Below are 55,448 nucleotides of genomic sequence, written 5' to 3' on the forward strand. Positions count from 1 at the left end.
GTTCCTCGACCTTCATGGGTCCCCTATATTAAGCGGCTGCAACCAAGCAAGTAATCTCTATTATATGGGGCCAGGGGGAGGGCATTGAAGGAAGCTCTCAGCCTTTATCTCTTTCATGGGGTAGGAGTTGCAAAGGAAGATATTAACAGTAGTCAGTCTTGTCTTTTTCTTTTAATTCTCTCTACTGCAGCAGATATGTATAGTGTGTGTGTGTGTGAGTGTGTGTGTGTGTGTGTGTGTGTGTGTGTGTTTAATATATTTCACATGATTATAATACAAGGCTTGAGAGATGACGTGGAAAGCATTCTCTTGCAAAGTCCTACTCGGAAGACAGGCCACTATCCAGCCAATAATCAAAGAAAGAAAGAAAAAAAAGCCATAGAAAGCCAAAGGGGAAAATCATAGAACCCACAAAATATTAAAACTTCCTGGCCAATTGGCCAAGGTCCATGAGCTAGGAGTTCCTGGACAGTCTGGCACTGATTATAAGATGGGACAAAGAGCATCTGGCCTGCTTTGTACAGAGGGCACTGAGGGGATCTTGTGATGTAGTTGAGCGTGGGAAGTGTGGGAAAACCCAGGCTGTCCTGCTCACTGGCACTGCTTCCCCAGAGCTGGGAGTCCACTCTGTTACCACTGATTACAGTTGATTCTTTTTCTCCACCCAGCCGTCTGTCCCCCAGCAGTTCACCCAGTACTTTAGGGCTACATCAGAGAGGCACACAGTTCCACTGTTTCCGGTCTCAGAGCACGGGGACATTCTGCAGGGTATGGCTCAGGCTTCGCATGATGTGGCTGGCTCCTTCCAGTCCCAGAGCCTGGAAATGGGCAAGGGGGACCTAGGACACAAGGCTCTGGACCCGGTGTTCAGGCCCACTACTTGCCATCCGCAGTTTACCTGTCTGGTCCATCAGGCTCCAGGATACAGGGGTCCCCTCCTGCCCCAGCAGGCAGAAGGTGGGGGACGGCCCAGAATCATCACTCAACGGATCTCTGGCTCCTCTCATTGCCACCAAAATGCCAGGATTTATTCACCAAACAAGTGTGAGTATATCCAGGGAGGAGAGTTGAAACATCTCTTGGTTTTCCTGGGAACAAGGGGAAAGAACAGCCCATAATATCACACATACTGTGAAATGTTATATTTGTCCCCCCCCCCCCCCGATTGTCCTAAGAGGCAAATAGGAACATGTCCTCAGGGTCTGTGCTCTGCAGCCAGAGTGGCTGGGTTCATAATCTGACTGCTTGTGTGGTTTTGGGCAGATGACTCCTTCTCTCTCCTCCTCTGCTTCCTCATCTTATAGACAGGCATACCTCCTTTACAGGATCACTGGGAAGCTGAAAGCCAATGGATGTGGGTGCTTAGAACCAGTCATGGCAGGTTAGTAAGCATCCCACAGAAATTAGCTGCAGTAAGCCTCAAGCTAGACAGGACAGACATTCTTATCCTCATTTCACACAGAAGGAAAAATGTTTTATAAACAATTAGAGAAGTGCCCCCAATGCACACACTAGCAAGCCGTCCAACCAGAGCTGTGTCTGTTGGTGTCAGAGGCTCCTTGGCCACTGTGGAGAGCTCAAGTCCAGGGAGAGGCAGTGAGGGGCAGTGCGGGCAGAGGCCCCCTTACAGGACACTGAAGTCTGAAGTCTGCTGGAGAAGGGCTTCGGGAAGTTTCTGGAAGGAGCCCACAGTGTGGAAACAGGAGATGTAGACGTGAGCCTCAGTTATGCCCTTAACCACCTGCATGAGCTAGATAAGCTGTTCCATCAACTGGACCTGTCTTCCATCAGGGAAATGGTTATAATGTCTCCTGTCCTGTCTGTCTTTCAGTGTAGACAAATGGATCCAGGGAGACTCTAGAGGTAGAGGTGCTTCCTAGGTTGTCATGGGCTACAGCATGGGTAAAGCTCTTCCATGCGTACTAACACACAGAGCCATGGGAGTGGGCGTCTCCAGATCAAATCTCCACATCAGTTCCTAATTCTGTTCAGTGGTAGACTGGACATCAGTGGGGGGAATATATAATTTGTTTAAATTCTCTTTATTGGAGGGGTGCCTGGGTGGCTCAGTGGGTTAAAGCCTCTGCCTTCGGCTCAGGTCATGATCCCAGGGTCCTGGGATCGAGCCCCACATCAGGCTCTCTGCTTGGCGGTGAGCCTGCTTCCCTTCCCCTCTCTCTGCCTGCCTCTCTGCCTACTTGTGATCTCTGTCTGTCAAATAAATAAATAAAATCTTAAAAAAATAAAAATAATAAATTCTCTTTATTGGAAATCTTTTGTTCTGTGATGTGAATTCATTAAACATGTACTCGGTAACCACTTGCTGTGTACCTGGCACTATTCCAGCTGTTGAGGATCTATCAGTGAATAAGACAGAGAAGGTGTCTGCTCTTGTGGGGCTTGTAATACTGTTTGGGGTTAGGGAGTGTAGATTCAAACATCAAATAAGTAAGTTAATTACAGTAGCTAATTTCAAATAATTATAAGTCATATGAGGAAAGTAACACTGCCCTGTGTGGAAAATAACTGGGGGGTGACGTTAGGTCGGGGGGGTTAGCCAGGACTCTCTGGTGAGGTGGGATTTGAGCAGTCCTGAACAACAAAAGAAGTCATGCGTGCAAAGATGAGGTGGGGTCAGGGGGAAAATGTACCCCTGGCCAGAGGGGAGAGCTGATTCCAAGGGCCCAAGCTTGTGATGATCAGGTAGCAGGAAGGAGGCTGGTGGTGTTGGGGGCATTAAGCAAGACAGGAGGTGAGGTCTGAAGAGGCAGGTGGATGCTGGCTCTTACAGGGCTGTTAAGGAGTTTAGCGTGATTGTAAGGTGAGGGGTAAGTACTAGAGTCTTTTAAGCAGGGGAGGTACATGGCTTAATTGACATTAAAAAAAAAAGACTTTATTTATTTGAGAGAGAATGAGTGAGAGAGAACATGAGAGAGGAGAAGGTCAGAGGGAGAAGCAGACTCTGATGCGGGACGAGATCCTGGAAGTCCGGGATCAGGACCTGAGCCAAAGGCAGTCACTCAACCAACTGAGCCATGCAGGTGCCCTTAATTGACATTTTTAAAAAGAAGATTACTCTGGCTCCTTTGCAGAAAATGGTATGGAGGTCAGAACTAAAGCCAGAAGAGGATTTTGGGAGGTATAAGTGGATTGAAAGTTATGTCCACTCAAAAGGACAGATTATCTCCTAGAGGTTTGAAGGGAACATGGGGGTGGCTGATCTTTTGGCTTCAGCCTTCTGGCCTCCAGAATTGTGAAGGAATAAATCTCTCTTGTTTTAAGCCACTCTAGTGTGTATTGATTTTTTGGTGGCAGTCTTTGAACCCTAATATGCAAGCTCCATCCGTAGTGAGAGACAGGATAGTGGAGAGCAATCGCTGTCAAACTCCCAGGTGCCTGGGTTTGCCACCACTGGAGCTAAGTTCTTTGCATCCATCTGGGAAGGGACCAGCTTCTTTGCTCTCTCAGAGATCACACAGAGAACACATTGTGTTTGCTTGAGCTTGCCTAGTTTGACAGCTGCAACGTTTTCTCTCACCTCATTCAGGGTGGACTGTGAACCTACACAGGGAAAAGGAGAAATCATAGGAGATGAACCTGTTTATTTCAGTGTCAGAGAAAAGCTGCCAAGGATCTGGTATGCTTGTGGGTTTAACATCAAACCATGTGTTTGGTCATGACGTGGCCTCTGTAGGGCAATGCTAAATCACTCCATTTTTAAAAATTTAAAATTGGGATAACACTACAATTCATGAACGTATCACAGTACAGCTGTGGCTGTCCCAGGGCATGAGGTGTAAACATAATAATCAAACTTTATTGAGGGGCGCCTGGGTGGCTCAGTGGGTTAAAGCCTCTGCCTTCGGCTCAGGTCATGATCCCAGGGTCTTGGGATCGAGCCCCACATCGGGCTCTCTGCTCCGCGGGGGGCCTGCTTCCTTCTCTCTCTCTCTCTGCCTGCCTCTCTGCATACTTGTGATCTCTGTCAAATAAATAAATAAAATCTTTAAAAAAAAAAGAAAAAAAAAGTCTTCCATTAAAAAAAAAAAACTTTATTGAAGTTTGGACTTCAAAGTCTACAGTGGACTCAGTTTGTTCCTTCTTCACTGTCCTGATTTTCCCTGTTGGACTGAGTCTGGGCTCGACCACAAAACTTGCTTTGGCCAGTGGAACAATAAAAACATTTCCCAGGGAGAAGCTTGAAAAATGGTTGCACGAAGGCCTTCACTTTCTGCCCTTGAAGCTCTGTGACTTCTATATGCTGCCCAATACACTTCCTTCAGCCCAATCAGCAGCCAGACCAGACAAAGCCAGCATCACCAGCCAGATGTGGAATTAGGACTAACCTGGTCTTCCCGGCTCAGAGATGCCCCAAGCTGGCTGCAGCCACATGGGTGAATCTAGAAGAGACAAGCAGAAGAAGACAAGCAGTTGGGTCCAGTACAATCTGCTGACCCACAAAATTGAGAACTAAAAATTAATGTTTTAAGGCACTATGTGGGCATGGTTTGAAAACCTAACTGGTAAAAAGGCACAGTGCTAAGCACTTCTCATTCAAGATCTCATTTAATCTTTAAATAGTTCTATATTACCATAATCCTCATTTTAAAAAAAGCCTTATCTATAGAGTGATTGTTTCTTACCCTAGATCACACAGCTAGATCCCAGCAAAGTCACAATCTTAGGTAGTTTGACTCCAAAGAGCATATTCTTAACCACTGAATTCCTCCTTTATAAATGTGACAGAATGAAAAAATTGAAATGAGACAGAGGGAAACTCTTCTACTCATGCTGTCTGTTAGTTCCTGGAGAATAAGTCACAAGTCTTCAGCTATTAAAAAAAATTATATTGCTCGTGATTTCCTATAAGAACCCTACAATGCAGTCTTCAAGTTTTGGTTCAGTGGAGGTGGTGGCAGCTGAGATAAATATTGGACATAGACTTGGAGTAGAGATAGAAGGGATGTAGGGCTGCTGCTGAAACGTGACCCTGTAGTTGTAAACACAGAACAAATCAGCAGCCAGCACACATCCAGTCCCTGTACTTTGAATCTACAAATGTGTCCAGTTGATGACTTCTGGTGAGCCTAGGAATTCCTGGTATTTCTTGGAGTGTCTTTGGTAAGTAGTGGTGTAGTGATCAAGGTTATCTGAGATCTCCTGTTTAGGTTGGGAAAAGTAAAATGAACCAAAATGTTTGTACTTAGTGATTTGCTGTACTAGTTTTCAGGATTTCATTATACTGTGATGTTTTTAAATACTAAGCTATTAGTATTTTGTGTTGGCATATTGAGTTTATTTAGGAATTATTTATATTGTAGGGTCAAGGACTCCCTTATTTAATTAATAACAAAAAATGTTTGAACAAAAGTATTCCTAACTCAGCTATTGCTTTAAAATTTCAAACAAACAAAAATGACCATATTTCTTTATCTCCCTAAAACTTATTGAGAAGCTTGAGAAGTGACTATGCACTGCCTTTTCTTTCTACTCTTGAGAACACTGTGACTTCTACATTGCTCAATCTGCTTCCATCAGCAGTTAACAAAAAAACAGTCCAAATAAAGCTAGTGTCAGCAGCCAGACTTGAGGCTGTGACCAACCCAATCCAGCCAGCTTATGGAAAATGATAATTAACAAGCACAATCTTTGACCAAAAGAGCATATCTTGCTTTAGGGCAAAGATTTTAAAAATATGTAGGCTTAAAGACATGTCTTTATTAAAATTGATACAGATAATAGGATTACAAAGTCTATCTCTAAATGATGTAACCCAGAAAAGGGTGATGAACTAAATATGCTTTCTTCTTTAAAAAGAAATCATACCATTGTTAAACATACTGTAATTTCATGAAACTAACATACTCATTCAAATATATCTGGCAAAATTTTCAAAAACGGATATGGGATTATTGAAGAAAAGAGGAAGATATTACTTTAAGCAGTACAGAATCCGAAAGCTATTTTCCCCTATGATATCTGGAAAGTATTAAACAAAAATACATTTCCTATTCAGCAAGGATACTACTGATCAAACTTTATTTTTAAACGTGATGTCACCAAAGTGGCAGTGTAGGAGAACCCAGCCTCTGTCCCACCACAAAGATCTACAATTAGACATCTACCCATGAACAAAAATAACTCTGGGAGAGTTATGAAGTCCACTTGAGGACCTTCAGCAGCACGGTGGAATAAAAACCCAAGACCAACTGTACAAAAAGAGGAAGAAGACAGATTCTTCAGAGTCCATAGTCTCTCATGGACTCTGAAGAAGAACAGAGGGGTTTGAAGTGGCGGAGGGTGGGAGGTTGGGGTACCAGGTGGTGGGTATTATAGAGGGCACAGATTGCATGGAGCACTGGGTGTGGTGAAAAAAATAATGAATACTGTTTTTCTGAAAGTAAATAAATTAATTTAATTAAAAAAAAAAAAAGAAGACAGATTCTTTTTGCCTGCATTATCCATCGCCCCAGGCTGGCATTGCTCAATGCCAAGAGGAAACTCCCTAGCTTTCTCTACCCTGCAACCAGGAAAGAAATATCAGGGTGAATAACCAGCTTCCCCGGACTTTGGAGGCACTACATGAAGATCCCACTTCTGTTTCATCTCACCTAGACTGGCAAAAACCAAGATGTTTAGAGATAGCTAGGAACAAGAAAGAAATGAAGAAACTACTAGTATCAGCCATGTAGTGGGAGTGAACCATGGTTCAACATGATCTGCTCTGCAGACAAACCAGCAGCTTTTTCCACTAAAGAAACCAATGACCAGCACAGCCACTGTGGACCTTCTGTCGATTTCACCATCTTTTGCTCCATAAGTATTCATATTCTCTGATGCCAGCCACCTGAATCCCTCCTAACTCCCTCCTCTACTGGCCACTGCTGGAGCCAGGGAACTTCACCATTAGTCATCCCAGGGCTCTGTGGCTGCATGACTATAACACATCAGCCTAGACCACTGCAGCTGACACCCATCACCCAGCATTTGCCCAATTGTCACTGCCTTCTGCTGCCATTTGAATGCTGAGACAGAGACTGTGCAGCCTTGAGAGAGTACACCAAATAATTAGGTTCCCTACAACTGTTTGTATGCCTAGATCAGACTGTTTCCTGTCACGGGCCTGCAATACTGCAATCATCTGCACCTGGCTTCTCTAGCTATACACCTGCATGCCCCCAATCTGACCCTCATCACCAACCTCCACTGCTGTGCACCTGTGGCCAAGACTCAGCAACCATGGTAGTACATGCCAACAGCCACGGCCCCCACTGCTGCCAGTGACCTGCATTTGTCCCTGGCCCTAACTGCCTGTCTCCCCCACCACTATGTTATGTATTTGAAATTGTCCCCTGCCACAACAGAGACACCTGCAGTTGGGCCCCACAGATATGTGTGCTCCCAGCACTGGCTCTAGCCTCTGTGGGCCTGAACCTGATCCTGAAGCTACCACTGAGGACCCCATTGGCAAGAGTCAAAGAGGCAGTCCTCTCCATGAACCTGATACCACCACATGCTGCCCGCATGGTGCCCTTAACCACTAGACCTAGGGTCCCAGCATACTCAGCATGCCCCACTCACAGATTAAAGTCTTTCCTACCAAAATCATGGAAGAGGTGACTGTTTCTTCATATGTGAAAGCATTTACATAAGGCTACAGGGATCATGAAAAATTGGGGAAACATGATGCCACTGAAAGAACCCAGTAAACCTCTAGTAACTGGCTCCAAAGAAATGGAGATCCAGGGATTTCCTAACAAAGACTTCAAAGTAATTTATCAAAAGATGCTCAACGAATCAAAACAGAACACAGATAAACAATTTAACAGTATCAGGAGAGTACAAGAACAAAATAAGAAGGTCAACAAAGATAGAAAACAAAAAAGAACCAAATGGAAATTTTGGAGGTGAAGAGTACAATGGCTGCATTGAAGGATTTGATAGGGCACTTCAACAGCAGACTAAATCAGGCAGAAGAAAGAATAAGTGAGCTCAAAGTCAGATCAGTTGAAACTGATCAAAACAACACAAATAAAAAGAATGAAAAAGAGTGAAGAAAGCCTACATGATCTATGGGATACTACTAAAAGAACCCATTTGTGAATTTGGGGAGTTCTAGAGTAGAAGAGAGGGAAAAGCACAAAAAGCTATTTAAAGAAATAATGGCAAGAATTCCCCAAATCTGAGGAGAAATTTGGATACCCAAGTTTATGAAGCTCATAAGTCACATAACAAAATGAACTTAAAGAGCACCACTCTAAGAAACATTATAATAAAACTGTCAAAAGGCAAAGAGAGAATCTTATAAAAGAAACAGGACAAAACCAGTTTGTAATCTATAAGGGAGCCTCCATAAGAATACTAGCAGATTTCTCAGCAGAAAACTTGCAGACCAGAGGGAATGGAATGATATATTCAAAATGCTGAAAGAAACTGCCAACCAAAAATACTTTACCCAGAAAAGTTTTTTTAGAAATGGTGCATGATAAAGACTTTCCCAACAAACAAAAGCTGATGGAGTTCATTACCCCCTAGACCTGCCTTAAAAGGAAATGCTGAAAGGCAGGGCACGTGGATGGTTCATTCGGTAGAGCATGGAACTCTTGATCTCAGCATTGTGAGTTTGAACCCCACATTGGGTGTAGAGAGGACTTAAAAATAAATTCATTTGGGACATCTGGGTGGCTCAGTTGGTTAAGCAGCTGCCTTTGGCTCAGGTCATGATCCCAGTGTCCTGGGATTGAGTCCCACATCAGGCTCCTTGCGCAGGGAGCCTGCTTCTCCCTCTCCCTCTGTCTGCCACTCTGCCTGCCTGTGTGCTCTCTCTCTCTCTCTCTGACAAATAAATAAATTTAAAAAAATACAATAAAACAAAAATAAAAAATAAAATATTTTTTAAAATGCTGAAAGATCTTTAAACTGAGATGGAACAATGCTAATTAGTAACATGAAACATGAAAAAATACAACACATTGGTAAATGTAATCATATAAGTATTCATTCTTTTTTTTTTTTTAAGATGATAGGGATTTTTTTTTTAAGATTTTATTTACTTATTTATTTGACATAGAGAGATCATAAGTAGGCAGAGAGGCAGGCAGAGAGAGAGGAGGAAGCAGGCTTCCTGCCTAGCAGAGAGCCCGATGTGGGGCTCGATCCCAGGACCCCGAGACCATGACCTGAGCTGAAGGCAGAGGCTTTAACCCACTGAGCCACCCAGGCGCCCCATCATATAAGTATTCAGATTCAGAACACTAATACTGTAATATGGTGGTGATTAAGCACTTTAAATATAAAGGTTAAAGGACAAAACCATTACAAATAGGTATAAGTACAAATTTGTTAATGGATACCTGATATAAAAATGTAACTTATGACAATGAAAACAGAAAAGAAAAGGAACTAAAAGGGGAGGTTTAGTAGGTGATCAAAGTTAAGTTGTTATCAGAGTAAAACAGATCATTATATCTGTATTTTATGTAAGCCCCATGACAACGAAAAGCAAAAACCTACAGTACATTTAGAATAGGTAAGAGAAGGGAATCAAAGCTTACTACTACAGAAAACCACCAGTTTTACAGAGGAAGGCAACAAGAGAGGAAAAAGAGAACAAGGGAATTATGAAGAGCAGAACACGATGAGATGGCATTAGTGAGTTCTTACCCGTTGTTAATTCTTCCAAATGTAAATGGATTGATTCTCCAATCAAAAGACATAGAGTGGCTGGATAGATAAAAAAAATCAAGACCAACTATATGTTACCTACAAGAGACTCACTTCATCCTTAAGGAAACACTTCTACTCAAAGTGAAGGAACAAAAAAGATATGCAAATGGAAATCAGAAGAGAGCAGGGGTAGCTGTATTTAGACAAAATAGACTTTAGCCCAAAATGGTTACAAGGGACAAAGAGGTCTTATATAATGATAAAAGGGTTAATTCATCAAGAAGATAGAATAATACTCATTTGTTTCTTAAATTCCACATATGAGTGAAATCATATGGTATTTGTCTTTCCCTGACTGACTTATTTCAGTTATCATCATACTCTCTAGCTCCATCCACAACATTGCATATGACAAGGTTTCATTCTTTTTTTAATAACTGAGTAATATTCCACAGCATACGTATACCACTTTTTTATCCATTCATTAGTTGGTGGACACTTGGGTTGTTTCTATAATTTGGCTATTGTAGATATTGCTGTTATAAATATTGGGGTACATGTATCCCTTTGAATTAGTATTTTTGTTTTCTTTGGGTAAACACCTTGTAGTGCAATTGCTGAATCATAGGGTAGTTCTATTTTTAACTTTCTGAGGAACCTTCATACTGTTTTCCAGAATAGCTGCACCAGTTTGCTTTCCCATCAACAGTATAAGAGAGTTTCCCTTTCTCCACACCCTCTCCAACACCGATTGTTTCTTATGTTGTTGATTTAAGCCATTCTGACAGATGTGAGGTAACATCTCATTGTAGTTTTGATTTATATTTCCCTGATATCACTGATAATCAGTGATACTGAGCATCTTTTTTAAAAATTTCTTTTCAGCGTAACAGAATTCATTGTTTTTGCACCACACCCAGTGCTCCATATAATGCGTGCCCTCCATACTACCCACCACCTGGCTCCCCCACCCTCCCACCCCCCGTCCCTTCAAGATATTAAGCATCTTTTGATGTGTCTGTTGGCCATCTAGATTTATTTGGAAAATATTTATTCATGTAATATTTATTCAAATATTATTCATGTCTTCCTATGATTTTTCAACAAAATATTAGCAAACCAAATCCAAGAACCCATTAAAAGGAATGTATACAATGATCAAATGAGATTTACTCCTGCAATGCAAGGGTGATTCAATATATGCAAATAAATGTGATATGCTCTGTTAAAAAAGGAAAGGTAAAAATTATATGATTATATATGAGTATATGAGTATACCTCATTATAATAATGGCCATATATGGGACGCCTGGGTGGCTCAGTTGGTTAAGCAGCTGCCTTCGGCTCAGGTCATGATCCCAGCGTCCTGGGATCGAGTCCCACATCAGGCTCCTTGCTCCGCAGGGAGCCTGCTTCTCCCTCTGACTCTGCCTTCCACTCTGTCTGCCTGTGCTCGCTCTCGCTTGCTCTCTCTCTGACAAATAAATAAAATCTTAAAAGAAAAATAATGGCCATATATGATGAATCCACAATTAATATAGTCAATGATGAAAGCTTCAAAGCTTTGCCTCTAAGGTCAGGAAGGAGACAAGGTATTATCTGGTATTAGAAGTCCTAACTAGAGGAGTCAGACAAGAAGAAGAAATAGGAGATGTAAAATTGTCGTTGTTTGCAGATAAAACAATCTTTATATGGAAAATACTAAAAATGACCAAAACCTGGTAGAACTAATGAATGACTACAGTAAAGTGGCAGGATACAAAATCAACATACAAAAATCAATGGTATATCTATACATTAACAATGAACTAACTAAAAAAATATAAAATAAATTTCATTCATAGTAGCATCAAAAATAATTAAATACTTAGGAATAAATTTAACGAAGGTGATGAAAGATCTATATACTGAAAACGACATCTTTCTTTGATGATGGAAATTAAAAATGCAACCATGTCATTTTACTCCTTAATTTTCTTTAATTTACTCTGTTTTTTCAGGCCTTATGCTTTGCAGTTGCTATTTTCTCTGCTTTGAATTTCATCCTACCTTACCACCATGTAAAAAAAATCTTATTTCAGCATACAGCTTTGGTAAAATTTCCACTAGGACCATCTCTGAACATCTCCCTGAAACCTCCACCACATATAGTTTTTTTCTGCCTTATTTTATTGACCTTGTTAATGACAGTAGGTTTCAATAACGTGCAGCATCTCAATGGGAAGGCAGTATCACAATGAGAAGTTGTGAGTTAGTGTGAATGAGTTGGTATGGTTTACAAAAATACTAATTTAAAGGGATACATGTACCCTGATGTTTATAACAGTATTATCTACAATAGCCAAATTATGGAAACAGCCCAAATGTCTATCAACTTGAATGGATAAAGAAGATGTGGTGTGTGTGTGTATGTAAATATAAATATATATATTTATATACATATAAATATATATGTATATTTATATATTTATATACATACATATATATGTATATAAAAGTTGGCATTTTTAAAAGTAGGAAATAGATTTTTCCCTTAGGTTAGGAGTTAAAAATTATTATTGCTTTATTACAATTTGGAAGTATAGCCTGCTACATTAATTATAGCCTAGTATATTAATTTTCCTCTAATGTATTTAAAAAAAGATCAGCTTCTTACCTAAGCAATCAACATAATCTTAAGTTAGCACATCCTTCCATTGGTTGACTCTATTCCCACAAAACAGATGCAAGAAATGACAAAGTGTGTCTGGTCTTTAGCATTAGCAGGATGGTGTTGGGGGCCTGTTTTGAAATCAAAACAATGAATGAATATGGAAGTGTACTGCATATAGTTTTAATTAAGTTTCTACCTGTGCTGTTTATCTCATTCATTCTTTGGTTTCTGCAAATTTCATGCCATGTTGTAATTAGTCTGTGGACTTTCCTATGTTCTCTTCTAAGCTGTGGATTTTTTGGGGACAAGGACTTGTTCACTATCACTGTGATTCATTTCTGTATCCCTAGAGTCCATCACATTGTTAGGGACATGGTAGGCACATAGAAAATACGAACACAGAAGCATATTCATTTCACATCTGGCACCTGACCTGCTCCTGAGGGTGTTAAAATCAGGTATTTTGTCCAGTAGGGCCTTTAGCTTGAATGGATTTCCCTGGTTGTGTGAAAGATGGTCCCATAAACCTGCAGCATTCCAAGAAAGGGAGAGAGTCAGCTTTTTAGAAAGGAATGCGAAAGAGCTATGTTTGATAAGGACAAGGATTACTTCCAGGAAATAGTGAAGTTTTATGATTAGAAGGTACCTGATGAGCATTTATGCCAAATAGTTTTTAGGTTTTAATTTTTGCCTCAATAAATATATCTTTTAAAGATTTTTTTTTTAAATTTTGGAGAGAGAGAGAGAGCAAGCAGGGGGAGGAACAGGCAGAGGAACAAGCATACTCCACATTGAGTGCAGAGCCTGACATGGGGCTCAGTCTCACAACCCTGAGATTGTGACCTGAGCTGATCAAGAGTCAGAAGCTTAACTGACTGAGCCACCCAGGGCTCCCAATAAATATATCTTTTAAAAAATATTTGTATGGTAAAATTGTCAGAATTATAATTTATGAATAGAAATCATGAATTCTCCCATTGTAAAACTTAATAAGATCGAAATTTAATAGATTTCCTTCTATTCATGTACAAACACAATACATTTTACAAAAATGAAAATTTTCAGATGTATTTGATTTTGATATGTTGCCCTCTCATCAAATAAATACATTTTAGCCATATTTCTTTTAAAAAATGATTCTTAATGACTGCATAGCATTCTAGAATGTGGATGAACCAACATTCATTTTTTTTAAACTTTTATTCATTCACATGAAGTAGCAAAGATAATACAAAGAGGCCCTATCCAGTCTCACCCAATATTCCCCAATAGTAAATCTTAAGTCACTGTAGTACAATGTCAGAACTAGCGAAATTGACATTGTCACAATGTGTGCATATGGCATTTTATCCAGTAGATTCATATAAACACCACCACAATCAAGATACAGGATACCACCACCCCTAGTGCTACCCCTTTATAGTCAAACCCACTCTCACCTCTCTCAACATCGATGTCCCATTACCGTCCTTCAATTATAGTAAGATTCTATATATTATATAATATTAAGTATTCCTTCTACATACATTGATAATCACATTGGTCAGTGTTACAATTTTTATATCAAGAGTTAAATATAATATAGAAAACTCAAGAAGAAGAGTCTTTTGTATTTATCCTCATTTATAATTTCCATTCTATTCTTCTTATGTTCCAAAATGTCTTCTTTTGTTGTTTCCTTTCTGTTTAGAAAATTTCTTTAAACTATTCTTTTAGGATAGGTCTGCTGGAAACAAATTCTCTTAGTTTTCCGTTATCAGAGAGTGTCTTGATTTCCTCTTTATTCTTGATGGATATTTTTGCTGGGTATAGAATTCTGGGTTGACAGTTTTTTTTTTAGCCCTTGAAATACCTACAACATATTCTTTTAGCCTCCATGTTTTCTGATGACACATCTGCTGCCATTCAAATTGGTTTTTCCCCCAGTAAATAAGGTATCGTTTTCCTCTTGCTGCTTTCAGGATTTTTTCTTTTGTCTTTAGTTTTCAGAAGTTTGATTATATGTGTTGGCATGTATTTCTTTGGGCTTATCATGTTGGGATTACACTAAGCTTCTTGAATCTGTAAGGTCATGCATTTTGGTAAATTTGGGGAATTTTCAGCCATTACTTTTTCAAATATTTTTTCAGTTCCGCTCTGTGTCCTCTGTTTTTTGGGCTATAATAATTCAAGTGCTAGACCTTTCAATATAGTCCAGTAGGTCTCTGAAACTCTCTTTTCTTTACTCCCCAGTTTTTTATTTGTTGCAAGGGCTTTTGTAATTTTCCACTGAAACATTTTATGAGGGATGCTTTAAAATCCTTGTCAGTTTATTCTAAAATCTGTGTATTCTACTGTTAGTATCTGCTGATTTTTCATTTTTCAGTCAAGTTGCATTTTTTTCCTGGTTTTTAATGATAAGTCATTTTTAATCCTGGACATATTGCACAGTATGTTATGAGACTCTGGATATTATTTAAATTTTCCATTTTGGTTGGCTTTCTCTGACACTGTTCTGACAAAGGAAGGAGTAGGAAGAGGAGGGATCTCCTTACTGTAAGCTGGAGATAGAAGCCCAGGTTTCCCATTCAACCTTCAGTGAGATCAGATAGACTCTACCTGTTATTATGGTAATGGGAGTTCCAGTTCCCACCAGACCTCCACTGATACCCTGGCTTAGAGGGACTGGGTACAGTTTCACTGCTTGTTTCCTTAAGAATGACCCATTTTCAACTTAAGGACTCAGGAAGTTTATCCCTCAAGGATTTTTCTAGCATCTGCAGCATCTGTGACCCCTGCAGGAGGATGTTGATAGGTACCTTCGTTTGGAGGGAAGACCAAGAAATAGCCAGGAATGGGAGATTATGAATCAATAGGAACTAGAACCATATATCTTTACCTGAACCATAGAAGGTAGATGAGATAAATCTTCTCACCACTAAAATAACTGCCTTTGGAGAGGGAAAGAAAGAAAGGATAATTACTCTAGATTTTTAGACTTACTGCGATAGATGGAAGTTTGGGGGGGGCACCATGAAAACTCTGAGAGAATGACCTTATAGAAGATGCCAGGAACACAGGAGAATAACAGGTTCTATGCTAATGAGCAAGCTCAGGACCTTCTTCAGTGCTCTTTACTATTGTCCCTCTCATTTAAGTCCTCACTACCTCCAAGAGAAACTAACTTAGGAGAGGAAGAAACAGTTTGAGTCAGATAGGATTTTATTTATTTTAGGCTAGATTGTTTTAACTCATCTTTGGTGTTAATCCAGTGTGTTTTCAATGGCACAGATTTCCACCAGTTGGTCAAAGAAAATCCAAGGCTATTTTATTACACCTAACTCTGTGGGCTAAAGTACATAAACTAGTGTGATGTTGCTATACAGCTTGACATGTGTTATTTGTTATGGTAGATAGTTGGAAGCACAGTAATAGATGACCATGTTGGGCTATCCAGTTCCAGTTCTCATCAGCTAGCAGGTATAATTCCAGGTGTACTTGACATTTTCAGACTCTTTGAAAGGACGCATAGTCTACTGAGGGAGTTGGGGAGAGATACACTGGTGTGGCCTAAGATTCCTACAGTCCTGGCTTCGCATAAAAGAATGTGATTCCCTCAGAGGATAAGAAGGTAAGAGACTTTCATGAGGTATGTTTAAATTTGCTAATGCTGTGGGTTTTGCAAATAGTTTCTGATCCTCAGGACTATTTATATGTCCATCTTTACAGCACAAGGACATTTCCTTCTTCTATATATTGTATGAAAAGAGTATAATTATTGGTAAGATTAATGTAGCAGTATGCTACCATCTTTACTTCTTTCTATGTCCAAGGATTTTTGAACCTTGCATCACTTTGTTAGGATACCTCAAGGTTTCAAATGTTTGAGCCTCTTTGGTGAGTGCCTGGGTGACTCAGTCAGTTAAGCATCCCACTCTTAGTTTCAGCTCAGGTTGTGATCTCATGGGTTGTGGGATCAAGTCCCATGTTGGATGCTGTACTCAATGGGAAGTCTGCTTGCAGATTCTCTCCCTCTGCCATTACCCCCTACTCACTCGCTCTCTCAAATAAATAAATCTTTTTTTTTTTTTAAAGCAAATGTTTGAGGTTTGGGGATCAGATTTGCAGTATTACTACCAAGGAAATACCTCTGAAAGCTCATAAAAAAACTAGTATGACCAAGTGTTGGAGTGATTCTTGTGGTAAGATTGAGTGATAATATTTGATAATTTTTACCAAATTGGTTAATTCCTGTTGACAAAACTTTAGAAAAGTATTTTTCCTGGAGACATTCCATGAATGTTTATCAATAGTATCATTCTAATCTTCCTAAAGCTAGTTGTTGACCAGACTATCATTGTTCACAATTAAATTCAAAATCATTGGTTGAATATATGTCCATTATTTGTGGGTTTTTTCCCCCAGGAGCTGCCATGTGTAGAAATTCTTTAAGTTGACTGCATTAGCAGTAGCTTGAAAGAAATAAATTATAGAGTTAAGATGGAATTGTCCTTAGAGCCTAAAGAAGTTGGGTGTCTGGGTGGCTCAATGGGTTAAGTGTCGGACTCTTGATTTCAGCTCAGGTCTTGATCTTGAGCCCTACACTGGGCTCCGCACTGGGCTGGAGCCTACTTAAGATTATGATGAGTGAAATGAGTCAAACAGAGAAAGTCAATTATCACATGGTTTCACTTATTTGTGGAGCATAAGGAATAGAATGGAGGGCATCAAGAGAAGGGAAAAATGAAGGGGGAGAAATCAGATTGGGAGAGGAACCAGGAGAGACTATGGAATCAGGAAAAACTTCCAAAACTGAAGGTTTTGGAAAGAGAGGGGTGGGGGGATGGGTGAGCTTGGTGATGGGTATTAAGGAGGGCATGTGTCGTAATGAGCACTGGGTGTTCTATGCAAACAGTTAAACACTACATCAAAAACTTATGATGTACTGTATGGTGATTAACATAACACAATAAAAAAAAATGAAGATTCTCTCTCTCCCTCTGACCCTCTCCTCCTGTATCCTCTCTCTGTCTCTCAAAACAGAACAAAAAAAAACAAAAAAACGTAAAGAAGTTAATTAGCAGTTAAGGGGAATATTTTACAGAAAATCAGAATTATATAACATTAAACTGGAAAAAAGATAATACAATAAAAAAATCAAAACAAGAAAGGACATAAACATGTGAAGGAAAATGGGACTATTAGTAGAATCTTTTTTCTGTGGTCTTTAGTGGAAGCAGAGAATTTTATCTGAATTTCTGGTTTTGTTTTTATTTGACTAGTTTTCAGGCAGTCATCTTCTATGTACTATCTGCTTTCAGAGGTTCCCTGGAAAAACTGTGTTTTATAACTTTTACTGGGTTAATTCTTCCAGTTCTTACCATCTAGGGATAAGTCTTTGTGTAAGCTTACAACTATATTGGTTATCAGGAAAACTCACCAGAGTCTTTTCCAGTGAGGACCTAGGGCAGTCTTTTTTAGATTTCTTATTCCAGAATCACCTGCTTTTCTTTTCTTTTCTTTTTTTTTTTTAATTGAACAGAGTTGACACACCATGTTACATTAGTTTCAGGTGTACAAGATAGTGATTCAACATCTGTATACCTTATGCTATGCTTCCACAAGTGTATCTACAATCAGTCATCATTCAATACCATGACAATATCATTGACATATTTCCTATGCTGTACCTTTTATTCCCATGGCTGACTCGTTCCATATCAGAAGCCTGACTACAGAAGATCCCGCAGGTCAGATTTCCAACAGCCCAGGTAAATGGTCATGCTGGGGAACTCTTAGCACCCAGGTCTGTGTTTTTCCATGGAACAACATATAATAGCTGAAGGTACTCTTTTCCTTTATTTAAAAAAAATTGTTCTGTAATGGGCAGGTTTTATGGGGAAGTAGGAAAAGTGTAGTTTGGTGCCTGCTTATTGTCTGTCTAATGACAATGTTTTTAGAAACTTTAGGAATTTATTTATTTTTATTATATTATGTTAGTCCCATACAGTACATCATTAATTTTTGATGTAATGTTCCATGGTTCATTATTTGCACATAACACCTAGTGCTCATTGCAACATGTGCCCTCCTTAATAATGAACTAATATTATCAATTAGAATGTAAATCTACATTATATCAACAAAAGTAAAACAATATACCTAAGTAGTGTGCATTATGAATTTTCATCTGTGGCTTTAGGACATAATATGTTCTATTATTTCTCTAATCCTGTGGGTCTCAAAGCCTGGTTCGTGGACTAGCAGCAGCAGGATCACATGGAAACTTGTCAGAAATTTAAATCCTGGGACTCTACCCCAAATCTACTGAATCAGCAATCTAGGAGTTAGGCTCAACAGTCTGTGTTTTAACAGGCCTGACAGTTAAATCACAGTCTGTGATTCTGATGCAGGCTCAAGGATGAGAGTCCCTTCTCTAGACCAGTGGCTCTCCATCACAGGTGACTTTGCATGCAGCGCACACTTGTCAATATCTGGAGACATTTTTAGTTGTCAGAGTTGGGATGGAGGTTGCTACTGGCCTCAGTGGGTAGAGGCCAGGGGTCCTGCTACGCATTCTACAAATGTATAGGACAGTCCCTATGCCACAACAGAGAATTGTCCAGCCTAAAATGTCCACTGTGTCAAGGTCGAGAAACACTGACTGGCCAAGAAATTAACCTCAATTTCTGTGTGTGTGGGTGGGTAGGACATTCCATCCCCAGTTCCATAGCCTAATGCCAGGCTTAGGTGGATCAGAAGGAAACAGGTTCTTAGTCCAGGTGATTTGCTGGGGCAAAAGAACCCTCCCAGTGTGCCTGTCCCCACCAGGAAGAATAACCCCACCACACTCCCAGCCGGGTTCTCCCGGCAACTTCAGAGAATCCAGGCGTCCTAAAATAACATGCTGAGGGCAATTGGGGCAATACGTAATCATACCCTCTCTGTCATCTTCTGTGTCTTCCCAACAAATCTCCACTCCCTGGTTGTTCTCACTTGCCTCCCTCCATAAACTCACCCATGCTCTCCCCATCACGAACCACTGCACTTCAGCTTACACAGTGAAACACAAAATCTTCTTTATTGTTTGGGGGCTCAGGTGGGTTTAGGAAAGCGCAGGAGTGGGGAGAGGACAGGCTAACCTGTCTCTTTCTTATTAACTCTCCCTGCTATTTCACGAGTACTATGTTTAACCTAACATCTCTATGTATTTGTATATATTTAACGTACTTCCAAAGTAGCAATCAGAGGAAAAGATAATCTCTGCAAACCTAATGAGCAGAACACACTTGCTGATCACTAAGGAAACAGCCACAGGAAGGAACAGGAATAATTCATAATGCCCAGAAAACATTATCGCTCCCTGGAAAATTTGTCAAGGCTAATCCATGTTGTAAGAAGTCCAGGAGAAGCGATCTGAGGCAACCAACATGCAGCTCATGAAGCAGTATCACCAAGACCCTGGAAGTGTGGGGGGTGCTCACTTATGTGAAGGCCACTGCAGGAATACCTGGGCCTGCTTCCTATGGACAAATCTATAGAAGCCCATCTGCAATGCGTGTGCAGGGATGAGGGTGGCCTTGCTGACCCATCGTGCTGCTTTCCCCCGAGCCCAAATAGTGCCATTTCTTTAGCAGTGGTAGAAGACGTAACAGCATCTTCTCTCCCTCTGTCCCCCCAGGCCCATCTGACATGGTCTTCCGTGCAGGGCTGCCTCACAGAGGCACGCAGTACCACTGGTTCCAGTCACAGGGCAGGCGGATGTAGTGCAGATTGTAAGACATCTGCTGCATAATTCTGTTATTCTTGTCTGTGTGCGAATACAGGGGGAAGCCGAGTTTGTGCAGAGCCTGGGTCTGGGAATAGATGACGTAAGAGATAAGGCCTTGTTTCCGGTACTCAGGCACGGTCCCCGCCATCCGCATCTCGCCTGTCTGGTCCATCAGGTCCCAGGACACAGGGGTCCCCTCGGGCCCCAGCAGGCAGAAGGTGGGGAAAGTCCGGATGCAGCGTTCGATGAACCTCTGGCTCCTCTCATTGCCGCCGAAATGCCAGAATTTATTCACCAAGGGAGCGTGGGTAACGTCCAGGGAGGAGAGTTTAAACATCTCTTGGTTGCTGTGGAGGCCCAGGAGAAAAGTCCATGAGTATGGAGGTCTGTGTGTGTTCTCTACCTCTATTGTCTCGAGAGACAGAGTGGGCAGGGGCAATAGCAGATGCAAAGTCCCCGAGAATTGGTGAGCTTGCAGTCATAGAAGGACAGAAGAAGGCCATTATTGTTGGAGCGAGTGTACAGGAAGGACAGGATAGGTCGAAGGATTAAGCAGAAGTTGGATATACTCTAGATAAAAAAGGAAATGGAGTGTTTTAAGCAGAGGAGGAACATGGTCTGAATTACATTCTTAAAAAATGTTAATTAATTAATTAATTAATTAGACACACAGAGAGAGACAGCGAGAGAGAGGGAACATAAGCAGGGGAAGCTGGAGAGGGAGAAGAAGGCTTCCCACCCAGCAGGGAACCCCCTGCAAGGCTTGATCCCAGGACTCTGGGATCATGACCTGAGCCACCCGGGTGCCCCTGAATTGCACAGTTTTTTAAAAAGATTACTCTAGCTTCATTGAGAAATATTGATTGCAGATGGGCCTGAGCAGAAGCAGGGAGAGAAAACAGGAGGCTAGGTCAGTAGTGGGTAGTGCAGGCTGACTCGCATGAAACTCACAGAGCCTTGGGTTTACCACCACTGGGGGATAACTGCTTTACGTCCAGCAGGGAAGGAACCAGTTTCTTCACCTCATTCGCCATCATATGGAGAAAGCACTGTGTCTGCTTGACTTGGATGGATTTAGTGGTTGCAACATTCTGTATCACGTCATTCAGACTGGGCTGGGTACCTAGATGGGATTATAAGGAGAGACTGATTTGAGCACATCCTGTGGAGAAGCGCTCCAGGGGAGCAGGAAGTGTCTGGGATTTACAGAGAACCTAGGCTCAGTGCTGCTGCATGACCGGAGTCTCATCATCACGATTTGTGCAATTTCCCCCATTTTACATGAGTAAAAATGGGCCCAGAAATTCTTTTAGTCTTTAGTGGCAAAGCAAGACTGGAACAAAGTTTTCTGGACTTCATAATCATGTAGTTTTGAAATAAAAGGAGAGGAAGGCTTTAGAAAAATAGTATCCAATACCCATTGTGCACTTACTATGTTCTCAGTGTGGTAGACTTTTGCAATAATGGCCTACATTCACCCACATCTCCTTGTATCTATCCCCTAGAGTAGTCCTCTCCTGCACTGCATCTGACCTTGGCCCTATGATCTGTTTTGCCAGTGGGGAAAAATAAATTTGATGTGGGGAAAAACTTAAAAGTGCTTGAACACTGAGGCTAGCTCTCTCCTTGTGATCTCAATCACTTTGAAACCAATACCATATGAATAGGCCTAGTGCTAGCCTGCTGAGGTCACATGGCCATAGCAGCCAACACTGGCAGCCAGAACCATCATTCAGACATGTGACTGAGGCCAGGCTCATCAGTTGGTCCATAGCCCAACCACCAACCTACTGTAACTGCCTGACTAAACCCAAGTGAGATCAGCAGGACGGCCTTGTGGAGCCTAGCCCAAACAGTTGATTCACAGAATTATGAGGTTTGCTACACAGCAAAAGTTAACAGATCCATCCAGGTATCGTAGTAAGAGATTCCTATTCAAGATTTCGTTTAATCTTCTCAATGCCCTAGTGTTCTAGAAGCTATTCCTAGCCTCATTTTTGAATATGAAAGCCATGGTGTCAGAGAGGTTAAGTCATGTGACTAGAATCACATAGCAAGTAAAAAGCAGGTGCCATTCCAAGGAGTCTGACTCTGGGGGCATGTCCACAACCATGACCATTGTCCTTCACGGTCTGGGAGGTGATTTATGGCACAAGTTGTCACACTTAATCCAGGAATGGAAAGCCTTAAAGGAATGCTTTGGTACCCAATCACTTGAGGGATCCTGGATATGCCTGCAAAATGGGCCATAAATCCTTGGCTATCAAGAAATTATATTATGGTTAAAATAAAAATAAAAATAAAAAATAAAATAAAATAAAAATAAAACAAATAAAATAAAAATAAAAAATAAAAACCCATTCTTTGCAAGAGTATTTTTTTCTCCCTTTATGGGTGAGTTAAAAATTTGGCAGCAGGCTGAGGGTCTGGAGCTTGGGGGATAGGAGAGATATGACTCAGGGAAAATTGTTTAGGACAGAGAAGTGAGGCTATACACATCCCATTTCTCTTACTTTGGATCTGCAAATGCTGTTTCCAGTTGATAACTTCTGGTGAGCCAAGAAATTCCTCACAATTCTTGAGGTCCTTGGCATAGATTTGGTAAGTATTGGTGTAGTGATCAAAATCATCTATCATCTCCTATTGTCATTGGGAAAAGCAAAATGAAACAAATTCTTTTTATTTCATGATTGCAATACATTTTTCTAAATTCCACTCTACTGTGAGTTTTTAAAATTGAAGTAAGTTGACACACAATGTTATGTTAGTTTCAAGTATCCAACATAATTTTCTAATAAGTCTATACTTTATGCAGTGCTTAGCACGAGTACAGCTACTGTCTCTCACATACAGTGCTATTACACCACCACTGACTGTATTCCCTATGCTGTACCTTTTATCCCCATGACTTATTCATACCATAACAGGAAACCTGTACCTCCCACTCCCCTTCACCCATTTTGCCCATCCCTCCACCCTCTTCCCTTTTAGGAAACATCAGTTTGTTTTCTACATTTATGGATTTGTTTCTGATTTTTGTTTGTTTGCTTATTTGTTTTTCAGATTCCACATATGAGGGAAATTATATGGTATTTGTATTTCTCTGTCTGACTTATTTCATGTAGCATTATACCTTCTAGGTCCATCCATGTTGTCACAACGGGCAAGATCTCACTCTTTTTATGGCTGAGAAATACTCCATAAACACTAAATCTTTTTTTTTTATTAATTTCTTTTCAGCGTAACAGAATTCATTGTTTATGCACCATACCCAGTACTCCATGCCATATGTGCCCTCCATAATACCCACCACCTGGATCCCCCAACCTCCCACCCCCGGCCCTTCAAAACCCTCAGATTGTTTTTCAGAGTCCATAGTCTCTCATGGTTCATCTCCCCTTCCAATTTCCCTTAACTCCCTTCTCCTCTCCATCTCCCCATGTCCTCCATGCTATTTGTTATGCTCCACAAATAAGTGAAACCAGTTGACTCTCTCTGCTTGACTTATTTCGCTCAGCATAATCTCTTCCAGTCCTGTCCATGTTGCTACAAAAGTTGGGTATTCATCCTTTCTGATGGAGGCATAATACTCCATAGTATATATGGACCACATCTTCCTTATCCATTCATCCATTGAAGGGCATCTTGGTTCTTTCCACAGTTTGGTGACCATGGCCATTGCTGCTATAAACATTGGGGTACAGATGGTCCTTCTTTTCACTACATCTGTATCTTTGGGGTAAATACCCAGTAGTGCAATTGCAAGGTCATAGGGAAGCTCTAATTTTAATTTCTTAAGGCATCTCCACACTGTTCTCCAAAGAGGCTGCACCAACTTGCATTCCCACCAACAGTGTAAGAGGGTTCCCCTTTCTCCACATCCTCTCCAACACATGTTGTTTCCTGTCTTGCTAATTTTGGCCATTCTAACTGGAGTAAGGTGGTATCTCAGTGTGGTTTTAATTTGAATCTCCCTGATGGCTAGCGATGATGAACATTTTTTCATGTGTCTGATAGTCATTTGTATGTCTTCATTAGAGAAGTGTCTGTTCATGTCTTCTGCCCATTTCTTGACATGATTATCTGTTTTGTGTGTGTTGAGTTTGAGGAGTTCATTATAGATCCTGGATATCAACCTTTTGTCTGTACTGTCATTTGCAAATATCTTCTCCCATTCCGTGGGTTGCCTCTTTGTTTTCTTGACTGTTCCCTTTGTTGTGCAGAAGCTTTTGATCTTGATGAAGACCTAAAAGTTCATTTTTGCTTTTGTTTCCTTTGCCTTTGGAGACATATCTTGAAAGAATTTGCTGCGGCTGATATCGAAGAGGCTACTAACTATGTTCTCCTCTAGGATTCTGATGGATTCCTGTCTCATGTTGAGGTCTTTTATCCATTTTGAGTTTATTTTTGTGTATGGTGTAAGAGACACTAAATCTTTTCTTATCCATTCTTCTATTGATGGACACTTGGGTTGCTTCCATATCTTGGCTATTATAAACAATGCTGCTATAAATATGGTTCATAGCTCTTTTCAAATTTTCTTTGGGTAAATACCCAGTAGTGCAATTATTGGATCATATGGTATTTCTATTTTCAGTTTTTTTTGGGGAACGTCCTTACTGCTTTCCATAGTGGCTGTACCAATGTAAATTCCCACCAACAGTGCGTAAGGGTCCTTTTTTCCCCACATCCACACCAATGCTTGTTCTTTCTCATCTTTTTGATTAGAGCCATTCTGATAGCTATAAGGTTATATCTTGTTATGGTTTTGATTTGTGTTTCCCTGATGATGAATGATATAGAACATTTTTTCATGTGCCTGTAGGTCATGTGTATGTCTTCTTTGGAGAAGTATCTAATTCAAGTCCTCTGCTCATTTTTAAATTGGATTATTTGTTTTATGATGTTGAGTTGTGTGAGTTTTTGTGGATTTTGGATATTAAGCTGTTATGGTGAAAAAAAGAACTTTTCCTCTAAGGTTAGGAAGAAGACAAGGATGTCCACTCTTGTCACTCTTTTCCCCCTAAAGGTTTATCTATTTATTTCAGAGATAGAGAGTGCATGAGTGGGAAGGGCAGAAGGAGAGGGAAAGAGAACCTCAAGCAGATTCCACAGTGAGTGCTGAGCCAGAGGCAGGGCTGGATCCCCTGGGGTCACAACCTGAGCCAAAACCAAGAGTCTGACACTTAACCAACTGTACCAACCAGGTGCCCCCACTCTTGCCACTTTTATTCAACACAGTCCTAGAAGTCCCAACCACACCAATGCAACAAGAAAAAGAAATAAAATTCATCCAAATTGTTAAAGAAGTGAAACTGTCACTATTTGAAGATGACATGATACTATACACGGAAAACTCTAAGACAAAACCAATACACAGAAATTGGTTGTTTATATATAATTAAAATGAAGTGATAGAAAAATTAAGAACATAATTCCATTTATAATTGCATCAGCAAAAACAAAATACGTAGGAATAAATTTAACCTACGAACTGAAAGACCTGTACTCTGAAAACTATGAAACACTGAGGAAAGAAATTGAAGATGACACAAATAAAGAGAAAGGTATTCCATGCTCATGGGCTGGAAGAATTAATATTGTCAAAATGTCCATACTACCCAAACTACAGATTCAGTGCAAACCCTAATACCAACATCAAAATACCAACAGCATTTCCACAGACCTAGAACAAATAAGGCTAAAATTTGTATGGAACCACAAAGACCCTGCATGGCAAAAACAATCTTGAGGAAGAAAAGAAAAGATGGAGATATCATAATTCCAGAATTTAATATATATTACAAAGTTGTAGTAATCAAAACAGTATGATATTGGCACAAAAATAAATACACAAATCAATGAAATGGAATAGAGAGCCAGAAACAAACTCCTATTTATACGGTCCATTAATCTGTGACAGACAGAGCAGGAAAGAATATCCAATGGAAGAAAGACAGTCTCTTCAATAAATGGTGTTAGGAAAACTGGACAGCTACATGGAAAAGAGTGAAACTGGACCACTTTCTTACAACATACACAGAGTACACTCAAAATGTACTAAGGGCCAAAATGTGAGATATACTGTGATATTTTTAAGTACTAAAATGTTGATATTTCTATTGGTGCATGGCAATTATTCCTAAATTATTTAAATAATGAGATAAGAGGAAAGAGTCAAGTATTCAATTTATGATAGAAAATTTATAACAATAGTACTCTCTACCCACATGGTGCATTAAAATTTCAAGTCAAGCAAAGACAGTTATTAGAAAGCATTCTCCTATATTTCTGTTACTCCCAATGGAAGAAGAGGAAAACAAGTGATAAGGAAAAGCGTCTGTGGCAAGAATAAATTTTACTACAATTCAAATACTTGCAGAACACAACAGTTATGAATGTGACAGTATTAAATTTGGTTATAGCTAATTCTGGATTAAAATGACCATCTACACTTAATGAAGCCAAAGAAGATGAAAAATTAAAAATCTTTCTTAAAACAGTGCTAGAGTTAAATAAAGTGTAGCTCTAAAAAGAAAGAAACCACTTATTTAGGAAGATCATCTCAAATTATTGAATAACAGATGAGATTATTAATTTTTTAGTTTGCTTCTATTATTTTTTAAATTACTATTAAAAATTTCTTTTCACTTAAATTCGATTTGGTTAACATGTAGTGTATTTTTAGCTTCAGGGGTAGAATTTAGTGATTCATCAGATACATATAACACCAAGTGCTCATTATATCAAATGCCCTCCTTAATGTCCATTACTCGATTACCCCACCCCACCAGCTACAATGTTTGTTCTCTGTTGTTAAAGAGTCTCTTATGGTTTGACCCTTCTCTGTTTTTATCTTTTTTTACCCTTTCCTTTCCCCTATGATATCTGTTTTATTTTTAAATCCCACAAATCAGTGAAATCATATGGTATTTGTCTTTCTTTGACTTATTTCCCTTAGCATAATATCCTCTAGTTCCATCCACATCATTGCAAGGGGGCAAGATTTTGTTCTTTCTGATGACTGAGTAATATTCCATTGTGTGTATATATACCACATCTTCTTTATCCATTCATCTGTTGATGGATATCTGGGCTCTTTCCATATTCTCGCTATTGTAGACATTGCTGCTATAAACATGGGGGTGCAGGTGCCCCTTCGAATCACTGTTTGTATCCTTTGGATAAATACTTAATAGTGCAATTGCTGAATCACAGGGTAACTCTATTTTTAACTTTTTGAAAAACCTCTACATTGTTTTTTAGAGTGGCTGCACAGGTTTGCATTCCCAGCAACAATGTAAGAGGGTTACCCTTTGTTTTCATCCTCACCAACATTTGTTGTTTCCTGCATTGTTAATTTTAGCCATTCTGACTGGTGTGAGGTGGTATCTCATTGTGCTTTTGATTTGTATTTCCCTGATACCAAGTAATGTGAGCATTTTATCATGTGTCTGTTAGCCATTTGTATGTCTTCTGTGGAAAAATGTCTGTTGGTGTCTTCCACCCATTTCTTTCTTTCTTTTTTTTTTTTAAGATTTTATTTATTTATTTGACAGAGAGCAAGAGAGAGAGGGCATAAGCAGGGGAAGGGACAAAGGGAGAAGAAGGCTCTTTGATGAGTAGGGATTATGTCCATTTATTTTTTTTAAGATTTTATTTATTATTTATTAATTTAATTTATTTATTTGACAGACAGAGATCACAATTAGGCAGAGCAGCAGGCAGAGAGAGAGAGAGAGGAGGAAGCAGGTGCCCTGCTGAGCAGAGAGCCCAATGTGTGGCTCGATCCCAGGACCCTGGGATCATGACCTGAACCAAAGGCAGAGGCTTTAACTCACTGAGCCACCCAGGTGCTCCTCCATTTCTTGACTATATTTTGGGGGAGGCGGGTCTTGAGTTTGATAAGTTCTTTATAGATTTTGGATACTAGCCCATTATGAGATATGTCATTTGTGAATATCTTTTACCATTCTTTAGGTTGCCTTTTAGTTTTGTTTATTGTTTCCTTTGCTTTGCGAAAGCTTTTTATCCTGATGAAGTCCTAATAGTTCATTTTTGCTTTTGTTTCCCTTGCCTTTGGCGATGTGTCTAGCAAGAAGCTCTTGTGGCAGAGGTCAAAGAGATTGCTGCCTGTGTTCTAATCTAGGGTTCTGATGGATTCCTGACTCACATTTAGGTCTTTCATCCATTCTAAGTTTATTTTTGTGTAAAGAAATTGGTCCAGTTCTCCATGTGACTGTCCAATTTTCCAATACTATTTTTTGAAGAAACTGTTTTTTTTTTCCCAGTGAATAATATTTCCTGCTTTGCTGAAGATTGGTTGATCATAGAATTGAGGGTCCATTTCTGGGCTCTCTGGTCTGTTCCACTGATCTATGTGTCTGTTTTTGTGCCAGTACCATACTGTCTTGATGATTACATTGTATTATAGCTTGAAGTCCAGAATTAGGATCCCTCCAGTTTTCATTTTCTTTCTCAACATTCCTCTGGCTATTTGTGGTCTTTTCTGGTTCCATACAAATTTTGGATTGTTTGTTCCAGGAGTCTTGTTTTTTTAATACATTCTGATACCCGATGTCTTTGGATTGAAGCACTTAGTCCATTTACATTCAGAGTAATTATAGAAAGATATGAATTTAGTGCCATTGTGTTATCTGTAAAGTCACTGTTTCTGTAGATTGTCTTTGTTCCTTTCTAGTCTTTATTACTTTTGGTCTCTCTTTGTGCTCAAAGTGTTCTCTTAAATATTCCTTGCAGGACTGGTTTAGTGTTCATGAATTCCTTTAGCTTTTGTTTGTCTTGGAAACTCTATCTCTCCTTCTATTCTGAATGACAGCCTTGCTGGCTAAAGTATTCGTGGCTACGTATTTTCCCATTTAGCATGTTGAATATATCATGTCAGTCCTTTCTGGCCTGCCAGGACTCTGTGGACAGGTCTGCTGCCAGCCTTATGTTTCTACCTTGTAGGTTAAGGACCTCTTGTCCCAAGCTGCTTTTAGGATTTTTTTCTTTATTTTTGTAATTTGCAAGTTTCACTATATGTTTGAGGTATTGGCCTATTTTTGTTGATTTTGAGAGGAGTTCTCTGTGCCTCTTGGACTTAGATGCTTGTGTCCTTTCCCAAATTAGGAAAGTTCTCAGCTATAATTTGTTCAAATTAACCTTCTTCCCCTTTTCCTCACTCTTCTTTTTCTGGGACTCCTCTTCTATAGAAATTATTTTGTTCTGTGGAATTGTTGAGTTCCCTGTCTTCCTTCATGATCTAATAGTTTCCTTTCCCTCTTCTTTTTGGCTTCCTTATTTTCCCACATTTCATCTTCTATATCACTGATAATTTCTTCTTCTTCATTCATACTAATTTTTATGGCCTCCTCTTTGGGCTGTATCTCAGTAATAGCAGTTTTAATTTTGGCCTGATTAGATTTTAGTTCTTTTATCTCTATGTTAAGGGATTCTATGGTGTCTTCTATGCCTTTTTCAAGGCCAGGTAGTGTCTTTCTAATTGTTGTTTTAAATTCTTTTTTTTTTTTTAAAGACTTTATTTATTTATTTGACAGAGAGAGATCACAAGTAGATGGAGAGGCAGGCAGAGAGAGAGAGGGGGGGAAGCAGGCTTCCCGCTGAGCAGAGAGCCCGATGCGGGGCTCGATCCCAGCACCCTGAGATCATGACCCGAGCCGAAGGCAGTGGCTTAACCCACTGAGCCACCCAGGCGCCCCTGTTGTTTTAAATTCTAGTTCAAACATCTTACTTATAGCCATATTGATTAAATACCTGGCTGTGAGTACTATCTCCTGTTCTTTCTTTTGGGGTGAATTTCTCTGTCTTCTCATTTTTGTCCAGAAAAGAAAAGAAGAAAGAAGCAACAACAGCAATGGAAAGCCCCCCTAGATCCTGGGTGTGTTTTGGTCTGCTTGCTAAAAAAAAGAACTAGATCCCAAGATAAGAAAGAAGGAAAGAAAAAGAAAAGAAAGAAAGGAGAGAGGGAGGGAGGAAGGAACAAAATATATATATATATGTCTGTATATAGAAAATACATTATAATGAAATATATAATGTATATATACATATAAACACTAAATATATGTATATAAATAATGCAATACAATGAAAGGGAACAAAAAATAAAACAATAGAGATATAAAGTACATATAAAAATTTTAAAAAGGATAAAAAAGAATTGAAAAAATAAAAAAAAACTGAAAAAATAATACTAAAAGACTAAAGAATAAAAATACAAAAATGCTATATACTGTTTTCCCTAACAGCTGAAGATTTGCAGCCCTCTATGATCAGTTAACTTGGTGTACGCGAGTTGTTTGTGCTGGTTTTCTGGAGGAGGAACCAATTGAGCTAATTCTTAGGTGGATTTGTCCTAGTGGAAATGCATCTCCAGTGCACAGAGAGGCAGTGCTCAGTGGGAGCAGCTCCAGACTCCACTAGGTGGTGCAGTTTTGCTTCCTGACGGCTTTCAGCACTGAAGGAGGGGTGATGAAAATGGCCGTGCCCAGCTCTCTAGCCCTGGAGCTGAAAATTCCCAGCCCCAACTCTCCAGTGAGCCCTCAGAGAAAAGCAATCAATCACTTTTGTCTCCTTGGTTTTTGTCAGAACTCTGTTCACCCTTCATGTGTCCAAGCATTTTTTTTTTTTAAATTTTACAGAGAGAAATCACAAGTAGATGGAGAGGCAGGCAGAGAGAGAGAGGGAAGCAGGCTCCCCGCTGAGCAGAGAGCCCGATGCGGGGCTCGATCCGAGGACCCTGAGATCATGACCCGAAGGCAGCGGCTTAACCCACTGAGCCACCCAGGCGCCCCTGTCCAAGCATTTTTATCTCAGGCACACGACTGAGTTTCAAATTCCAAAATTTTAGGGAGTCCTGTGGTGGGGACCTGAGCTGTTCCTCCCAGGGAGGGTCTCAGTATGCTTCTACGTTTTGCTGGACCTGTTCCCAAGAAAGCTGTCACATGACCACGCAGCCGTTTGCAGGTTTATAGCAACACAGAGCAGAAAGTCAGCGCCTACACTTACTGTTCTCATCTGTCTTCCCTGTTCCTACACCTGGAAGCTCTGCTCAGTACCAATTCTGCACTCAATTGCTTATAATACTTTGCAGTAGCCTCCTTAAGCAGGCTCCCTCTTTGCATCCGTATCACCCAGATTCAAGTCTCTGTACATCTTACCTTCCAAAGGACAGTTGCTTTTCTATTTGTAGACCTGCATTTGTTTTTTCAGAACTCTGATTTGTTTCTTGGGTGTTTAGAATGATTTGATAGCTATCCAGTTGTATTTGAGGGACAAGACAAGCTTAAGGTTCCTACTCCTCTATCATCTTAACTCCTCCCAATAACAGATGAGATTATTAGGAGGAAGGAGGCATAGGAAAATATTACCACAGTTCAGTTAGAATTAGAAATTAATTGGAAAATATTGCCCCAAAATACACTGACAAATCAGCAAGGATGCCCACTAATACATTTTGTTCCTTAAGATCACATTTAACATAAAAGATCAAATAATTTTATTTTTGTTCAGTTTTTATTACTAATACAAATTTCTTTATATATTATTTAATTTAGTGGTTTTCAAATAACTTTATTTCTATGAAAAATATAATATTTATATTTTTATAAATTTATATTTTTACTGCATATTTAAGAATAAGCTTAGGAGTTTTTGTTTGAAATGTATTGACTGTATAGCTTCTCTAGTTTTTAAGTGTTTCCCCAAAATGTGAGCTCTTGGGTGGTAGAGCTGGTTAAGTGTCCAACTCTTGGTTCTGGCTCAGGTCATGATCTCAGGGTCATGAGATTTAGCCCTGCCTCAGGCTCCTCACTCAGTGCAGAGTCTACTTGAGATTCTCTCTTTCTCTCTCTGCTCCTCCCCCCAACTTATGCTCTCTCACTCTTTAAATGTTTAAATCTTTAAATATTTTCCTAAATGCATATGGAAGTTATAGTTTTATAAATTTCCTTTTAATGATCATTCTAACTCACCGTGCTATCTCACAACTTCCTATGTTGGTCCTTGGTGTTTTTTCTGGTTAGAATGGCCTCTTTTTCTTTTCAGCCTAATGCTATCTATAAAATATGCCCCAAATCCAGTGTAGATGAAACCTCTCATCAGGAAGTCTCTCTGACCTTTTCCTATAACCTCCATCTCCAACCTTCATAGTTGAATCAGCTTTCACCTAGGCTATTTCTGTGTTATACATCTGTTCTTGCACACTTCACAACATATTCTTTTATTTGCTTATGGATTTTTTCTTCCAGGCTGTGAGTTCCTTGAGGAAAGGACTTGCTCACTATCACACAATTCATTTCTGTATCCCCTGGGGCTGCCACACTTCTAGGTGCACGGCAGGCTCACAACAAAAATGAACACAGAGGCATATTCATACAACTTTTGGCAACTTACCTCCTCCTGAGGGCGGATAACCACTGTTGTAAAGTCAGGCCACTTGTCCACTAAGGCCTTCAGCTTGAATGGATTTCCCTGGTTCATATGGAAGACAGTCCCATAAACCTGCAGCATCCCAAGTAAGGGAGAGAAGTTTGGCTTGTTAGGAAGGGATGGTAAAGTGTCTTGTTTGATTAGGGCAAGGATTATTTCCATGAAATCACGGAATTTTGTGTTAAAGTAAGGCCAAATAGGGCACCTAGGTCAAACCATCTCCAAGTAGTACTTTTTTTTTTTTTTTTTTTTTTACTCTTAAATGAGGAAAGCTTTCTCTCTCCATCCAATATGAATCATACATGCATATAGTAAAATGTTTGGACTGATAAAATTTGATGATTTTAAGACTACCATTCTTCATTTTAGGATTTAAAATGATCTCTTCCAAGACTTTCTTCTTTCATAGACATAGAGATACAACAATTTTATAAAAATAAAATGATCTGATACATTGTGTTTTTTCCCCACTGAATGCATTGTGGGCATATTTCCATGTTCATAAACAGAAAATTTTTCAATTACTTTATAATGGCTGCATACGATTCCATTGTAGGGATGTACCACGGTTTAATTTATTTACCTACTTGTGGTAATTTTAGCCATTTCCAACTTTTCACTTTGACAAATAATTTTTCATATAACATGCTTGCACAGAAATCTTTGCATGGGCACCTATTTTCTTAGAATATCCAGAAGAGTAGTTGCTGGCTCAAAGATTATGTACATGTTTAATGCTCCTTAACATAAATGACCACATTTTTTTTTAAAGATTTTATTTACTTATTTATTTGTCAGAGAGAGAGAGGGAGAACACAAGCAGGCAGAGCAGCAGGCAGAGGCATTTAGAAAAGCAGGCTTCCCGCTGAGCAAGGAGCCTGATGTTGGACTCAATCCCAGGACCCTGGGATCATGACCTGAGCCAAAGGCAGCAGCTTAACCCAATGAGCCAACCAGGTGTCCCAAATGACCACATTATTATCTGGAAAGGTTAAATGAACTTCCACCAACAAGCAGAGGCTACAGCAAATACTCAAGAGAATAGGTTGTGAGTCCCATAGTTTGGGGCCCAGTCTTGGATCTCCACCCTCACCCTGGACATTGTGTTTCTGTGGTTTGGGGATTGGGGAATGCAGCAGTGGATATCCGCATGGGCCCCACAGTAAATGTAAACACGAAGCCTCTTCAGAGACCAGCATGGGAACATGCCAATGATCCAAGGCCAAAAAGATGGTATATACTTTAATAATTTCCACCATGGATAGATGATGACCAAGGACTATACTGATATCTTTCACCCCTGCTCTCCACCCACATAAACTATTGATGTTAAAGGGGTGGGGAAGAGAAGGGGGAAAAAACTCACTTGAGGGCGACCTGGGTGGCTCAGTCAATTAAGCATCTGACTCTTGGTTTTGGTTCAGGTCATGATCTCAGGGTTATGGGATCAAGTCTTGCATCAAGCTCTGCACTCAATGGGGAGTCTTGTGCTCCCTCTCTCTCTCTCTCCCTGTGTTCCTGCCCCTGCTTGTGTATGTTCTCTCTCTCTCTCTAAAAAAAATAAATCTTAAAAAAAAAAAAAACTCTGAGTTGACTGAGTTAGTTTATCTAAATTTATTTTGTTTTCAACCATAAGTGGAGTCTTGATACAGAAATTCAGTATAGTTTGGCAAATTATAGACATTACGTTTTTACACACTTGTATTTGGGGCCTGTAAAGTTGATTTGCACTACGATATTATCCATGATGGGATCTGAAAACATGTAGAAATGTTACTCTTTGTTGTTCCCATGGCCTAATTATTTAAATTTTTCTTCTTTTTTTCCTGCTGAACTCAGAACATGCCAGGCAGCTACTCTCAGTTGACTCAATTGGATTTGACCCAAGTACTACAATGTATTTAACATTTAACACTTACAGGAATGGCTGGACTTTTTCTTATCTGGGACACAAGTAAGTTTTGAGTTTTAGGTTATACATCCATTAAAAGTACCTGGCATACAAATATTTTAGATTTCAGTTAGGGAGAAATGTGTATCTTTAATATGCATCAAAGGAGAATTAATTGAGGCACAAAGAGGGCCACCATATCCTACCACAGAGATGTTCCAAGAAAAGATACTGGGATTCACCAAGAGTTTTCTCAAAGTATTTGAGGTCCAACTAACAGAAGAGGTAAAGAGAAATTCAAATAACAAAATCTTACACTAAAGCATGAAGAAAACGGGTCACCTGAAAAATTTATAAAAGAGCTCCTTAGCATAAAAATATCTTAGGCAATTCTTCGTAGAGTGTCTAGCTAATGTAACCTACTCCCCCAAAATTGGAGGTTGCCAATCTGCAAGGTTGCCTGAATCGTAAGGATCACCAAAGGAAAGGAATTAAATATTAGGTATAGAGATTAATGTTAGTGAGAATCTACCAAAATGGGTTACTTTAGTTATGGATCACAGTTGGCCCTTGAACAACATGGGGGTTAGGGGCACTGATTCCCTGCACAATGGAAATCTGTATATAACGTTTTATTCTCCCCAAACTTATGAATTATTAATTATGAATAGTTTACAATTGACTAGGATCCCTACCAATAATATGAACAGTTGATTAGGACAACTTTGTATGTTATATATTATATTGTTACAATAAAGTAAGGAAGAAAATGTTATTAGTAAAATTACAAAGAAAATATATTTACAGTAGTTTACTATATTTACTTAAAAAAATCCACACATAAGTGAACTCATATAGTTCAAACCCATGTTGTTCAAGGGTCAGCTGTGGCTCAAAGTCATTTTATCATAGTAATTAAAGAATATTGCAACTCATTTTATTTGTCTGTGTCTAATAACTAATATTAGTTATTAGACACATGTGATCTCCAAATAAAATAGTGCTAATATTTTTCTCCTTTATACTGAAAGAAGGGAGTAACAGAGCTGTGAGGGAGTGAGGGAGCAAATGCATTTATCTTATCTAAAATGCATGCATCTTATAGGAGTGTCTTATAGAACAGTAAAAATCTAATTTCTTTAAAAAAAAAGATTTTATTTATTTATTTGACAGAGACAGAGAGCAAAAGTAGGCAGAGAGGCAGGCAGAGGGTGAGGGGGAAGCAGGCTCCCTGCCGAGCAGAGAGCCCAATGTGGGGCTTGATCCCAGGACCTTGAGATCATGACCCCAGCTGAAGGCAGAGGATTAACCCACTAAGCCACCCAGGTGCCCCTAAAAATCTAATTTCTATGTCTACAGAAATTTCAGGGAAGAACAGTTGTCCTCTCAACACACATACACATACATGAAGACACACGGTTGTTACTTTGTTTCTACTGGAGTACACCCTGTTACTTTGGTGGTAAAGAAAAAAACAAGCAAGTACTCGTGAATGGCATTAAGAGTCGTGCTTGCCCAGTTCTGGATGTAGGTATTTATGTGTGCGTCTAATTTAATCCTGAGATTTCTGGTCAGATGTACTAGGTTAAGGGAGATACTGAGAGTCAGTCATGAAATAGCTTGATGTGCAGTCAGTTCGGAGAAATTGGGAAATTTAAATTAAAATGAGAATTTACTTCTTAGGAATTTTAGAGAGGACATGATGGTTAAACTGTCACCTGGGAAGTGTTCTTTTTGGGAGAATAAATTAAACATTAATATGCAGTCTTCGTGAAATTTGGAGGAAAAATACGGACAAAATTCCAATGTTATTACAGAATGTTCTTTTGGAAAGTAGTAAGGGAACACTTCTGTAATCACAGAATATAAAGCAAACAGAAGTTAGATTGCAACATACCCATGTTCATAACATAGCACTGAAGTTACTATTTATGTGATATTAGGTAAATCACCAAGCTGAGCTCTGTCTTCTCATCAGTGACACAGACATCATAGCACATATCTTGTACAGAGGTAATGCCACTCAGTGAGAGAAAACACCACTAGCGCTTGTTACAGACCAAGTGCTTAATAAATGTTAATCTCTTTTCTTGTTTCACAGGAAATTTCTATTCCTTTCTCCCCACCCAGAAATTTCCACAGTCACCTTTAAAGATTCAGGAAGGCTCTTCCTCAAGGATTTCTCCAGTGTCTGCAGCATCTGGGCACCTTGCAATAGGAACATTGTGGAAGATACTGTAGCCTAGAGGAAGAACCAAGAAACAGCCAGGAATGAGAAGAAACTGGAGGCAATTCAAAAAAATGAATAGTAAGTTCTCGTCCAATGATCAGTTCCCCCTTCCGTGTCTCTTCATCTGTGAGAGCATCACTAAAGTCTTCACCAGCTCCAGGGAAAGCTGAGCTGGTAGAAAGCACAGGAGGCTCTTTCTACATGTTTTTAGTTCACTTTCTTACCCTTCCAGTGTATTCCAGCCGTCAGTTTCACTTTAGATTAACAAGCACATTTTCTTTTGAAATTCATTTGCCATTAGTGGTTCTTCTGACTCCACCAGTGAAGAGCTATGTAACAGTGGGGAAGGAAGTTACTCTTTCTGGGCCTTGGTTTCCTCTGTTAACCTCACAAATAAAACTGTCAGTCATTTTACCATCAAAAATGGCTGACTTAGGACTAGCAAAGAATTGCAGTTCAGGATAAGGAAGCTGTAGAAAATGGTAGGCAAGTCTGGAGAACAACGGAGAGGAACACTTATTTATATAAGTCAGAGAGAAGTTGGGAAGGCTGATCTAAACAAAAGGTCTATTGGAGGAAAGAAAAGGTTCCGAGTGTAGAGACTTTTTATTGGCTGAGTTGTGGTCATCTCTCACGGGGAGTAAGGTGGTGCTTACTTCCTGTTGGGCCCGCTGTGAATGCACGGGAGAGTAGTATGGCCAGGGCTTCCTCTGCTGGCTTCCTGAGTCCATTCGAAAGGATTCCTTTTGTTGATTTTCACAACCTCAAAGAAGATGGGCTAGTAGTCCTATCTACTTGGTGAATTTTTGTGGGGACTAAATGAGTTAATACATTAAATGAGTCAATAAGGGCTTTGAAGACTATCTGTCATATAATCAGCGCTGAACGTGTTATTTTTTTTTTTAAAGAGTTTATTTATTTATTTGACAGACAGAGATCACAAGTAGGCAGAGAGGCAGGCAGAGAGAGAGGAAGGGAAGCAGGCTCCCTGCTGAGCAGAGAGCCCAACTCAGGGCTTGATTCCAGGACCCTGAGATCATGAAGGCAGAGGCTTAACCCACTGAGCCACCCAGGCACCCCTGAACATGTTACTTTATTACAACTATCCCTGTTCCTTCTCCCTCTCTTCTTCCTTCCCATCCTTTTCTGTCCCCTCCTCTTCCTCCTCTTCCTCCCCACCTGAGTTAAAGTGCTACATATTGCAAGCTGTTTTGCTGCAGTCTTTTCAATGTGGGCATTAGGACATGGTCTAAAATATAAACAAACCTATTAAAAAATTTCCAGGCTATATTCCAAATTGGTATTTACCACCCCCCCCCCCTTTGTAAGGCCATACACCATCTCAAAGCCTCGTTCTTACACCTACGGTGCATATTGTACAGATTACTAGGTAGAAGAAATATAGCATTTTTTCATATCTGATTCACTGCCTGAAATTGGGATTATCAAAACATTCTATAAAATCCCAACCACCTGGAAAAGAAGAAAAGAGCCCGTGTCACAGCACTGTACTTTGGAACTATGATCTTTGGAGGAGTACAAAGTCCCTTCTAAGTGAAGGCACCAAAGAAGTGATCTGAGAAGGTGTTGCATTAAAACCAACTGTGAGTGAGATGCCACGCTCAGGTCAGTAACTTTGAGACTCAAACCGCAGGGAGGAGGCTTCTGCTTCTGGCTAAGCTAAGGTAACAGGACTCACCTTCTCACCTGGAAAAAAAGAAACTGACAGAACTAAACAGCAAATGACGGTGTGCCTGGCTGCCTCAGGTGGTTAAGCTGAAGGTCAGGTCATGATCCCAGGTCCTGCTCAGTGGGGAGCCTGCTTGTCCCTCTCCCACTGCCGGTCCCTCTGCTTGTGCACCCTCTCTCTCTCTCTCTCTCTCTTTCTGCCAAATAAAATATTTTTTTTAAAAAAAGAGATCAAATACTTAGAAAAAAAAAAAACAACAAAAACCAAAAAACTAAACAGCAAGTGAAACAACATCGCGCAGCACAGAACTGCCAACCCTAGAAAAGGAAGAGAAAAGGTGAGCTTCATGATTGCATCTGCTTGCTTGAAGGCTGCAGCTCTGGGAAATGGAACCGGACCAGACAACAGCAGTCTCACTGACTTGAGCATACAGAGATAGAGGCCAGCATGGAGCATGAAAGAGAGAAAGCAGGGGGTGGGGAGAGAGAATGAGAAAGACAGAAAATAAGAGAGAGTTCTGGAGATCTTTGGGAAGGAGCAGCCTCCTACAGTCTTCGGCTCGTTGCTGAACTGTGTAAGGGGAGACTTCCTTGGCCTTTATACTAGGAAAAGAACCACTGGAAAAGATCAGGTGGAAAAATTCTGTTAGCTCACACAAGTCTGGAAAGAGTTTGTATTCTGACAGGCTGAAGTGGAAAGACCTTGTAACATTAGGGCATCAGGTGAGATGCTCAGCAGAGGATTGAATTCAGACTTGTCTGTTCTAAATCCACCCTACCCTGGTTAAAAGCAAGTCTTGAAATGATCATCTCATTCCAATAGCTTAACTATGCACCAAAACAAAATGCAACACTATAAGTCTATCAACTCATAGTTATGATTTACATTGTCTAGCATCCGATAAAAAATGCTAGGCATGGAAAGAATCAGGAAAACATGATCCATAAGCAGGAGGAAAAAAAAAACAAACAGTAAAAACGGACCCAGAGGAGACATTGCTAGGCCTATGGTCAAAATTGTTGTTGTTGTTTTGTTTTGTTTTTCTGTTACAACAGTGTCTCTTCCCTGTTGTAAGAGTCTCTCCCACTCTTTGCAATACTTGCAGATAAGGTTTCTCCTTTCCTAAAGAAATAAAAATGGGTAGATGCAGAGCTGTTGGAACTAGCAAACAAGGACATTAAATAGCTATAATAATATTACTCCTCATGTTTAAGAACATAAAGGACCACATGATCATGAGAAGAAAAATGGAAGACATTAAAAAAGATGCATATGGAACTTATACAAATGAAAACATATAGCACCTGAAATGAAAGATACCCTGGCTGTTTTTAGCAGTAGATTAGATGTTGCAAAAGAAAAGATCAATGAAATTGAAGATGCAGCAGATGAAACTCTCCATAACAATACATGAAAGGGAAAAAGGATCAGAAGACTTATTATTGCTAGTATGTCACCATTTCTCCCCCAAATTGATCTATAGTTTCAAATTAGCCATAAAACATCCCAAGTCTTATTTGTAGAAAGTCACAGATTCTAAAATTTACATGATTTCAGGGCTTACTAGAAAGTCACTGTAATCATCATAGAGGAGTCTTGGCATAAAGAAAAATAAACCAATGAAATGGAATAGAGAGCCCAGAAATAGATAGATATTTGTGGTCATTTGATTTGCTACTAAGATGTCTAGGGGCGCCTTGGGTGGCTCAGTTGGTTAAGCGACTACCTTTGGCTCAGGTCATGATCCTGGAGTCCTGGGATTGAGTCCTGCATGAGGCTCCCTGCTTGGCAGGGAGTTTGCTTCCCCTCGAACCCTCCCCCTTGTCATCCTTTCTCTCCCTCTCTATCTCTCTCTCAAATAAACAAATAAAATCTTAGAAAAAATACTATTATGCCTCCATCAGAAAGGATGAATACCCAACTTTTGTAGCAACATGGACAGGACTAGAAGAGATTATGCTGAGTGAAATAAGTCAAGCAGAGAGAGTCAATTATCATATGGTTTCACTTATTTGTGGAGCATAACAAATAGCATGGAGGACATGGGGAGTTAGAGTGGAGAAGGGAGTTGGGGGAAATTGGAAGGGGAGTTGAACCATGAGAGACTATGGACTCTGAAAAACAATCTGAGGGTTTTGAAGGGGTGGGGGGTGGGAGGTTGGGGTACCAGGTAGTGGGTATTATAGAGGGCACAGATTGCATGAAGCACTGGGTGTGGTGCAAAAATAATGAATACTGTTATGCTGAAAATAAATAAAAAATAAATTAAAAAAAAAAAAGAAAGTCATTGTACTTATTTGTCCCTCTGCTACTTTCTGCATGACAGGTCATTTATCTAAAATAGTTCCACATTCCACTTTGGAATTTGAGTTTTATGAATTTGGGAAAGAATTTTTTTAAAAAGCAGACCTTAAAACATAACATTTTTACCGAACAACAACATCAGGCAAGGTCATCCTGTGGCCATGATGGAAGGAGACAAAAAAGAGACTGTGTCACAGTCATGTTTGAGCACGGACAAAACAAGAAGGCTGTCTTCTCTGCAAAAATGGTCAAATACTCCTCTCCCCAGGTAACAAGTGGCTGCCACTTCTTTATCCCTGTGCTTTCTTCCTGCTTCAAGGACAAGAGTCTTCAATAGAATTGGAATGCTTTCTGACAGTATCCAAGCAGAGCAAACTCATGCTTCCTCGAACCCTTCCCCAAATCACCTGGCAAGTCCCTCCTGACAGTTACTGAGATGTGCCACACTTCCTTAAGGTATGCTGTCTCTCTTGTTGCAACAGACAATAAATTTGACGCAGCTGGCTTCTAGGTGTGTTCCACATGGTCTTTGGCTAGAAGTTATTGACACTTAAATATTTAGCTCTGAGGCATTTGTTCCTGCTGGGTTGTTCTCTGTTCACTTTGACTTCCTAGGACTCCAATACTTCTTTTCAGCTTAGGTCCTCAAGAAGGTGGATTCTTCAGGGTGGTCATGAAAGATTTGGACTTGCAGAAATGAGCCAATATTAGTTTGTTTCTATGGAAAAACATCTAGGTCACAAAGATTTCACTGTATGTTTGGATCCTGCTGCTTTAACATATTGGGCAATGTGCAGAGTGGTGGCATGTTCCTGGTTTTTCTATATGTGTGTCCTCTGTTTCTCTTCCAAATTACTGTCAGTTGTTTGAAGAAAACAAAATGATGAAACAGTATTATGTAAAAAAAAAAACAAAAACAAAAACAAAAAAACAAACCAACCAAACAGACAACCCTATGTACATACCTAAATTAAAAATACTTTGTTTAGGGGCACCTGGGTGGTTCAGTTGGTTGAGCAACTGCCTTCGGCTCAGGTCATGATCCTGGAGTCCCGGGATTGAGTCCTGCATCGGGCTCCCAACTCTATGGGGAGTTTGCTTCTCCCTCTGACCTTCTGCTCTCTCACACCCTCTCTCACCCTCTCTCTCAAATAAATAAATAAAATCTTTTAAAAAAATACTTTGTTTTTAAAAAAATGCTAACTGTCATCTGAGCTTTCAGTGAGTGGTGGTCTTTTTTGCTGGTGGAAGATCTTGCCTCGATGCTGATGTCTGATCAGGGTGCTGGCTGCTGAAGGTTGGGGTGGCTAGGGCAATTCCTTAAAATAAGACAACAGTGAAGTTTGCCACATTGATTGGCTCCTTCTTTCACAATTTCTCTGTAGTGTGTAATGCTGTTTGATGACATTTTACGCACAGTAGAACTCTCAGAATTGGAGTCAATCCTCACAAACCCTGCCCCTTTACTCCGGCAGTGAAGTTTACCTAATATTCTAAATTCTTTGTTGGCATTTCAGCAGTCTTCACAGTATCTTCACCAGGAGTAAATTTCATCTAAAGACACCATATTCTTTGCTCATCTGTAAGCAGCAACTCCTCATGCATTGAAGTATCATGAGATGGCAGCAAAATCAGTCAGCTCTTCAGGCTTACTTCGGATTCTAGTTCTCTTGCTGTTTCCAGCACATCTGCAGTTCCTGAAGTTCCTGCCTCCACTGAAGTCTGGAACCCCTTGGAGTTCTCCATGAGGGTTGGAATCAACTTCTTCTAAACTGTTAATGTTGATATTTTTATCTCTTCCCATGAACCATGCATGTCCTTGATGGAGTCCAAAATGGTGAGTCTTTTCCAGAAGTTTCTCAATTTACTTTGCTCAAATCCATCAGAGGACTCTCCATTTGTGGAAGCTATCACCTTATGAATTTTATTTCTTAAAGAATAAGAATGAGACTTAAAAGTCAGAATTAGTCCCTGCCTGACTCATGGGCTGCAGAATGGATGTTGTGTTAGCAGGCATGAAAACAACATTAACCTTATCCATCTCCATCAGAGCTCTTGGGGGACTAGGGAAACTGTCAATGAGAAGTATTATTTTGAAAGGAATCTTCTTTTCAGAGCAGTAGGTCTCAACAGTGGCTGAAAATATTCAATAAACCATGTTGTAAACAGCTGTGCTGTCATTCAGGCTGTGACATTCCATTTACTGAGCACAGGAAGAGTAGATTTACTGTAATTTTTTTATTGTGGTTGAGATTTTATATATTTATTTGTCAGAGAGCGAGAAAGAGCACAATCAGGGGGAGGGTCAGAGGGCAGAGAGAGAAGCAGTCTTCCCACTGAGCAAGGAGCCTGATGCGGGATTTGATCCTAAGACCCTGGGATCATGACCTGAGCTGAAGGCAGATGCTTAACAGACTGAGCCACCAAAGACTTTATTTATTTGTTTGTCAGAGAGATAGAGAGAGAGAAATAGAGAGAGAGAGAAAGAGAAACAGCGTGAGAGCACAAGCAGGGGGAGCTGCAGGCAGAGGAAGAAGCAGGCTTCCCGCTGAGCAAGGAGCCTGATATGGGACTCAATCCCAGGACCCTGGGATCATGACCTGAGCTGAAGGCAGATGCTTAACGACTGAGCCACCCAGGTATCCCAATTTACCATACTTCTTAAGGGCCCCAGGATTTTCAGAACGTAAATGCACATTGGTTTTAACTTAAAGTCAGCAGCTGCATGAAAGTCCTAGATGGCATCTTCTTTCAATGGAAGGCTGTTTCATCTACACTGAAAATCTGTTGTTGAGTGAGGCCCCGGTCATTAATATCATAGCTAGATGTTGTGGATAACTTGCTGCAGCTTCTCTCAGCGGTTGCCCCTTCACCTTGCAGTTTGATGTTATGGAGACATTTTCTTTCCTCAGACCTCATTAACCAGCCTCTACTAGGTTTAGACTTTTCTTCTGAAGCTTCTTCACCTCTCTCAGCCTTCACACAATTGAAGGGAGACCTTGCTATGGGTTAGATTTTGGTTTAAGGGAATGTTGTGGCTGGTTTGATCTATCCAGCCCACTAAAGTATTCCTATATCAGCAATGAGCTTGTTTTGCTTACTTATTATTCATATGTTCACTGAGTAGCACTTTTAATTTTCTTCAAGTTTTCCTTTGCACTCCCAGCTTGGCTAACTGGTGTAAGAGGCCTAGCTTTCCACCTGTCTTGGTTTCTGACTTGCCTTCCTCATTAAGCTTAATCATTTCTAGCTTTTGATTCACAGTGGGAGGCATATGACTCTTCCTTTCACCTGAACACTTAGAGGTCATTGTATGGTTAACTCTCCCAGTTTCAATATTGTTAGAACACTTAGAGGTCATTGTATGGTTAACTCTCCTAGTTTCAATATTGTTAGAACACTTAGAGGTCATTGTATGGTTAACTCTCCCAGTTTCAATATTGTTAGAACACTTAGAGGTCATTGTATGGTTAACTCTCCTAATTTCAATATTGTTATGTCTCAGAGCATAGGGATGCCCAAGGAGAGAGAGAGAGACATCAGAAGGGCAGTCAGAACACACACACCAGTTAGTGATGAACTTCAACATCTATATGTGCAGAGTTCATGGCATCCCAAAAGAATTATAAATGTAACAGCAAAGATCAGTGATCACAGAGCGCCATAACAAATATCATAATAATGAAAAAGTTTGAAATACTGTAAGAATTACCAAAATGTGACACAGAGACACAAACGAGGCAAATACTGTTGGAAAATGGTGCCCATATACTTGCTTGATGTGGGCCGCCACATACCTTCAATTTGAAAAAGCACAATATCTGCAAAGTACAACAGAAGCTCAATCAGACAAGGCATGCTTGTATCTAACTACTTATTTCTTTTCTGACTTTGAGTACAGCAAACTTCTTGTGAGTCACATGCAGGGGGAAAAAAAACTACCTCCTTGTGATATAACCAGCAGGATTAAATATGATAACATATGCAGTCCCCACACATTAAAAGCTCTGTTCACCCCCTTCTTCCAGCAACTATCCAATCTCTCCTCATTCATTTATTAGTGCAGGTCAGAGACCTGCAAGAATTTTTCATATTACCTAACAAGTTACCCTTCACAAACTAAGTACCAGATACATGTTTCTTAAGTTATTCTTTTTCCTTAGGTATATTTGATTTGTCTCACTTAAGTGGAAATGAGGTTATAAAGCAATCATTTTTTTTAAAATTTCTTTTTAGTTTGAGTCCCCACCTGGAAAGCTGTCTCCACACCAATCCTTGCTGGTGTCCCCAGAAACAAATGAAGAAGAGCAGATGCCTAGATGATGAAACTTCCCTCTGGTGCTGTCAGTTCAGCAGGGTCTTGCAGACTGCGTTTAGGTTTGTCTCCTCCAGAAATTACTGAGCGGAGGTTTATGTAGTGGACCTTGCACATCATCAAAAAAATCTGAGTGTCAGCTCTTTTGAAATCCAACCCTTCTTCTCTGGCACTCTTGTTGAGAGTGGGGAGAGGCTGGCCATGTGCCACCCGAGCTCCTTTTTTCCAAAACACCAGGTTGCTCTTTGGCCCCATGATTCTGCAGTCCTAAAGCTGTGTGATACCAAAAGACCAGGTGCCAGAAGGAGGGGCATGTTGCAAAAGCCACACCTTTTACCTCTCCTTCCCATTCCCAAGTACCTGCAATGAAAGCAGGGCGATAAGAAAGATAGGGATGAGGTCTGATTTGCAGAATCTGGTCTCTTTTCTTTCACGTGTGCAGAAGAGAAAAAATTTGCATGGAGTGACTCAAGTTGTTAGGATCCTCCTTTGTAAGGATAAGCTGTGCCCTCTCCCTTGTCCATTTTGAAGCTGTGGTTAAACATCCCAATGCCTCAATGGGGACACTTCTTAGTCTCATTATTATGGAGGAGGTCACTGAGGCTCGGTGTGACTGAATGAGATAGATTTTAAACCCGGAGCCCTTTCCCTCTGAAAAGTGCCAGCTACCCCAACATTAGCACTTGTTCTACCATTCTCAGGAAGAAAAGGATGGTTCATAGAAACATATTTTGAGTGTCAGCACTCTATGTAAAACAACCAAGGAGGGAAGTTTGACACTCTCTAGGTCCTTGTCCTCATCACCTTTATCCTTGTTCACCAGGTTAATGGTTAGTTTCATTATGATGGGAAAAGAGACCTTCCCATCAGAGGAGCAGAGACAGAAGTGACTAGTGTAGAGAGAGAAAGTTGAAAAGTCTCGTGTGCTCCTTCAGTCCATGGACACAGCAGAACACAGGTCTGCACATATTTCTCCCTGCCCTCTCTAGGAGTCTTGATTCCCAGAATACCAATTCTCAATTTTATCTCATAAGGTTGACGTCATTATAAGCATTCCTTACTCTTTCTCCAAGACCAGAGGCCACTGAAACTGTTCTGTCCCTATCAGCAGAGTGGATGTTTTGGTCTCTATAGAGTCCACATCTCACAAAGGCTGACTACAACAAAAGGGTAGTGTCCCTTGTGCCCCAGCCCCAGACCCCAGAGCCCTAAGCCTCTGTCTCTTTCAACCTTAACACTCAGTCAGTCAAAATTTGGGTCTCTACCACCCATATCTTAAACTAGTCTCTTAACCTCTCTGGGTGGTTTCCCCAGCTGACAAAAATGTTGTTGTATCAGGTAACCAAGAATTTTTCATGCTCTTCCTCAACTCTTTGGTTATTATCCTTGCTCTGTTTTATGAAAATACAGTTATAAATCTTCTCACACATTTTGGGGCCAAATACAAGGAGAAAGGTTCAGGAGCAGTGGCATTATTTCTATTTATGTGTTTTCCTCTGGGTGCTGGGTGCAGGTCCAGGCGATGATGACAGAAGCAGCATCACATAGTGGCTCAGAGGGAGGATGATTGGGTTAAATCAACAGGGTTGAGATCCTGACCACACCACTTCCTTACTAGATGTCCTGGGACAAATTATTTCCTCTTCCCATGCTTCTGTTTTTGTATCTAGAAAGAGGAGTAAATATGGCACTCACTCTTCAGGGTTTTGAGGAAATATTAAGTTCTTCCCCTGCTCTGCCATAAGTGAGTCTGTGTGTCCTCTCTTTTTGAAGAGGTGCCCTTCTTTAATTGGAATTCAGGGTGGTGTGTTGCCTTGTGCCTGTAGATCCTTAATGAGTTCCAGAAGATGTATGATTTGTAGTTTATCCAGCCTTTTTTTATCATCAGTGTGGGAGCAATGCTTTTTTTTTTGAGATTTTATTTATTTGAGAGAGAGAAAGAGAGAGAGGATGAGGGGTGAGGGTCAGAGGGAGAAGCAGACTCCCTGCTGAGCAGGAAGCCCAATATGGAGCGTGTTGCTGGGACTCCAGGATCATGACCTGAGCTGAAGGCAGTCACTTAATGAACTGGGCCACCCAGGCGCCCAGGAACAATGCTTTTTTCCAGCTTTCAAAACCCTACAAATAAGCAGAAATGAAATTACATCTTTTCTTCATTTAGATATACATAATTATAATGGCTTAGACAATAATTGCTTAAAGAAGTTCCTGATGCATGATAAGCATATGTAAATATCTTATTCAATAAAGAAAGAGTGGGGCGCCTGGGTGGCTCAGTGGGTTAAGCCGCTGCCTTCGGCTTGGGTCATGATTTCGGGGTCCTGGGATCGAGTCCCGCATTGGGCTCTCTGCTCAGCAGGGAGCCTGCTTCCCTCTCTCTCTCTCTGCCTGCCTCTCCGACTACTTGTGATTTCTCTCTGTCAAATAAATAAATAAAATCTTAAAAAAAAATAAAGGAAGAGTAATTGAATACAATTAATTATGCATGTACAGATAGTTAGTGGAAATAATTCTTTTCTGGTGCTCTAGGTTTAGTCCTTTTCCATGAGGCTCATATTTATGAAATGACAGAGAGAAAAATTTTTTAAAAATTTCCCGTGTTGTTCTACTAAAGAAATGTGTGTACCTCTCCTTCAAAAAACTCTTACTGAATCACTTAATTCACTAAATCCACAAAACCCATTTTAGACTTTTCTGATGAGTTTATCCTATACTCCTGTGTATACATATTCACATCACTGTGTTAGATGAATCTTGCCTCAGTCTGGAACTCCTGCTTCCCCCAAATAAACACATGATAAAATGATACCAAAATATGTTTAGGCAGCGGATTGCCAGCATATGATTTATCACAGAAGAAATGGATCAGGGCAAATCACTTCTGTCTTTACAAGAGTTGATTTTGGAGTGGAAGATAGATGTTTCTGTTGGACAAAGCAGATGAGACAAAACCAGACTTACTTTTTCAAAATGTCCCAAACTGTTTTCTTTCCCATGATGGAGATAGAGAGTTCTAAACCATGAAAGTAAGAAAGATTTTCTGAAGCCCATATTTCTTGAACACTTGTTGAAGGAAGTGGTCGTACTTAGTATCTGAGAGAAAAAGCTTGTCACTTGGTACTTTTCAGGCTGATGGTGTGGGAACAGGGCAAATTCACTCTTGTCCTGATTTGGCCTCCAGTCTTAAGCAGGACCTCCATGCCTGAGAGGGGCTCTTCCCCAGCATGCCTGTCCCTCCTCCTCATGGCGGAGAACCTTAGCCTCATCTTTATGGCCGAAATTGCATGGAAGTGTATTTCTTACCATTCTCCCTGTGGTAGCATAGATTTACTAATGTTGAAATAGGATACTGAGCTCAGGACAATTTCCTGTCCCTCTCCAGGAGTTGTGGGCTTTTATTTGTTTTACTTCCCTCCAGCAGCAGTGCCTTGAAGTTGGCAGGAGTTATTACTGCTCTTCTAGCAGTTTAAGAGTTTTGGAGAAGAGAGCCCAGATAGGGGTTGCATTGTATGCCTTTCCCACAGATACATTCCCTGCAAAATCAAGGAAGGCACTTCCCGGTCTTCAATCTGTCCCCAGTCTTTAATGTCAACACCTGAGGGAGGCCCATGGAGAACATCTGAAGGTGGATAGGACTCTTGTGTCTGGAGCTCCAGCGGCTTCCTACTGTCACACTAACTCACATTCAATCTTCAGCAATTTAATAAAATTCCAATTTCTAACCTGTTGGTATGGAAGCCACTTTGTTCTTCTTGTGTTCTGCCATAGGTAAGACAGTCTATGTGTTATTTCTTTTCTCTTTTGGTTTTCAGCCTACTCAGTTGTCCTGTGCCCTCCGTTCTTTAGTGAGTTCCAAAAAATTATGATTTTGTAGTTTTTATCCAGCTTTTCCTCATCATTAGGGTGAAACCAGTGCTCTTTAAATCCCAGTCAAAAGCGTAATTAAGGTTATCTTTTCTTAATTTAGATATGGATTGTTCTGCCTTACTTTTGGTATCAATCTAGAAACTACATGAAGGGTTGGTGATAGCAAAAAATAAAAAATCCAAAGCTATTTATTACTTATAACTAGTTGGACCATAAAGTTTTAACTGATTCTTTCAGTGGGGTGTGTGTGTTATGGTCTGAGTTATTTATTTTGGCAGCTAAATTAAAGGATAAATATAATATAACCAACCAACATGTCCATCTTCTATGGGTAAGATCACCCATTATCAAGAATCCATTCCACCAGGTATAATGTATACTCTCAGGAAGGTTTTTTCACTTCAGATCCTTTTTAGAAGATTTTATTTATTTCTTTGACATAGAGAGAACACAAGCAGGGGAAGAAGCAGGCTAGCAAGGGAGAAGTAGGTTGGAGAGGGAGAAGTGGGCTCCTGCCAAGGAAGGAGCCAGACGTGGGGCTCAATTCCAGGACCTGGCATCATGACCTGAGCTGAAGGCAGACACCCAACCGACCGAGCCACCCAGGTGTCCCTCACTTCAGATTCTTTGTGAGGAGAAGTAGTCCACTAAGAGTACTGGACAGTCAAACATTTGGAATGGCCTAAGATCCCCAGAGGACAAGAAGTCTTTTTCCTTGACTGGCACAGAAAAGCCAGAGTCCTACAGGTGCTAAGATGTCAGACACTTCTCAAGAGAGTGATCAACTTTAGTGGAGCTATCAGTTTATTTCTCTGGGTTTTGACATGACAGACCATATCAGGTACACATCTAAGAATATTTCTACCTCCTCTTTCAGGACAAGAACAATTTACTTCACTTAGATGTTGCTTGTAAAATGTGCATTATTGAAAATGTTGGTGTAATAGCCTATTATTTCATACCCAGCTTTTTCTATATCCAAATGTCCAAATTCTTATTTCATTTTCAGGAATTATTATTCATGGTTTCAAATGTTGAGTCTCTTTGTTATTTGACTTTTAGTATCTATAAAAAGAAAATATTATGGAAAATTGACAAGAAGAGGAGCATCTGGATGGCTCAGTAGGTTAAGCAGTTGACTCTTGGTTTTGGCCCACGTTAATATCTCAGGGTTGAATGGAGCTTTGCATAGGGCTCCACACTCAGTGTGGAGTCTGCTGGAGATTCTCACTCCCTTTCCCTCTGCCCTTCCCTCTGCTCTTGCCCTCCTTAAATCAATTAATTACTTAATTAATAAAATCCTAAAAAAAAGAAAATTGACAAAGGGAAATATCCTTTGAGATTGAACTGATTCATATGATTAAATCAAGTAATGATATTTACATAAGTAGAGTTATAGCAACCCTATCCTAGATATTTATTTATAGTTATTTTATTTTTTAAAGATTTATTTGTTTATTGGAAAGAAAGAGAGAGAGAGAGAGAGAGAGAGAGCCTGAGTTGGGGGAGGGGCAGAAGTCAAGCAGACTTCTTGAGCACAGAGCCTGGACTTGGAGTTTGATCCCACAACCCATGAGATCATGACTGGAGCCAAAACCAAGAGTCAGCCACTTAACCAACTGAACCATCCACATGTCCCTATTTATAGTTATTTTAAGATAATTTTTATTAAAATTTTTTTAGTTTATATTTAAATTCCAGTTATTTGACATACAGTGTAATATTAGTTTCAGATATACACATTAGTGATTCAGCACTTACGTATGACACTCAGTGCTCATCACAAGTCCCCTTCTTAATCCCCATCACCTATTTAACCCATCCCCCACCCTTTCCCCTCTGGTAACCATCAGTTGGTTCTCTATAGCTCAGAGTCTGTTTTTTAGTTTGCCTGTCTCTTTCCCCCCACCATGTTCATTTGTTTTGTTTCTTAAATTCCACATATGAGTAAAATCATATGATATTTGTCTTTCTCTGACTGACTTATTTCAATTAGCGTAATACTTTCTAGCTCCATCCATATTGTTGCAAATAACAAGGCTTCCTTCTTTTTTATGGCTGAGTAATATTCCACTGTATATTAGAATATTCTTTTTTACATATTAGAATATTCTTGATCAAAATTCATTTTAGAAGTATCAATTGGAGGTGGCTATTAACTGGGTTTTTATAGTTGTTATATCCCTTAATTCTGTAAATTAATTCTACTAGCAATAGCTTGGGTATCTAAAATATTGACTGATCGTATCTAGGTTATTAATATTAGTAAGCACAACATACAAACTATGAAAAACCATATGAACTGTTCCTCTAAAAATTAAAAATAGAAATACCATATAATCCAGCAATCTTACTTCTGAGTATATAGTCAAATGAATTGGAAACAAGATTTTGAATAGCTATTGCATTCCATGTTCACTGCAGCATAATATTCACAGTAGCCTAGACATGAAGCAACCTAAGTATCCACTGACAGGTAAAGAAAATGGATTAAGAATATGTGGCATATACATAAAACAGAATATGATTCATCCTTAAAAGCGAAGGAAGTCCTGTGTTGATTAAACTTGAAGACATTGTGGTAAATGAAATAAGCCAATCACAAAAAGACAAACACTGCATGAGTCCACACATGAGGTGTCTAAAATAATCAAACTCATAGAAGCAGAAGGTAGAGTGGTGGTTACCAGGAGCTGGGAAAATAGAAAAATGATAAGCTGCTGTTGAATGGATATAACATGTCTGTTATGCAAGACGAGAAAGTTCTAGAATTCTGCTGTACAATATTGTGTTTACAGATAACAATAAGGTACAATAATAGACACTTGAATATTTGTGAAGAGTTCATATTTTTAGCCAGAAATAAATGAATAGGCAAATAAATATTAAAAGTGGGGGACAACTCCCTTCTCCTCTCTAACTCTCCTTGTCCTCCATGCTATTTATTATGCTCCACAAATAAGTGAAACCATATGATAATTGACAAGTTGAGGGAAATTGGAAGGGGAGGACCCTGAGATCAGGACCTGAGCCAAAGGCAGAGGCTTAACCCACTGAGCCACCCAGGCATTCTGACACAGAGATCTTAAATAAGTTCCCCCACTTTATAAAGCTGACAAAAGACATATCTGGGATTGTCATTCAGAGAATCCAGCTCCACAGTATGTACTTCTAACCACTACATTACACTGTCCTACTCCCAGTGTTTATATAATATTATTGATTTTTTATATTAATAGATGATTTCTATAATGTAAGCTTCTCAAAGGATCTATGTTTCATTCAGTGTGTGTCCAAATTCCTAGAATAGTCACTGGCACACAGTAGGTGGTCAGTTAATATCTATTGCTGTTGTTGAAATGAGAAAACTGTGGAGAATTTGACGCGTCTGTTTTGTGCTATTAGCATATAGAAAGGGCGTGAGAAAATCATATGAAGGGGCAGGAGAATCTTTGCTCATTTTGACATCACTACTTCTTTTTTTTTAAGATTTTTATTTATTTATTTACTTGTCAGAGAGAGAGAATGAGAGAGAGAGAGAGAGCACACAGGCAGACAAAGTGGCAGAGAGAGAAGCAGGTTCCCTATGGAACAAGGAGCCCGATGTGGGACTCGATCCCAGGACGCTGGGATCATGACCTGAGCCGAAGGCAGCTGCTTAACGAACTGAGCCACCCAGGCATCCCGACATCACTACTTCTAATCCCTGGAATTTCCCTCAAGAAAATTTAAAAAAATAAAATAAAAGGAAGATAGGAATAAAACAAAGAAAGAAAGAAAAGGAACTTTAGTATTTCATATTAAGTAAAGGTGTGTAAATGTGGTATATTAGTATAATTGAATATTTGTCACTTGATATATATTGATCTCTTTATATATTGATCTATAAATACACACATATATAGAGATAGCTATAAACATATTCACAAATATATGTATATCTGTATATATATATTCATCCATGTATCTATTAACCTATGGACAGAGTGTGTGTCCCCACTAACCCCTCTCAATGTCTTCTAACTGATGGGCCCTCTAGTTTAACTTTCACAATCAAACACAAAATGTTTTTTATAGCAGGCTGATTATCAGGATGGAAACTGACCGATTTCAATAACACTGTTCTCACTTTGTTGGGGTTTCTCTGAGGACAAATGCTACCACTACTTAGTCTTTCTCTTAAGAACTCTCTGAGGATCATATATACCTGATGTCATATATTCATGTGAATAATATGTTAACATGATTATTAAACACAGATCAAAGAGTTACTGGTGAAAGAATCACTTCACATCACCTACTGAAGACATAGGACACACGTTGGTCATGAAAATAAAAGGGAGTCAGGAGTGATGTCCCCAAGATGGTGGGATGGGGTGCTCTTGACTTTCTCTCTTCCCAGGGACACACTCAGAGACGGCAGTTACCTTTGAGAGAAATCCAGAAACTTGCAGAACAACTTCTACACTTCAGGTGAATGAGAGAAGAGCCGCATTGAAATGGATAGGATGGGCTAAGAGATGCTCACGATAAACCCCACCCCACCACAGCACCTTACAATCAAGAGAGAACCCCCAACTCCCAGTTTCTTCCTGAGAAGCAAAGGGTTGGACCCCACAGCTAGTGCCCAGTTTTTAAGGCTACCACCCAAGGGATGGGTCCCCAAATCACTTTGCTCTGAGAGCCATTGTGGCTTGGCATACATGAAACTCACAGGGACACATCAAATGAGGAAGTTTTTAAATGGGTGCATGAGCATTTTTTTGGTAGCTATTCCTTCCAAGATCAGCACAGAAGGAGCAGACAAAATGCCATCTCCCAGTTTCTCCCTGAAAAGGATTTGGCCATATACTTTCCCAGCCACAGCCTTAGGTTCTGGCTTCTAAACAACCCACATGTGGGAGCTCATTGTGGGTATTCCCAGCTATCTAAAAGAGCTGGTGGCTACATCTGCTTTCTCTCCTCAGCTAACTGCAATAATAAAACAGTCTCCAGTTTCTTCCTGAAAGGAGTTTGTCTATAAATCTAGTACTTCATCATCTTTTCTCTACTCTCTTTTTTTAAAGCACCTCATCTTCTAAGGCTGCCTTTGATGGACTGACTTCTAAATTACCTAGCTTTAGGAGGTGATGAGGTTCAGTATTCATTGTGTGTTCCAACCCACAAAATAGAGAGGTAGCTCTAAATAGGTACAAAAGCATTCCCAGAGGGTATCCCTTCTGCCTTAGCACAGAGTAAGTAGACAAAAACACCCAGTTCCCAGTTTCCCCCGATGGGCTAGATTGTATATTTAATATCTTGACTTTCCCGGGTGCTGCCTGGAGGTTGGGCTTCTAATTAGCTTGCACTGAAAGCTAAAGGGGCTGGCAAATAATAGCTCTCTGGGAGCCTAAAGAGGCCTGTGGGCAATTCCCACGCTGTTGGGACACCAACAGATCTTGACAGACCCTGATCTCCTGACCACAAAAAACAAAGACAGTGGTTTAGGCAAACACCGAGGCTTGAGGAAAATAAAGCCTTAGGTCAAGGTTATTTTTTTTAAGATTTTATTTATTTATTTGACAGACGGAGATCACAAGTAGTCAGAGAGGCAGGCAGAGAGAGAGGAGGAAGCAGCCTCCCCACAGAGCAGAGAGCCCAATGTGGGGCTCGATCCCAGGACCCTGGGGTCATGACCCGAGCCGAAGGCAGAGGCTTCAACCCACTGAGCCACCCAGGTGCCCCTCAGGTCAAGGTTATTGACAAAGATTATTTCCTACATAAGGCAAGTCTGTCAAGACTGGGAGGTGGGGCTGTTTTATCTAATATGCAAAAACCAATATAGAAAGTCAAGGAAAATAAAGAACAGAGGAATATGTCCCAAACAAACAAACAACAACAACAACAAAAGAACAAGATAAATCTCCAGAAACCAATCTTAATGAAACATAGGTAAGTAATTTGCCTGACAGGGACTTCCAAATAATGGTTGTAAAGGTGCTCACCAAGGTCAGGAGGGCAATGCATGTGTAAAGTGAGCATTTCAACAAAAAGACAGACTATATTTTAAAAGTACCAAACAAGAAAAATTCAATAGAGTGGTTCAACAGCAGGTAAGGTCAGATGGAGAAAAGGATCAACAAACTCAAAGCTAGATCAGTGGAAATCATCTAATCAGAAGAGCAAAAATTAAAAAAAAATAATTAAAAAGAGTGAAATAGCTTAACCAATTTATGGAACACAATCAAGTGGACAAATATACCTATTATAGGTGTCCTAGAAGGAGAAAGAGAGAATCATGCAGAAATGTGTTCAGAAAAATAGTGATTAAAAACTTCCCAAATGTGGGTAAAGAAACAGACACTAAAATCCAGGAAACTCAAAGAGAAACAACAACAACAAAAAATTAATCCAAAGAGACCCACACCAACACACATTATAATTTAATTGTTAGAAAGTAAAGACAAAGAGTAAAACACAACAAAAGAAAAGTGAGTTTTTACAAACAAAAAACCCTCTTAAGACTATAAGCATATTTTTTCAGCAGAAACCTTGCATGCTTGAAGGGAGTGGAATGATATATTCAAAGTGCTAGAGAAAAATAACTACCAGCCAAGAAATGCTTTATCCATGAAAGTTTCCTTCAGAAC

General features: G+C 39.9%; 1 protein-coding gene and 1 pseudogene across 4 annotated transcripts; both read right to left on the reverse strand.

The window, feature by feature from the left end:
- Positions 1-710: 710 nt before the first annotated feature.
- Positions 711-19,331, reverse strand: LOC116599966 (annotated as a pseudogene).
- A 21-nt stretch (positions 19,332-19,352) lies between these two features.
- LOC116598221 (glycine N-acyltransferase-like) lies at positions 19,353-45,083 on the reverse strand. Of its 4 annotated transcripts, XM_032356692.1 has the most exons (8): positions 44,887-45,083; positions 44,431-44,458; positions 43,291-43,510; positions 36,560-36,655; positions 32,487-32,594; positions 22,583-22,709; positions 21,021-21,192; positions 19,353-20,416 (listed from the first exon to the last, which is right to left on the reverse strand). In XM_032356692.1, the coding sequence occupies exons 3-8, from the start codon at positions 43,333-43,335 to the stop codon at positions 20,014-20,016; spliced, it is 951 nt and encodes a 316-aa protein (XP_032212583.1). In that variant the 5' UTR covers positions 43,336-43,510; positions 44,431-44,458; positions 44,887-45,083; the 3' UTR covers positions 19,353-20,013. The 4 variants fall into 4 exon arrangements, with proteins under 4 accessions (XP_032212583.1, XP_032212585.1, XP_032212584.1 ...); XM_032356694.1 differs by lacking the exon at positions 43,291-43,510 and having other exon boundaries at positions 44,435-44,458; positions 44,887-45,079; XM_032356693.1 differs by lacking the exons at positions 43,291-43,510; positions 44,431-44,458 and having other exon boundaries at positions 44,887-45,078.
- Positions 45,084-55,448: the final 10,365 nt, after the last annotated feature.

The sequence above is a fragment of the Mustela erminea genome, chromosome 9 (assembly GCF_009829155.1).
Source record: "Mustela erminea isolate mMusErm1 chromosome 9, mMusErm1.Pri, whole genome shotgun sequence".
NCBI classification, from domain to species: Eukaryota; Metazoa; Chordata; class Mammalia; order Carnivora; family Mustelidae; genus Mustela; species Mustela erminea.

Bases quoted from the DNA above. Each gene is read 5' to 3' on its own strand.
- LOC116598221 (XM_032356691.1), bottom strand. From the start codon at position 37,374: ATGGACTCAGGAAGCCAGCAGAGGAAGCCCTGGCCATACTACTCTCCC. The intron at 32,595-36,559 runs GTGACTGTGGAA...GGGATGCTGCAG, and splicing joins GCCTTCCTGAATCTTTAAAG to GTTTATGGGACTGTCTTCCA. The intron at 22,710-32,486 runs GTAAGTTGCCAA...CAATGACAATAG, and splicing joins TTATCCGCCCTCAGGAGGAG to GAGATGATAGATGATTTTGA.